Genomic DNA, 71,507 nt, shown 5'->3' with positions numbered 1-71,507 from the left:
TTTTTCAATCTCTCGTTCATTTAGTAAGTTCAAGGGCCAGTGGACGTTGCATAATCAAATAAAAAATACTAGCGTCTGTAATGAAACTTTTCGATTACAAGAACACATTTACTTATTTCTATAGAGCTACCAATTTTAATTGAGCAGTGGCGGCTTTGGTAGGCATGGCTTTTCATTTTCAGAGGGATTTTTCTTAGACACCCCATTTTGATTCAATTCACGAACAGACTCATATTCACTTACTTACTTATGGATCCTGTACACCTCCGGTGGTGCAAATGGCCGACTTGAAAGATCTCCATCCTGAGCGTTGTCCAACTACCGCTTTAACCTGTTGTCAGGTTAGATTTCGGTCGACTTCTTTTATTTCTTCATTGAGGCTCCGCCGCCATGAGCCTCTGGGTCTGCCTCTGCTGCGATGTTCCGCTGGTTTCCAGCCTAATGCTTGTTTACAGATTTCGTTTCGGCCCTACGTAGAGTGTGCTCACTCCCGATCCCGAATATCTGTTGCTATCGGCCTCTGGTGACAACGAACATGGAGCTCGTCTTTTGAGATCCAGTTGTGAGGCCACCAGGCCCGAATTATATACCGCAGGCACCGGTGAACACCGGCAGCCATTGATTGTTCTCCTCTGATACACACCATGTTTCGCTAGCGTATAACAATAACAGCACAGATTTCACGTTAGAGTTGAAAATTCATATTTTGGTGCGTTTACTTATCTGTCTGTTTTTCCAGATATTTCTTAAGCTCGCAAAGGTAGAACATCCTGAATATCCTGAATACTTTTTTTTATTTTGCAAAACTAATTCATTTGAATATTTAAGAAGCTTTCCCAAATCATGAAGAGTTTGCATTCAGTTCTGGGCACATTAGAGTGTTAAAGTAAACAGATTTTAGGTTTCTTTTTTAGACTATATTTGAACACTATCAATAATAGGAAAGAATCAGATCTAGCCATATCCAGAAATAATTATTCAGTACTTTTGATTAGTGTGGCTGAGCAATGTGGTTAGTCCAACAAAGGTTGTATGGCTACCATTCTTAAAGGCGCACTCTTGCCAGATTAAAAAATAATCAAATCCCATCCATACAGGTATAAATGTGGCAACCCTAATCAGGACACTGTAGATCTTACTCTTAAGTTAGGCCGGGTGCTAATACTTCGACAATCGATGCTTATGACATGGCGAACGTATTGCAGAAGGGGTTAAACACTTTTCGAACCTAACGGAAAATTTCATCAGAGTTTTAAACAACGCTTTGATCATATAAGGACAACGAGGTCGGGTAAATTGTTTCATTTCACAAACAGTTTTTAAATAATATTTTACGACAAAATATAAGTATCGATTTTTAATTCCGTATATTTTTTTTCATTGTCCGTTACCCCAGGAAATTAGTGTTCCATTTCCCGTTTCCCGGGCAGTTGATTCCCGGGAAAATCGGAAGCCGTAGTTGTAGCTTATAAAAGTAATGAGTGTAATTCTATCGGCTCAAGAGATGGGATGTTCAACGATGCACGAATACATCGTTCAAGGCTAATTTGATCAGGTACAGCGCAGGTTCTGAACTTAAGGACGTTTTAGAGTCCCTGAAGTAGTTAACGTTTATTCAAAACTCGATCAATTTATGTCTCATGATCGCATAGATAATTTTGGAAATATATCTCAGCTTAAGGCAATTTGTTTATAGACTTATTTCCTAATATTTGCATTTGAGGTTATATACTCCAGAACAGTTTGAACGGCCTAGGAAATCCGAAAAAAAAATTACAACGCTTTTTCAGTCAAATTTAAACTGGTTTTGGCCGGATGCAGTGAAAAACCCCAATTTTTAACGTTAAATCTCCGTAAAAAAGGCGCCCTGAAAGGGTTTAATGCCTTAGTTATTAAACTGAGGAGGCCCTTGGTGGAAGAAATGATTAAATGAAGTAATGTAAGTCCCTACCCTTGAGAAAAGACATGTGGGCTGTAATGCCCGGATCATCCACGAAGGCATCTTCAAAACACAATTCACAACGTGCATTCTTGCCTACTATGCAAGTGATTTTTTAAATAGGTTTTATTTTTAAAAAAAAGTTCATCACTATGCCTACTAAGCAGAACATTGTCTGCCAGGTTAGTTAGCAAATATGGATTTATCGGAATAGGCATCATTATTATTGTAATAGAAAATACAAATTAAACATCTTTGTTCTTCATATTATATTGCAGCGAAGTATTTAAGGCACTTAACAAGACTCGTGGACTATACCTTCGGTGGCGTGAGCTGAACGATGCCCTATCCGGTGGCACGACTGCGGAGGCTGATTGGACAACTACCGAATTGAAAAATTCCTTACGTAGCATCGAATGGGACCTAGAGGACCTCGAGGACACTATCAATATCCTTTTCAAAAATAGCTTCTACCCATTGTTTTCGAATAATGTGCATTTGCCAGTGCGTGCGAGTTATGTTTGTGTATGATGCCTGAAATTAATGAATTTTAGTTCTAAAACGTGACTCGTCTTAGTTTGATCAAAATAATTTTCCTTAGCCCGTTTTTTTACGTATTGTAGAGAAAAATCCTAGCAAGTTTAAGATCGACAACAAAGAGCTTTCCAGTCGACGAAACTTCATCGATACAACCCGCGATGAGGTCAAATCTATGAAAGATCGCATGAGCATTAACCGTAACCGGGATAGAGACATCACCGCAAGGCAACCCCTGCTGGACAGCTGTGACAACGGGTCGCCCCAAAATCAAGTGAGCAAGAATTTCATCAACAACAACTGTATTATCGGAAACGGCGTCAACGCGGGCGGCACACACCTGAACAACTTGAACAACAACAATCTTAACCTAGCGGGAACCGGAAAGAATCTGATCAGCTCAGCTGGGGCAGCAATGGCGGCATCACGACACAGTGGAGCCAAGTACTCCAAGCTGGAGAACAACCTGGACGACAGTCCGACGCACTACGCTCCATCGTCGTCGTCGGTGCTCGACAGTGGATCGAACCGGTTCATTGAAGATACGTTGACCACCCAGCAGCGGATAATGGCCTCCCAGGACGAACAGCTGGACGTGATTAGCGACTCGATTGGCACGCTCAAAACGGTTTCGCGCCAGATCGGCGTCGAGCTGGACGAACAGGCAGTGTGAGTAGACGAGCGGCTTCTGGCCTGGGTGGAGGTTTGGAAATTATGAATTCAAAATTTTCTCATTTTTCAGTATGTTGGACGAGTTTGGCAACGAACTAGAGCAAACCGAATCGAAACTGGACTCTACCATGAAGAAGGTGGCAAAAGTATTGCACATTACTAGTGGTAAGTTTAAATTAATGTATGCGTTTCAAAATAAAAGAAACAAATCAAAATCTGAATGGACCACGACGCTACATCACCCCTCCCCTTCCCTATAAAAACAACAGGTAATGTCGCAGTCCCAACAAGTCACAAATAAAACCAATCATTATGAACAACATGGAAGGAACAATCACAAGGAAAAAATAAAAATAAAACCTTTGGAAATTCAAGAGAATTTTCCTATGAAATTCAGGAGGCTTAGAGTTTTCTTGGAATAATTTGCTATGAAGATTCAAAACATTTTTGGAAATTTTGAATTAAAAGCATTTATTTTGAAAATTCAGAAGAACTTCTCTTAAGAATTCAGAAGAAAACTCTGGAAACTTAAATTGAAATAACATCCTTTAAAAATTCAGAAGAGCTTTGAGGAAATTCAAAGGAAAAATTACTCCACCAACGGTGTTGCGAAGCAAAACGCTTCAATCATGAATTTATAATTTATTGTAGTATTTTCAAAGAGCATGAGTCAAAAAATAATGTTTTTTTTTTGCTTGCAGAACGGCGACAATGGATGGCGATCGTGGTGCTATCGGTGATGCTGGTTGTTGTGATAATAATTTATATCATTCTCTAAGTTTAGAACCGTTTATTTAAATATTTTGTTTCGCGACAGGAGAAAACTCATTTTGAAGATTCCATTACGTAAATGCAAACTAACAGATCACATTTCATTTCACATTAGGTTTTTATTCTAATAAACTCGATCCGGGTAAATTCTCCCAAGCGAAAGTGGTCCGCCAGCGTACATAAATGTCTATGAAAGTTCCAAATTTCTGAGCTTTATCTTGTGCAAATGAACTATAATGAAATTCCACATTTAAGTCGACAGACTGGGAAAGAATCGAAAATTCGAATGGAAGATTAATCAAGTCTTCGGCAAATCAGAACGAAATATTCCCTTTTTATGAATTGTTTTACGTTCCATTTAGAGGCAGCAAGTAAGTTGTAAGAGAAATAGCAACGGTAGCAGTGATAGCAGTTACACGTAGACTAATTATAGTAAGTAAAGTGTTTAATTTATACGAGTGATAATGCGTGTACATATAGTGAATATGTGCGTTCTTTTGGCTCTGGTAGCATCACGACTTGAACCTTGAACAACCTTTCCTTTATTATTGATATATAATATACCAAATATATTTCTTCTTATGAATGGTAGGTATGATGCACGTACAAACACTTTTCGTTGTAATCCGTAGAAGCACTGCATACTTTTTCCCGATCTGACGATATATTTAACAAACAAATCTAGTCAAAAATGCTTTCATTAGCATGGAACTGACAAAGAGATTTAGAAATAAAAAGATTTATTTTTTGCCCTTTTATTCAACCTTTTCCAAATAAATTTTACAGTTCTCACGGTTTAGATCAAGAAAGTAGGGGAGCAAATAAACGTAGATCAAGATCAGAGACATAACAGGAGAATTATATGTATATGCGCGGAAGCCTATTCAAAGCCAAATTTAATCATATTTTCGAGTAAAAGGAAAATAACATTGATTCCAATATAATTAGCCATTATATTGATGGTGAGATAAATTTTAGGAGGGAAAAGATATCCAGAATAGCGATAGTAAACAGCAATAGGAATGGATTTTTAAATGTTTATTTTCTTTATTTTTATATTGTATCGAATAAAATAAACATTCAGAATTAACTCTTGACTTATTTTTTGCGATAGAGAAAACCCATTAATACATACCAACCAGAAAGTGCCATATGTATATATAAGAACGTGTAGGGGAAATGTGGGTAAGCCCGGCATGGTAGGTAAACCCCAGTTCCCTAGACTTTTACCAGAAATAACTTTTCAACTAACTTTATGACCTCATATAATGTTGGCTTTTATTAGTTTTACTCTTCTGAGGCTTTGGTTCGATTCGCGAATTTAAATTAAATTAAACTTAAAAATGACAGTTCAATTATTTTCAAATGATTTTTTGATAGATGTTTTGTTGTCTTGCTCTTGCATTCTTATGACCAAGGGATTTTATAATTTCCGAACTGCCACTTTTAAGTTTAATTTGATTTTACTTCGCGAATCGGACCGAAGCCTGAATCACATAAAACCTACGGTGAACTGTCAAATGTTAAGAAAATTAACATAACAAGTGCAAACACCGACGCCGCGTTACTGGATTTAATTCGGGACTTCGGGACTTAGTTCAGTTTAGTTTCGGGACTTATTAGTTTCAGGACCCCGTCGTACCTAAGCTTCCATAATACCGGGCCCAGTATTGAACCTTGCGGAACTCCTGCGATAATAGGAACGCTTCTCTGAACGGCATAGGTCTCGTATAATAGTACACGGTTCTGTAAATAGCTTCCAAAATCCGGTACAGGCTCACCGGCAGGCTAAGCCGGTGTAACGAGAACGCGATGTTATCCCAGCTTGCGCTGTTGAATGCGTTCTTCACATCAAGTGTCACGTCACTAACGCACAGTGTCGAATACCTCAGTCATTTGAGATGTTGTAAGATCTCCAAATTGTCCTGGATTTTGAGTAAAATGGTCTATCGAATCAACCAAGGCTTCCATGCTGTTTCCAGCAGCGGTATCAACCCAATGATGTTCTCCGAGTCTTTAAGTTCCACTTACGTCACAAATCCAGGCATATGAGATGTTCAAAGATATCCAAATTGTCCTGGAGTTTGAAACAAATGGCCTACCGAATCAACGAATGCTTCCATTATGTCCCCAGTCGCAGTTTCAACCCAATTATTTCCTCCGAGTATTTGTCTTTCACTTGCGTCACAAATCCAGACATTGTCAGTTGTTTAGCCTGCGGATGATCATTGATGTATTCCGGGAGTACAACTTGTAAACTTCTTGATGGTGTATCGGGTGACCACCTCCCTCCCCCTATTTTTTAGCGGTAATGGACATCAATTTGCTTGCTTATACGTTCCATTCTAGTGTCTTTTTCCGTTTACCTCGAGGACACCATTACTAGGAGCTGATTGTACCAATTTGATCAATGATGATCGGATTTAACCAGACGTGCCCGAAATTCGACTTCGACTGACAAAGTGATGTTCTTAAAATTGAGGTTTTTAGAGTAAAGTTTCATTAAGACAAACATACACTGTCGGATGATTATTATAATAATAATAAACAATAAACATCATAAATAAAGTACAACATGGGTTGGTAGCGCGGCTGGGGACATCATGAAAAGTTTGGTTTATTCGATAGACCGTTTGATTAAAACTCAAGGACAATTTGGAGATCTTACAACATCTCAATTGCCTGAAACTGCGACGTAAGTGAAAGACAAATATTCAGAGGACATAATTGAACTGATGCCGCTGCTGGGGACTTCATGGAAGCTTTGGTTGATTCGTTAGACCATTTGATTCAAACTTCAAGAAAATTTGGAGATTTTACAACATCTCATATGCCTGGATGTGAGATGAAAGTAAAAGACAAATACCCGGAGTACATAATTGGGGTGATACCGCGGCAGAAAACATCAGGGAAGCCTTGGTTAATTCGATAGACCATTTTACTCAAACTCCAGGACAATTTGGAGATCTTACAACAACTCAAGTGCCTGGTTTAAAACGCAAGTGAAGTGCAAATACTCGGAGGACATAATTGGGTTGATACCGCGGCTGGGGGCATCATGAAAGCCTTGGTAGATTCAATAGACCATTTTACTCATACTCCAGGACCATTTGGAGATCTTACAACATCGCCTATGCCTGGATTTGAGACGCAGGTGAAAGACAATTACTCGGAGGACATAATAGGGTTTATACTGCGACTGAGGACATCATGGAAGCCTTGGTTGATTCGATAGACCATTTTGCTCAAACTCCAGGGCAATTTGGAGATCTTACAACATCTCAAATGCCTGGATTTGAGATGCAAGTGAAAGACAAATACTCGGAGGACATAATAGGGTTTATACTACAGCAGAGGACATCATGGAAGTCTTGTTAGATTCAATAGACCATTTTACTCATACTTCAGGACAATTTAGAGATCTTACAACATCTCAAATGCCTGGATTTAAGACGCAAGTGGAAGATAAATACTCGGAGGACATAATTGGGTTGATACCGTGACTGGGGGCATCATGTAAGCCTTGGTAGATTCAATAGACCATTTTACTCATACTCCAGGACCATTTGAAGATCTTACAACATCTCAAATGCCTAGATTTGAGACGCAGGTGGAAGACAATTATTCGGAGGACATGATAGGGTTTATTCTGCGACTGAGGACATCATGGAAGCTTTAGTTGATTCGATAGACCATTTTACTCAAACTCCAAGTCAATTTGGAGATCTTACAACATTTCAATTACCTGGATTTGAGATGCAAGTGAAAGATAAATACTCGGAGGACATAATAGGGTTTATACTGTGACTGAGGACATCATGGAAGCCTTAGTTGATTCGATAGACCATTTTACTCAAACTCCAGGTCAATTTGGAGATCTTACAACATCTCAAATGCCTGGATTTGAGACGCAAGAGAAAGATAAATACTCGCAGGACATAATTGGGTTGATACCATGGCTGGGGGCATCATGGATGCCTTGGTTGATTCGATAGACCATTTTACTCAAACTTCAGGACAATTTGGAGATCTTACAACATCTCAAATGCCTGGATTTGAGACGCAAGTGAAAGATAAATACTCGGAGGACATATTCCATTTATACATAGGACATATGTAGTAAATGGGTTGATACCGCGGTATGCGACATCACGAAAGCCTTCGTTGATTCGGTAGACCATTTGATTCAAACTCCAGGACAATTTGGAGATCTTACAACATCTCATATGTTTGGATTTGAGACGCAAGGGAAAGACAAATACTCTTCTTATGTTCCAGGTGATGTCTTTTATGGGTTATTTTATGATTTCCATCATTACTATATGAATAGATATCATTTTTGGTAATGAAATATAAGTATATCTCCAAAATCGCATTTTTCTGAATCCGTTGCTTTACTCCCACAGCCACACCCCTAGATACAATATTTTGCAATGTCCAGAAACTAGAAGAGATGGCTAAGAGGTTGGTGAAAAAACTGAGAAAATCGGTTGAAAACCACTGAGATATAGCCATTTGAAAATTTAGTTACAACGATTTTCTGAACGAATGAATCCTAGTGTTAATCAGTTGTAAAAATTTATAATTGTAATAAAGTCAACAATAGGGGCCCTCCTCAGCCGTGCGGTAAGATGCGCGCCTACAAAGCAAGACCATGCTGAGGGTGGCTGGGTTCGATTCCCGGTGCCGGTATAGGCAGTTTTCGGTTTGGAAATTGTCTCGACTTCCCTGGACATAAAAATATCATCGTGTTAGCCTCATGATGTACGAATGCAGAAATGGTAACTTGGCTTATAAACCTCGCAGTTAATAACTGTAGAAGTGTTTAATGAACACTGTGGAAGTGCTGCCAGACGGCGATGCCCCAGTGGGGGATGTAATGCCAATGAAGAAAAAGAAAGGCAACAAATGCAAACTGGTTGAAAACAACTTGGACCACTTTTTGGATACCTTTGAAGGTATTTTGGGGATATTATTGAATTGAAATATAGATTTTTTTGAAATTTCTTAATTAAAAACTTCAAATTAAGATTTCTTGAGATTCCTCCTAGGGATTATTTTTTAAATTGGTCCAGAGGTGCAGAATTATCACAGGAATCGAGCCCTGTACATACTTGGTTTTGATGGACATTTTTATTTTATAATAACGGTCTACCGGCGCACCGTGAACACTGAATCAACAATTTGACGCCACAATACACGCTTCGAGGGCGCATCTCTCTATCCTCGAATACCCCCCACGCTCACCAAGTCGTTTTGCACCTGGTCTGCTCATCTCGCTAGCTACGCTCCACGCCGTCTCATACCTGCCGGATCGGAAGCGAACAGCTACCTACCTTAGCTATCTTCTGGATACTGGGTTCGCCGTAGAGCTGGGCGAGCTCGTGGTTCATTCTTCGCCGCCACACAACGGCTTCTTGCACACCGCCAAAGATGGTCCTAAGCACCCGTCTCTCGAATACTCCGAGTGCTTGCAAGTCCTCCTCGAGCATTGTCCATGTTTCATGTCCGTATAGGACAACCGGTCTTATGTACATGACACATTGGGTGCGGTGGCGAATCTTTTTTGACCGCAGTTTCTTTTGGAGCCCGTAGTAGGCCCGACTTCCACAGATGATGCCCCTTCGTATTTCACGACTAACATTGTTATCAGCCGTTAGCACGGATCCGAGGTAGACGAATTCCTCGACCACCTCAAAGGTATCCCCGTCTATCGTAACACTGCTTCCCAGGCGGGCCCTGTCGCGCTCGGTTCCGCCCGCAAGCATGTACTTTGTCTTTGACGCATTCACCACCAGTCCAACTTTTGTTGCTTCACGTTTCAAGCAGGTGTACAGATCTGCCACCTTTGCAAATGTTCGGCCGACAAATGTCCATGTCATCCGCGAAACAAATAAATTGACTGGATCTGTTGAAAATCGTACCCCGGCTGTTACACCCGGCTCTCCGCATGGCACCTTCTAGCGCAATGTTGAACAACAGGCACGAAAGTCCATCACCTTGTCTTAGTCCCCGGCGCGATTCGAACGAACTGGAGTGTTCGCCCGAAATCTTCACACAGTTTTGCACACCATCCACCGTTTCTTTGATCAGTCTGGTAAGCTTCCCAGGGAAGCTGTTCTCGTTCATAATTTTCCATAGCTCTACGCGGTCTACACTGTCGTATGCCGCCTTGAAATCAACGAACAGATGATGCGTTGGGACCTGGTATTCACGGCATTTTTGAAGGATTTGCCGTACAGTAAAGATCTGGTCCGTTGTCGAGCGGCCGTCAACAAATCCGGCTTGATAACTTCCCACGAACTCATTCACTAATGGTGACAGACGACGGAAGATGATCTGAGATATCACTTTGTAGGCGGCATTAAGGATGGTGATCGCTCGAAAGTTCTCACACTCCAGCTTGTCGCCTTTCTTGTAGATGGGGCATATAACCAAAGACTAATTAAGACGTTCAAAGTCCCATAGGGCACTGCACGGAAGAATCTCATTCTCTTTCGTTCTTCATGAAATTTGACGTTTGCTGGCCTTGTTTTTTTCTAATTTCTTTGCAGCGAAAAAGAGACAAAGCAGTCCGTGCAGTGCCCTATACAACTGCCCAGTTTTTTGCGCTCATGCAGTACTAGCATAGAAATTATCATACCCCCATCTGAAATCACTTTGCTATATAAAAAAACTAAGCAACTATTACTTCATCCTTGACTTCATCATAGGCGATTTGATAAATGTTTGGAAAGTCAAAACATAATGGACCGTAGAAAACAGGATTGGTTTTTGAAAAATGGCTTTCATGGTACCTAAAACCGGATAACTTATTTATTATTTTAGGGTAAAAAGAAGGAAACGAATAATTAATCATATAGGTAAATATTGTCGCGCTCTTCTTAAACGCTCAACTCTTCGCGGTGATAACGCGCAAGCAAAGATTGCGCAGCAGCGCGCCCATAAGCTTTTACACAGGGTGTGAGTCTGTGCTGTTTAATTTAATAAGCCGCCGAATAGGGTTGCCATAGTTGAATAGCCGCCGTGTGTAAAGTAAATGAGCGCGCTCCAGCGCAATTCAACGGAGGCATATTGAGATGATCACGATCTGAGTGTTTATCTTGGGATGCATAATAATATCAGACGATGGAAATACAAGCATTCTGGATTGAGTGCTCGCTGCAAGTTTATTCTATAAAGAGTATGTTCTGCTCGGTTGTTGACAAATCGACAATTTATCGTTCATAACTATTAGTGAAGATTTAGCGGGGTTATTCCAAGAAGAAAAGGACGATTCGATCCTATTCTTTATCTGTAACATATTTCAAAAATGTCTAGGTCGATCCACAGAAGGTTTATTTTATCACCTGATAAATATCGCTCATCCAAATTAGATCACCTGTGTGACTTGGGAAAGATTATGAAAGTCGTTGAAATCTGAATGTTCCATTTCCAGTTGTAATTAAATGTGTTGGGGAAACCTTTCAAATGTTTCCACATATTGTCGACATGTATATAGCCTCAGAAAGCTTTAACAACAATAGTTATATTGTAGATTGACTGACTTAGTCATTGGGTTGGTATAGCTTGAACATGAAAGACCGCTTTTTCTCTGTACAGATATCAGACTTTTCTAATCAATAGTATTTTTTTAAAGACTGAGTCTTGTAATTGGAGCTATTACTAAGACAAACTTTGCCTCTTTTATATATAATACGATAAGCGATTTTGTTTCAAAGTATTGTAATTATAATATATCATGCAAATATTTGATAAAAATCACAGATTAAGCATTATTTACCATGAGAAATAAACATTAAATCTTTCCTGTATAATAATTGTAATATTGTTCCGACGGAATTGTATAGTAAACTCATTTAATATTACAGAATATTTTACTAAGTTTTCTACAAGCAAAACAAACAAACTATTTTGATTCAAACAATTAGTCGTCGTTGCCATAGACTACCACTGATGCAAATTCATCGCAAGTTAGATCAAAAAATGGGGGAATCTCTGAAATATCAAACTTGAGTACCGAGGGACCAAATGCAGTACTAGAAGTGGTCCCTCGATAGAGTTCTACAGTGACGCCTTAATTAGTCTTTGATATAACCCCTTCCTTCCACTCCTCCGGTAGCTGCTCAGTTTCCCAGATTCTGATTATCAGTTTATGCAGGCAAGTGGCTAGCTTTTCCGGGCCCATTTCCTCCGATTCCATCCTTACCAGCTACTTTATTGGTCTTTAGCTGTTGGATGGCATCCTTAACTTCCCTTAAAGTGGAGGATGGTTGGCTTCCATCGTCCGTTATGGAACGTACACACGGTCAAGCCGTTTGACCAACATTGACTCCACCTCTCGTTTGTTCAAACATCCATAATGCAACGTACACACCAGTCAAGCAGTTTGACGAACATTGACTCCGCCCCCAAGAAAACGCTTCGGTTGCTGCTTTGTTTGTGTTTTATCTATGCAATTATAGGATCTTTCGTCGGAAAATAATAAGAACTACCGTTCAAGTTCATAGTCTAAAAGGAACTGTTTATTCAACCGTATATCACGAAAGCAGAGCCCTGCTTCAAGCTAAACTGTAACTCTTCTCTGAGCACCCAATCAGTGGGTTGCGTCGGTTTAACCGAACGCCTAGTTACTACAACTTCTCTTTCCTTGAGATTGTTCTTAAACATTTCGAACTTTCAATTAGAAATCTTATTCTGTCGACTATAAAATTATACTCAGAATCAAATTAGATATTTGCATTTAACAATCCACTCGATTTAGATTTCTTTTTATATACTATTTAAAATTCGAACGAACTTATGTTCTAAAATTATTCAATTCAATAATACATATAATCTTCTATTTTACGCTTCTTCGCGATTCTTTTACTTCGCCTATTTGCAGGTTTGCCTTCGGTACAGAGAATCTTTTCCGACTCACGAACTGCATTACGTGCGGGTGACACGGCATCATGCTTTGACCAAAAATCTCTCGCAGAGGTATTCTCCTCCCCGAATAAGAAGGAATCGGCCGCATAACCGTAAAAATCGGAGTCGGAATTCTCTGACTCATCGTCATCAGTTCTTTTGCGCTTGTTGCTGTTGGATTTGTTGCTTTTGCTGTTACAGGGCTGATCTGGTGTGCTGGGACTCTCTCCGGTGAAAACAAAACGCTTAGTCGGTTGTCGGCGAGAGTCCGTGGGGATCTTGAGCTGGCGCTTATGAGCCGATACGATACGACCACCCAAGGAAATCTGCAGTTACACTCTCTTCGAGCACACAGATGAAAAGCTCACTCCAAAACAGATACCAAAAAGCAGCTCAGGTAAACAAAAGCATGCACGGCGTCGAAATTCGATGCAAAATCCACAAGCACCTCCAATCACAACAACAGCAGCAAATAAAACCAACAACAACAGCAGAAACAGCAACAAGTTCTTCAGCTTCAAAAGTAACACTTATCCGCACTTATCCGCAGGTGAGATCGCAGGACAGCAACTATTATACACAGGTGCTCACGGTGATTGTCACCAATATAAACAAGGTCGATGAACTACGCGGGCCAAGGCATCAACAGCAGCAAAAATGCACTTTGGTCCACCTCAGGCTCAGACTAGACCACTAGACCAGTGACACAGAATGCACTTTTCTGTATCTTCCTCCGACGTTGTTCACTTCCTCTGTTTGGGCTACGGTCTGTCAAAGTGGTATTGGTCGTTGAACCGGTTTTACCGCCTCACTTATAATCACAGTATATACCGACAATGCTGATACCAACCTTTCTGTTGATAAAAAGAGAAATGATATCAGTTATGCAATTTAATGAAAGAATCAAAAATGGAGGATAACAAAAGTCTTTTATCTCAATTGTTCGAAGATTATAAAATGTACGCTTCTTTTCAACTAAAGGAAAATTGTTTTCACATTTCCTTTTTTTTAAGAACTAAAGCGTTACACTGAACCAAAGAAAAGGCCACTGAAAATCACTTAAAAGTACACTATGGTACATAAAGTGTGAAATGCACGCAATCCTTTTAAACAGTATTTTCACTTTCCGACAAAAATCAACTCACACCGTAGTCACTTTCACGCCAAAAGTACTTAAATATTACCGGTGGTCGTTAAAAAAAAGGAAACGGAGAAAAAGTTGAACAAAATTTATCCTCGTCGTCACTGTTTTATCTATGCAATTATAGGATCTTTCGTCGGAAAATAATAAGAACTACCGTTCAAGTTCATAGTCTAAAAGGAACTGTTTATTCAACCGTATATCACGAAAGCAGAGCCCTGCTTCAAGCTAAACTGTAACTCTTCTCTGAGCACCCAATCAGTGGGTTGCGTCGGTTTAACCGAACGCCTAGTTACTACAGTTTGAACGTGTGTGAAGTTGTTCGAACAACCATTTGACAGTTGGCGGCTCGGTTGGAAAAATTAAAACGGTTTGATTTCGGTTTGAGTTGGGTGGAGTCAAGGTTCGCCGAACATGTTTGAGCATTTGTAGTGAAGTTGCACAAACCCCATATATTTTTGATGGTTGGTGCTCAAGTTGGCGCTTCGGTCGTTCGTGTGTGATATTGTTGGTCGAATAAATTGATTGTTCGTGCCGCTGTTGGTAAAACTTGATGGATGTTTGAATAAACGAGAGGTGGAGTCAATGTTGGTCAAACTGCTTGACCGTGTGTACGTTCCATAAAGTTTTACCAACAGCGACACGAACAATCAATTTATTCGACCAACAATATCACACACGAACGACCGAAGCGCCAACTCGAGCACCAACCATCAAAAAATATATGGGGGTTTGTGCAACTTCACTACAAATGCTCAAACATGTTCGGCGAACCTTGACTCCACCCCCGACAACTCAAACCAAAATCAAACCGTTTTAATTTTTTCCAACCGAGCCGCCAACTGCCAAATGGTTGTTCGAACAGTTTCACACACGCTCAAACAAAGCAGCGACCGAAGCGTTTTCTTGGGGGCGGAGTCAATGTTCGTCAAACTGCTTGACTGGTGTGTACGTTGCATTAAACTGACGTAGTCATCTCCTCCGCTGCCTTGACTTTCACTGCCTGTACTCTCAGCGCCATTTAAATGTTCCTCGTAGTGCTGCTCCACACAGTCGTCCGTCAAGATGCTCCCATCCTTATCCCGGCACATTTCGGCTCGCGGCACGAAGCCTTTGCGGGATGCGTTGAGCTGCTTGTAGAACTTGCTAGTTTCTTGAGAACGGCACAGCTGTTCCATCTCCTCGCACTCCGCTTCTTCCAGGCGGCGTTTCTTCTCCTGAAAAAAGGCGGGTCTGCTGTCTCCGCTTCTGTCTATAATGTCCCACGTTCTGCCGTTCTGCGCTGCGTCCTTCTCCTCCAGAATCTGTCTGCACTCTTCGTCGAACCAATCGTTCCGTCGACTTCGTCCCATATACCCGACGTTGTTCTCCACTGCGTTGTTAATGGCTGCTTTGACTGTATTCCAGCAGTCCTCAAGAGGGGCCACATCGAGCTCACCCTCTTCCGGCAACGCTGCCTCGAGATACTGCGCGTATGCAGTGCCGACATCAGGTTGCTTCAGTCGCTCTATCTATCTAAAATCGGGCAAGATGAGCATCCCATTGAAAAAAAATGAATAATACACAAAATATTAAAACTCTTTTGCACAATCTACAATTATGATTTACTATGTGCTGAATTTGTTGAGTAACGTACATTATCAAATTTACTGAAATTTTAAACTGATTTTTGTTAGGGGGAAAGACGGCTTTGGCAGGTTTTGTTCTATTATTGGCAGGGTATTTTGTCGACCAAATTTTATGAAATTTGGCCACAATATTCTTTGATATGCAAAGAATGTTTAGGCCAAATTTGAGCCTAGTCAGTCATAAAAACCCCCCTGCCAATAATAGAACAAAACCTGCCAAAGCCGTCATTCCCCCTACTTAATGTGATTTTGATGGTATCAATAAAAAATAATATATTATTGATCGATCCCAAAAACAGTTTTATTGTTTTAATATTGCCAATGCGCATTAAAAGCTATTATTTTTTGTTTATATTGATGCTCTAATACAGTGGTCCCCAGCATGCTGACTATCAAGGGCCGTACAGCAATTCTGAAATGTGGAAGCGGGCCGCAGTACATTTGTAACATTTGTTTTTCATCCCATATTCAATTTAAATGTGTAGTAAAAAATGGTTTTTATATCTGTTTTGTATTTGACCAAAATAATTCATTTTTGTCAATCTTGTACAAATCACATTTGCATTTGTATTTCGAAAGACATTTTATGTTCTACAGATTTAATCGGGTTGCTGACTTTCACTCGATAATACTGTTTTTTCGGTGGCAGACTTAAGACAAGGAAATTCTTTTCGCAACAACAGCAACATCAGTTCAATTGGTAGAAACTATGCTAGGCTACTTTCTATAAGATCATATGTTGACCGATTTTAAGATGTTTACCGTATATTTTTGTTGACTATAACTTGTTTTGGCAAAAAATTAATACATGGTTCATACGTGTTTTTTGCCAGCAGTGTTGAATGGGAATCGTGTAAATCTGCTTTCAAAAAATATTTACCGTGTTTTCACGCTGTACGATCAATTGAATTTTACTGAAGCTTTTCCTTCATCAATTAATTCAATACCAAATTTTTAAAACGACTTATCTGCTTTTGTAAACAAAAAATCAATCTTCGATTTGATGAATCTGATAGCATTCCCACCAAACCAACACAATCAATACATAGGTGAAAACATATTTAACAAACCAACGCTTGAATCTTTGTTTACCGAAGCAGATAAGTCGTTTTGAAAATTTGGTATTGAATTAAAGCATGGAAAGTCTCGATTTACCTAAAAAAAAGTATAGCGTACGTTGATAGGATAGTAAACGTTTTTTCTGGAGTAAATAATTCAGCATTTTCCCCGTTGATTTCTTTTCCAATCCAAATTTAGTTTGAATATTGAGTGCATTCCTGTAACGGAGCAGTAAATGATAAAATTATTTTTATCTGAAGTTCACCGTTAGGTATGCTTGGATTTGCGAAAAAAAATTACATGTTGGCTTTTTTCATAACCCGGAGCAATAACCTCGTAGTGTGCTTGCTGTTGGCCTGCATCATAAATTTCATGATTCATGATAATAAAAGGATTCTTGCTTTATATATAGTGCTTCACATCAATAACGATTTGAACCTGACAAGTTCTCCGAGTACAAAAGATAGATTTTCTTATTTTTTAATGCCCATCAATGGGCAACATATAGTGTATTTTCTGGAATCCTTCGCGGGCCGCAGGAAAAGGCTTGGAGGGCCGCATGCGGCCCGCGGGCCGCACTTTGAGGATCACTGCTCTAATACATTTCATTTATAAAAATTGATTTTAGAAGGGTGCCTTTCTTGCCCCGTAGGGATGATCATCTTGCCCGTAGTAAATTTAAATCAATCAAAAACAGAGTTTTAGTTAAGTCACATTTATCGGGATTATGTACCGTTCTTTTTCAAATTCGTGTTCTAGTCTAGATGTTAGATAAGGTAACAAAAAAAGAACTGTTGTATTGAATTATAGTTAATTATGCTTGCTGAGAAGGTATTAAGTATAATTCTTAGGGTGCTCATCTTGCTCCGTCATACCCTGCTGAAGATAGGAAATCCTTTAGCGGATATGTTTTTCAATGAATTATTGGCAGTGGCTGATTTTCTACTCGCCGCCATCACATCCCGGCGCTATAGTATATGCGCAAAATAGCCAGCATGAGTTAACCGCCAGAAATTTGTATGGCGAAAGACATCTAACGCAGGTTTTCTCAAGATTAGGAACTTTTCATGAAAAACTATTTGGTACCGGTGATGAAGGATGGTGTCCGCTACTATGCCTACCAAATATTTTTTCGATTAAGGTGCTTAATTTTGAGTAATCGAACCGTAGATGCCTTTCGCCATACTGATTTCAGAAAGTTAACTCCTTCTGTGCCGCTGTAAGCACGCTCAAAGCAGGTGATTCATTGTTTGGGTGTACGGCAAACCACTGTCGCCACTTCGTCTAGCTAGGCGGAATACGTTGCACTCAGTACAGCAATTGCAGAATCCTTGTGGCCGCAAGAAATACTTGGAGATCTTCAAGAATCGTCTAGACCCATTACAATTTATGAAGATAATTGCATTTGTTTGGCGAAAAATCTGGAGACGAAGCGCACAAAGCACATAGACATTGAGCATCATATTGTGTGCGATCATGTGGCCCCAGAGATATTAAAGATTGAATCAATTAGGACTCAAGACCAAGTAGCAAATATTTTTACAAAGGCCCAGGAGTTCAACAGTTTCAAGACCCTGGGAGCGGAACTAGGATTATTCGATTGAGCGGGGTGTAATCAAGTTAACATTTGAACAGTCAAGATACCCTAGTTACGCCCTGTCCCTAGTTACTAGAACTTGTTATTTTTCACAAACAGTTGCTTCACAATACTAGATCAACATTTGAAAAGGGCGTAACAGCCAAAATTTATTCCTTCTGATTCTTCGTCTACATATGTAGCTATATATGTGGACAAAGAATTAGAAGGAATAAATTTTGGCCGTTACGCCCTTTTCAAATGTTGGTCTAGAATAAACCTCAGTTGAAGCTAGACGCATTTTCACTCTTCTATCAATTCGGTATTCCAAGAAAATCTTTCTTTTTTTGTATTTTTGCACCAGTTTTTCTAGAAGTCCTTTTTTGCCTTCCACAAGCACCGAAATCACTTTCACTCGCTTAGGCAAACAGTGAATATACATACAACAACAAACAACATACAACTCGTGCTGAAAACTGAAAAACTTGTTGCACAAACTACTATTGCTTTATACAGAAAAAGGCAAGTGCTGTTTCACTGCCACACACAAAACAATAGAGAAACCGTTCGGATTAGATCAAACACGATCGAAATTCATTGGACAATTTTATTTGTGCCCTTTTTAAACAGAAATTTCTTGTACTTAACCATTACTGTTGGCTGCTCCGATGGTCTTTTACATTTCAACCGTTCCAAAGTAGATTCATGAAGTGGTTGCATAAAGCGTAGTCTTACCTTTGATGTAGCTCCGAAGGTATCCTCTATAACACCGTTCTCTCCAGTGCTTAGTTTAACTTTCAGCCCAACAAACGCCGTTCGGTTGCTGCCCTCCTTCTTGAACAATCCCGCAGCTATTAGTTCCATATCGTTAACCACTCGTTGCACCGATCCGACTTTCTGCTTCTCTTTGTAGATTTGCAACTGAGGCAGGAATGTGGTGGAATACTCTTTGTCAACACAACTGTAGGCGAGGTGTCCATGGAAAGCTAATCGACATGAATTGGAATGAATGTCGATGTCTAGCCTTGAACCGATGACTAATGCATTTGGCACTGCTTGAATGGGTCGCTCAAATTCTAGTAAAGCAAATACTGGAACCATTTCATCTATTGAACTTTGATCCAGTTCTTCCAGAAACTCGTACTGCTCACAAACGGTGAAATCCGTGCCAGATCCTTTGAACAGGGTTATGGTTGCCATAACTGTCTCATATCCACAAGTAAGATGGAACTTGGCCTTATGTTTTAGTGGCCCTTTATAATACTTGATGATATTTAATCGTAGAACCGCTGCGTAGATATCCGAAATATATCCTGGTTTGCACAGCAGACCACGTTCCAGGGATTTGGGATCAAACTGCGTGATGCATATTCCTACACGATCTCCTTGCCTGGCCTCTTGTTGGCTTTGCTTGAACATTTGCATAGACTTTACCTTTCTGACTAGTTTCAACTTAGGAATTTCTACATCTTCGTTTAATTTGATACTTCCCTGCAAGACGGTTCCTGTACAAACCGTCCCTTGGCCTTTGATCGCAAAACAATGATCGACAGCAAACAAGAATGGCATTTTGTAATTTCTCAGCGGAACTATTGAATGCTGTATGAGGACTTCGACAAATTTTTCGAGATTAATTCCACCAGATGCCGATATTTCAACGATTGGTGAACCTACGAAAACTGTCTTGGCCAAAGCCGTCGCAAGACCTTTCTTCATTTTTTCGATCACCTTTACCCGTTTATCTACGTCCACCGAATCTATTTTATTCAGCGCCACGACCATCCGCTGGCAGGTTAATTCCCCAATCACAAGGCATTCGGCCGTTTGTGTTTGGATTCCTTTTCCAATGTCAACCACCAGGACCATCATGTCGACAATCTGTGCCCCACCAATTATCGTACGAATCAAACTGGCATGCCCTGGGCAATCAACAAATGTGTACTGGAGCAATCCATCGTTCGCGCCACCATCGTCAGCTGTTCTCAAATGATCCGGAAGCGGAACCTGGAGCGCACTGAAACCCAAATCCAAGGTGATGCCCCGTTGCTGGGATTGCGGGTTCTTGTCAAACGCAGCTGTGCTAGCGATTCCACTGAGTGCCTTGGCCAAAGTTGTTTTTCCCGAATCGACGTGGCCCAGAATGCCGACGTTCAAGTTGAGCATTATTTCTAGATCGGAAAATCTCAAACTATACTAAATTAGGGCATAGACAATTTGTAAAAAGTAAGCATTCAAACTACTGTTATCAATGTTTACATTTAAAATCCAATTGGATTCTGATATAAAATACTTTCACGGACAACGTGCAACGCCGCATATTTATACACCGTTCCACTGATCAACCGCAATTACACCGTCATTCATTCTGTTTCCTACACCCTTTTATGCTTCTTGACTGCGAGTAAAATTATGATGCCGTCTAGGGATCCTATAATGAGAGATATGCGAAAGCGGCCATTGTAAGCCAATCGAGCATTGAGAACTGTCAAAACGTGAGCCAAATGAACGTTGTTATTGTTGCAGATTGAGACGTGGTTGAAAGGTATTGAGATAAATTTGGAGAAAAGTTTCATCGAATAAACAATTTGTTTTACTTTTGCGAGTAGAAGTAATCTAGTTTATGTATCGTGTTTCGCCTATTTGTATTGCACTTTTATTTTAGTGATAATGCTTATTTAAACACTGTTAGTGGACAGACAAACATATTCCAAATTGTTTTCAAATGCAAAGTCATATACAAGCTTCAACATTTTGCGCTGCGGCAAGTGCTGGAAGCGTTTGTTAACAAAAGTAACAGCGTTGCTAAATCGTCTGGAAAAGTATTTGCATATCTCTCATTATAGGATCCCCAAGGAATGTAATTGTCGCTGAAAAATGCAAAAAACAAGCGACAAAAGAGAATAGCGATAACTCTTTGTCCCCATCTGCAGAGGATAAAGACATTGTTGCGTTCCATTTTATTTGCAACAAACATGGAGAGGTAATTGTTGTGAACTTTTCAAACTGCGATAACTTGTTTATTTCAGAAGTAAAACGCAAATCATGTCAACAGATGGTTAAGTTTATGTCTTATCTATGATAACTGATACTAATTTAACCAAAAACATCATCGGAAACCGACTACTTCTCAAAATGCGTGGCAGGCGATAATTGTCCTATTCTGTTGCAGTTTGGGACAAACGCTTATTGCGAGTTGAGTTTGTCCCAACATTTACAAGAGAGGATAATGTCGTTGTCATTGGCAATGTTGTTATTTTACATTCCTTGAGGATCCCTAATGCCGTCTGCTTTAGAGTACACTGAAAACCAAAACTACCCAAAAGTGGGTTGTTTGCACTCAAAATCGTGGTTTGGGCCAATAACCCAAATTTGAGTAAAATGACTTTTCTGGCATTAGGTAGTTTGCCTTTAATCCCATGTAAACAATTTACCCAAAGCTGAGTTTAATTTATCCAAAGCGGAACTTAATCAACCCAAAATAGAGAATATTGAATTTACTCAAATTTGGGTTATTGGGCTGAGCAACCTCGGTGAGGTGTTTGCACCTTGCTCTAGTTTTGATAGCAATCATGGGAAAGAAAGGGAAAACTACCCAAATTTGGGTAGTTTTTTTCTGCGATATTCTCATCAGTGCGTATATTGAACTCAAAGTTTGGGTTGATTTATCTGTCCGTGTATACTCTTTTTGTTAACCGTGCAAAAATTTACTGCGTCCTATCCCTTAGTTTACTTCCGCCCAAATGACATTTGTTCTGTCATTTGTTTTGCTTACTCTTTCCGGTTTCGTACTTGCGGTAGTGAAGTTCTGATTCTTCTGAAGTGAGTTAATTTGGGTTAAAAAATACTAGAATGCTTATTAAATTCTCAATAAAATGTTTTAAATTTACTGACTTTCCGATGCCGAACTTGAAAAATTATCGGAATAACAATTTCTAACGAACGTAAAAGTGGAATGTTTTCAGGTCGCTTCATCTAATCTGGGATTGTTTTCTTATTCCATTCCACAGGCAGTAAAGTTTCAATACAATGGCTAAGTCAAAGAATCATACCAATCACAATCAGAGTAAGTAATGAAAAAAAATCGTTATTATAAATAAAATAATGTTGAAATCTATTTGTTTTGATCCACAGACCAAAAGGCCCACAAAAATGGCATCACCAAGCCGAAACGCCAACGCAGCGAATCGACCCGCGGCGTAAGTATTTTGCATTATCAAATTATGGTTTGTAAACTAATCTTGAAAACAATGTTTTTAGATGTGCCAGAAGTTCCTGCATAATCTGAGATTCTCCAAGAAGGGTAACCTGTCAAGCGAGGAATCTCTGAAGCGCGCTGAGGAGCGGAAGGCAAAGTTTGCTGGACTCCCAGCACCGGTTCGGCTGTAAACTTCTTTCCACCGAGGTTTTTCAGAAGGGCGATGCTCATTCGTATTCGCGCAGATACTGTTCTATTAGGTACGGTTACGATTGATGCGTACAAGTGAGCGTATGTAACTTTAATATGGAATAAAATTTCAGTTGGATATTTAGCGCGAGTGTTGTGAAAATGGTGTATTGCGAAAGAAACTTAGAATTCAGATAGTCTGAAACTGATTTCTTCACATTGGTTGATTGAACGATATGATAGTACCTTTTTTAGTTTCTTTAGATAATAGTTTACGCTCAAATTACTATCCGATCCGGATCCGGATTTGTGAGTTGGGAATTCTCATTCGGCATCTCGAAACCACAGCATTTTCGTATGATAGCCTATCGTTATCACCTTCTTTATTGGCATTACATCTCCTACTGGGACATTGCCGCCTCGCAGCTTACATAAGGAATTCCGCAGTTATTAACTGCAAGGTTTCTAAGCCAAGTGACCATTTTTGCATTCGTACATATCATGAGCAGGGAATGTATACTCAACTCGCGTCAAGCGTTTGTCCCAAACTGCAACAGATTTAATAGGACAATGATCTCTTACCGCGTATTTATAGAAGCACATAAATACTTGCAATGATTAAGATGAAATGGTTTTTCGTACAATTTTGCATGATTTTTTTTCAAATTTTGATCATGTATATATGTAAAACAAAGTTGGCATTTGTACGACCGCGCATGACTCAAAAATAGTCAGCTCAATTTTTGCTAATTTATATCCTTTTCCTTCTTTTATTTACGATGAAGTTGAAAAAAAAAATTGAGAATCAAAATACAATCTCTCCGATGAAATGGTTTGTCGTGCATTTTGTATGATAATTTCAAATCATGTCATCTAAGTTGACATTATCATCAGATAACGGAAAGATCGATTTTTGTTCATTTTGGTTTGGCAACTAAATTAATTCGAAAAATGTCATGATAAAAAAATGTCAAAAAAGGAAAAATTATTTTGAAAAACCGGTTTGTTTTTAGATAAATTGTGTACGTGAAAAATATATCAGCAAATTGATCAGTTTTGGGCGGGTCAGCTATAGTATCATAATAGGGTGAAATGCCCAATAGTGGACCCCCTAGTCTCGGAATTTTGCTTTTCCTGGCATAAGGAGTAAACATTTTCAACATATTAAGTCTGCTTGATATCTAATAAGTTCTGCATCTCCTTTTCACGATACGTACATAAAACACTGAAATACACGACGTTATTCGTTGAAATTAACATTAACAAATTAACGTTATTCTGACTGAATTCGCCCTATGGTAGACCCTCTGGGGTCAATTATAATTAGGAAATTGCTTCCCTATATTCGACACTTCATTTGATTTTCATGTTCCATTTCGTGACGTTCTTCCCTATTATGGACCCGCCTAAATATTCCTATAATGAACACTTTCGTGTTTATTTTTGATAGAATTGTAAAAAATCATCTAATTTTACTTTCCATAGCATTTGCAATGCATGTAATCAAATCATAGGACTGTAAGCTAGGTTCTCCCGATGGAATTTCATGGCAAAATGTTCACATTGTGCTGTAATAATGCAAAAATGCCTGGAGGGTCCACTATTGGTTGGGGGTTCACTATTGGACACTTTACCCTAAATATCGTTAATATAATAGAGGTAATAAACTATCCAGCTTTTTATTATAGCTATGGATAAACTGTGGCAAACATTTTGACGTTTGCCTTGTACAGTTTTTATGGCGCAATCCTAGTTGCCTATGGGTTGCCTATAGGGTATATGCGAACAGTTTGCTTGTCATAAGTTTTCTCTTGATTTGTTTATATTGAGACTTCGATTTGTAACATTTGATTTGTAAATTTGAATATGTAGGATTTTATTTTTCTTTTTTCTAGAATCTAGATGGACCTATTTGAAATTCTCATGAACTAATCATGGATGAATATCGCCACTTTTGGCCAAACTCAAGGTGTTGGTGTTGATTGGACCTCTATAATGTACGGGAATAGCATGTGCTTTGTTTTCGACGCGTCGATGACTGACCCGTCGCTCGGACTTTCTTCAGTCAGCCTGATGTAGTCCTTTTCATAATTGTGTGCAGTTGTATCGATATCATCGGAGTGACCATGTGGCTGAGTGGAATCTCATGAGAATCGTATCAAACGCTGCTTTTTGTGTTACTCTTTCTAATGCAATGGACTGGGGATTTTACGGCTTTGTAGTCATTTTAGCAATCGCCGGTGCTAAATCCTAACAGTCGAGATTATAAAGTAAATAAATAAATGTAGTAAATAAAATGTTGGGTATGGCGTGAAGTCCATCATCTTTCCATGACTCTTTGTACGCCTCATGTACATCACGGCTCATCGTCGCCTGCGTAGCATTGCGACTTTGTTGTAAGAGGCTTTGAGACCGATGGATGGATGATGTGTAGGCTACAATTCTGCAGAATCTTGGTGTTCTCGCCTTCGCTGCAATAATGTTCGGATTCAAAGAATTTTGTTCTTAAAACTAAAATACTAGTTAATCGGCTATGCATTAATTATCAACTTACAATTTAAAGCAGCTTACTAACTACTATGGGCCACAAATAATCTGTTGGTTTTATATTTTTTTTATATTAAGCGACGTATAGATAAGAAGAAAATATTCAAATGATAATAATCTACAGCCCAAATACAGAGATTGCCTTCCGAGTGCTCAGCCCTGCAAACATAGGTATAAGATGTAAGAGATAGAGACTTGACACATGGTCTTGAAAATATTCCATTCGCCGGAATATGGGTATAGGCATACGGCATACAAAAACAAGGCACTATCGTCATGTACGTAAACATCAACTTTCATTGTAAACAATTGACGTCACTGCTATCGCTGCTAGGGACGAAGCAAGCCAACGCTCTACGATTGAGTTTGGCCTTCTTTTGCACTCATTCATACTGCGATAGCAATCACGTCACTTTTGAACTGTCATTTTGCTTACGAGCCTACCTTGATTCTGTATACCGTGGGTATAGGCTTATGGACTAACCTCTTTTTAAAAACAAGGATATAAACATTTATTAGTTACTGATCCCTAGCATCCGATCAGTATGCACTTCATTTTATTCAATACCAGAGTTAGAGTAACAATCACCCATGATGTGCGTAATGTTGTTGAATAAAATGTAGGCTAGCTTTTCATTTGATTCGTATATCCTTTGGCTGATTGCGACAAGGTGCGCTGTGCGGTTTAGCACAGAGGTCTGAGGCTAATAGTCCGGGGTATGGCACACATATTTCAATCTTTTTTATTATCTTCAACATGAAAAGTATCCACCAACATTTCCAAGAGAACAATTTTGACCTTTTCACCTGAAATTAACAAATAAGTAAATGCGTATCGTAGTATTAAAATTTAACTTGTAAGTGGAAATAAAACACTCGCGTGAAGGTCAAAGTCTAAACAAAGAATGAATATTTATTGATCTCGTTTAGATTACTGATTACTAAACAATGGTTACTAAGGGTGCTCCAGGTTACACTCTATGGTATACTAAATTGATGAACTACTTAGATCGCAGGTTATTCAGTATTCCAACACTCCTCCTTAACCTTCGATCCCACATAACTTTATAAACTGGTTGTGCTTCTGCTTCGCCAAAGCCTTTGTGAATCCATCAGCCGGATGTTCATTTGTTGAGATGTAATGGAGTTTGATGTTACCCTTCTCTACTACGTCCTTCACAAAGTGATAGCGAATGGATACGTGCTTTGTCCGGGGATTCGAACTGCCGTTGCGTGCCATACATATCGCGGATTGATTGTCACAAAATATTGGTAATGATTGCTTGTCGTTGATTTGCAGAAGCAGTTGCTGCCACCAGAGCGCCTCTTGTGTTGTCCGAGATAATGCAATGTACTCCGCTTCACAAGACGATAGAGCCACGCATGGTTGTCTCTTTACACTCCATGAAACTGCTCCTCCCATCTTCTTGAAAATATATCCAGTAGTTGATTTGCGTTTATCCGGATCTCCTCCCCAATCCGCATCTGTATAGCCGGTAAATTGAGAATTGCCATCTTTTCTGTATGTTAACTTCAAACCGGTCGTGCCACGTAGGTAGCGCATAATTCGTTTTACCGCCTCCCAGTGCTTCATTCCAGGATTTGTTGAAAATTGGCTTACCGAATTAACTGCAAATGCGATGTCCGGTCTTGTTGCTTGAGCTGCATACAATAATGAACCAATTGCTTCTTTGAAAGGGACATCCTTCATTTTTGCTGTTTCTTCGGGCGTCTTGGGGCACATTGATTTATCAAGCTTAATACTTGAATCCATAGGCGTTGCAACAGGTTTTGAATTCTCCATGTTGAATTTCCTCAAAACGTCTTTAATGTAAACTTGTTGGTCAAGACAAAGCTTCCCATTCACTCGGTCACGAGATATTCGTAGCCCTAAACAAAATTGTGCCTCTCCAAGATTCTTCATTTTGAATCTAGAACTTAGGTAGGATTTCAATTTTTCTTTGATTTCAGTATTGTTTGTGAAAAACAAGAAATCATCTACGTAGATCGTCACGAACACCATTGTCCCATCTTCTCTGACAATGAAATACAAGCATGGATCCAAATCGGACTGAACGAGCCCAAACTCCTTCAATGCTTCGTCCAGTTGTGTGTTCCATACCCTGCTTGATTGCTTCAGTCCATATAATGCTTTTCGTAGTTTGCAAACCTTCGTCGGATCAGTTACGTAGCCTTCAGGTTGTTCCATATAGATATCTTCTTCCTTGAGTTTTCCTTGTAGAAAAGCAGTCACTGCATCAAATTGTTCGATGTCAAGATCATGCTGAACTGCCAACGCCATTAGGAAACGAATAGTAGAATATCGTACCACTGGTGAATATACTTCATTGTAATCAATTCCAGCTCTCTGAGAACATCCTTTGATGACCAGCCGTGCTTTATATCGTTCTATTTCACCATCTGCTCCTCGTTTAGTTTTGAAGACCCATTTATTGCGGATCGCCTTCCTGCCTCGTGGTAAATTTGTTAAAATCCAGGTTTCATTTTCGTGTAACGCACACATTTCCTCTTGCATCGCCTCAGTCCAGTGATGATGATCTGCTCGCTCTAGTGCCTCAGCATAAGTCGTCGGATCATCAGCCCTGCCATCATAGTTATCATTGCCAATCTGTTCAGGGATATTATGCACAGAAGTTGAACTTAAGCAAACGAAATCGGAATACTTGCCAGGAAATAAGCGCTCCCGACCGCTGCGCCTCAACCCTTGTTGCTCATCAACTGGTCTTGTAAGTTGCGGTGGGAGCGCATGTTCAGGTGCGACACTGTTTGCAGAACATTCTCCACTTGGATCTCCAGAACCACTACCATGGATGGGCGAAGCTTCTTCAATTAGAACCACAGACGAAATTTCATTTTGGGTATTGTTTTCATCCGTTTCTATCCAGGTAAAGAGCTCCATAAACTCTACAGATTCTTGAGGTCCTATCTTCTCAAGTTTTGACGGTTGACCTTCATTTAGAATTGCTACATCTCTGCTGATTGTTACGTTGCCAGAATCAGGGTTATAAATACGAAATCCTTTTGAATTCTGTGCATAGCCGACAAAAATACCCTCGCAAGACTTAGCATCAAACTTCCTTCTTTTTTGCTTTGGTATGTGAAACATAGCACGAGATCCAAACACCTTCAAATGTTGTAGATCGGGTTTCCGTTTGGACCATGCTTCCTCGGGCGTAACCATATTAAGTGACCTTGACGGACTACGATTTACCAGGTATGCTGCTGTGGATATAGCTTCTGCCCAAAATTTCTTTGGTAATTGCGCATCTTGTAACATACACCTTGCCTTTTCAACTAGCGAGCGGTTCATCCGCTCAGCAACACCATTTTGCTCTGGGGTGTATGGACAACTCTTTTGATGTAGGACGCCATCACGCTGCATGCTCCTCCGCATTCTTGAATTGACATATTCTGTCCCATTATCAGTGCGAAGAACTTTCAGCTTTCTGTTCGTTTGTCTTTCTACTAGCGATTTGAACTGCTCATACACTTCGGCCACTTGATGCTTAGACTCCACACAGTACACAAATACTTTCCTGCTTGCATCGTCGATGAAGGTGACAAAGAATCGACTTTTTCCCAGTGATGGAACCTCAATAGGACCGCAAACATCCGAGTGCACCATGTCCAGTAAACCTTCCGCTCTTGTAGTGCTAGTATGGAAAGTGTCTCGAGTATGCTTGCCACGTAGACAAGTAGCGCAATCAGGAATAGCTTCCTTCTTCAAACTTATGCCCTCAGCCATTGATAACAGTTTCATCATGCTTTGCTGATTTAAATGTCCTAATCGCTTGTGCCAGATGTTTGAATCCACTGTCAGGAAAGAATGCTCGGCCTTCTTAAGGTTCAATCTATACAAACCGTCTTCCTCTGTTCCTGATGCAATGATACCATCTTCATTATCCACAACTTCGCATTTTGTTGCCGTGAAAACTACTTTCATCCCTTTCTTGCAAATTTTGCTAATTGATAATAAATTAGTTACCAAGTCAGGAACCAGTAACACGTCCTGAACTTCGATACTTCCTTCTTCGATATCCAGTTCGACGAGCCCTTTCGCGACTGATTTGATGGACTGGTTGTTTGCGGTGTCTATGGAGTTCACAATACGCTCTTGTTTCTTGAAACCTTCTTCACTTCTGGTCATGTGACTACTTGCAGCCGAGTCGAAGTACCATTCTTTTTCTTTTCCTCTGCCCACAGCCAACATTGCGCACAGAGCCTTCCCCTTGTGTTTCGTTTGCTGCTTTTGTGGACAGTTCACTGCGTAATGACCTGGTTTCTTACAGTTGAAGCAGTTTCCATTTTTCTTCTCACTCTTCAATTGTCTTTGTTTCTGCTTGGTATATAATGCTCCTTCCGTTCCACACTGTTTCAGTGGCCACTTTACGTCTTGAAGAACTTTCGCCTTGACAGTATCAGCAGTTAGTTCAATGCCCGAAGCTTGCAGACCCATAATCATCGGGTTATAATACTCCGGCAATCCTTTCAGTAACAGCGATGCCAACCACTGATCATTTACTTCAAATCCAATCTCACTCAAGTTTTGTGCCGTTGTAACTAATACATCTACGTATTCTTCGACGGAGCCATGTTCTTCTAATTTCACAGAGGTGAGCTTATCCAACAATCCACACCGGCGAATCAGCCCATTGTCCTGGAACGCCTTCTGAAGATTTTCCCATGCTTCCTTTGCGGTTTCTACATTCTTCACCAGGCTATAATTGTTCTTCTCCAAACTTAGGCAAATGGCTGCCAACGCTCGATCACTGATTTCCGGATCAACCTCTTGACCTATCGGTTTCACTGCTCGCCAGGAACCTTCTCGTATCAGCGTCATCTTCATTGCGAATGCCCACGATGCATAATTTTCACGTCCGCGCAGCTTCTCCATACTTGAGAGATTTACAGGGTTTCCTAAGGCACGAACAAAACCTCCTAACCGCAATCCATCACCACCAGCTGGTGATCCTGTGCCACTATTTGTCGTCCTTGTACTTCTGCCTGTACTGCTTCCAGCAACGCTGTCATTATCGACCGTATCCCTTGGGATCATGGCTTCGAATTCTACTTATCGTTGTTTTCAGGCTAAGGCCAACTCTGGGCCCATAACCACTTGTAAGTGGAAATAAAACACTTGCGTGTTGGTCAAAGTCTGAACAAAGAATGAAAATTTATTGATCTCGTTTGGATTACTAAACAATGGTTACTAAGGGTGCTCCAGGTTACACTCTATGGTATACTAAATTGATGAACTACTTAGATCGCAGGTTATTCAGTATTCCAACAATTTATTTATTCGAGTAGTTCCGCGTCCATGGATCTATGATTGATGAAATTGCAATTCAATCGTTACAACACGGATATTGAATCGTATATTCCTTGGCTGTGCTCTTTGCGGCATGAAAACATTTTGCTCACGTCCAGAAATCACTAGATTTTAGCTGGAGTAGAATAGGATAATATTATTGATATATGAAAACATATGGGACGGAAAACTTTTGACATTTGTAATGTTTGGTGCAGATCTCAAGGCTACTTAGATAGTACCATAAAATCTGTACACAGCATACGTCAAAAATTTATGATCACAGTTTATTTATGGCTAGCGTAAAAAGCTGGATAGAGGACGATTGTCGCTGCGGTTCCCTTTGTTATCGTCCCCAAACATGTTGGGTAAATATCTGTCAAAACGTAATGATTTTTCCTTCATTGACATGTAGTACCCTGAGACGAGACCTGCAAAGACGGCTTCTTTTTCCTTGTTTTGACACTTGTTCTTCTTTTCATCACAGTTGATCATCGATTCTCAACTGTTTCCTTGAGTGTTTCACCTAAATCCCGGGTAGAATCTTCTGAGCACAATAAAAGTGTTTGTGATTTACGGATTTGTAAACTCATTTTTATAAAGATTTTCCTATTGGAAATAAAAAACGTATTCATAACAGTTCAATATTAAGCTGTCCGGCTTTTCTAGAATACTTTTCAAAGTGAAAAAGTACTCGTAAAACAAAATCATTCGGAATACTTTTTGAGGGATACCAATACTTTTACACAAAAAGGTACTGGTTGCATCTGACAATTCGTGACAGCTTGCTGGTTGCAGATGAAGTTACATTTTTTCCTCTTTGCAAGTCCCGTCCCAGGTAGTACCCTATCAAAGATTAATTAGTCTTTGGCCCTATCCTCGCCAGCAAAAGTTGTTTCGCCAGTCAGTGACGAAAGCGACAATCTTCCTCTATACAGTATCCCCCCGCCTATCCGGACCTCGCTAATCCGACGACTCGGTAGTCCGGATCTCGCTAATTCAGAATTTTCCGGATTAAAAAGTATCAACACCAATTTAAACACATTATGCTGTCAGTTTTCAAATTGGTGCTGTGATTTTGTTTTGGTTTATTTGTATGGATTTGACAGTCGGATTTACGAGAGGAACCCCGATAGTCCAGCCATACATTTGTCGGATCAGCGGGGGTATACTGTAGTTCATGGTTTCCCAAACTGTGGGTCCCGACCCCCAGGGGGGTCGCGAGCGGATTGTTGGTGGGTCGCGTAGAACAAATCAAGACAAAATTTTCAAAACGACTTATCTGCTTTTGTAAACAAAGATTCAAACGACGTTTTGACGAATCTGATAGCTCTCCTACGCAAACCAACACCACCAATAGGTAGGTGAAGGTTTCCGCTTCCTGTTGATGGTGTTGGTTTGCGTGGGAGAGCTTTCAGATTCGTCAAATCGTCGTTTGAATCTTTGTTTACAAAAGCAGATAAGTCGTTTTGAAAATTTTGTCTTGAAATAATAATTGCAGCTCGGATGCCGAACCTTTTGATCATTTTTGTCAGGAACATAATTCCAAGTTCAAACCGCATTTTATTTTAAATATTCATCACCATGCTATCTTAGAAAACATTTATCCCCTTAATGAAGTAAAATAAAAACGCTAACATTTTGACAAACAATATCATGTTCGTCATTGTTTGCATTTGTACATGTAACATAAATATTTTTCATGTGGAAAAAACCGAAACAGATGACATGCTGTTTCAATAAATGCTAAATACTACTTGATAAAATGCATTTTTCATACACTAATAAAAATCCACACATTTTTATTGGCAAAAATCTAAAGAAATTAACAAATAAATGTTATGTGTGAGTTAATAATCACCTGCTATAGGGGAATCCACATAAAGGTTATAAGTTAATAACGGTTATGTGTGTTTCCACATACATGATATGCGAATTCACATAGCGATTATGTCTTCTTCTTCTTCTTCTTCTTATTGGCATTACATCCCCACACTGGGACAGAGCCGCCTCGCAGCTTAGTGTTCATTAAGCACTTCCACAGTTATTAACTGCGAGGTTTCTAAGCCAAGTTACCATTTTTGCATTCGTATATCATGAGGCTAACACGATGATACTTTTATGCCCAGGGAAGTCGAGACAATTTCCAATCCGAAAATTGCCTAGACCGGCACCGGGAATCGAACCCAGCCACCCTCAGCATGGTCTTGCTTTGTAGCCGCGCGTCTTACCGTGGGAAATGCTATAGTCAAAATTTATGTGTGCCACACATAATGGATATGATTGGATTTTTGTCAGTGTAGGTGGGTCGCGAGACATATAGAATTTTGCTAGGTGGGTCGCAAACCCAACAGTTTGGGAAGCTCTGCTGTAGTTTATTACCTCTATAAATATCAATCTTTTCTATTTTCTCGGGACTCCTATACCTGGGGACACAGATACTTTGATTCTGGCCTGCAATCCGAATTCTAGTACTTCAAAAAATTTGACAGCTCGTGCTGTCAAACTGTTATGGAAAACCTGGAAAACGAAGAAAAGCGCATGTTTACTTCTTTTCGGATCGGCTAATATTTCAGAAATTTCCACAATTTAGTGCTAAAGACAAACTTTATCATAAAACTGTACAACAATGTCATCAACAGAGCCCGCCATGGAAAAGATTGCACCCCTGCAGGAGACCGGCTCTACGGTAGCACCAAAGGTCAATCTTTCACCGGAGCAAAAGGAAATTTTCGATCGGATCTCCAAAACTGAAAACAGTGAACTCAAGCTCCGTTTGGCCCAGTTCAAGCAGACAGTGGATTTTGTGGATGACAATGGAATGACCCCACTGCAGCATGCCGCCTACAAGGGCAATAAAGAAGCGGTCCAGCTACTGCTGGACCAGGGCGCGGACGTCAATTCCGGTAAGCACGAGTACAATTACACAGCACTGCACTTCGGTGCCCTGTCTGGCAGTGTGGACGTTTGCATGAAGTTGCTTCTGGCTGGGGCAAAAGCCGATGCGGTCAATACGATCGGCAGGACGGCAGCACAGATGGCGGCATTCGTGGCCAATCATCAGGTCGTGGCAACGATTAACAATTTTGTACCGGTGAAAGATATCGAGTGCTACACAAAGGTTCAGGGATCGCAAACGGAACCGCTTCTACCAGTAGTTCTGCTGGAAGGATTCCACAAATTCATCATGCAGATAAACATTCATCCGGTGCGGATTGCTTTGAACTTACAAAAGTATGGTCTATTCATTGAGGACCTGAAACGGATTAGGAAGGTGCTGGATGAAATGATGGAACGCGAAATGAAACGCCGCAATGAAGTCAACGAAGTGATGGCATTTAAGTATCACTATCTGGGCTACATGGTAAACGAGGTTGCCAAATGTCGGGACTATTTCTTGGCCCGGAAAGATAAGACCGATGGAAAGGATCAAAAAAGTGACTTCGTTGAACTTTTTGCAAAACGCGTTCTTAAGCAAGGTAAGTTTATTAAACTTATTTTTTCCTTTATGCACGACTTCCTGTCGCATTTAATTTGATCATATTTTTTTGAAAACCACACAACACCTAAAGGTTCGTACACAAATTACGTAAGCATTTTTGACACCTCCCCGCCATGTAAGATCTTTTTCATACAAATGTTTTTTTATTTATATGGTGCGTAAGAAAATGACGGACCCCCCTCCCTCCATAAGTGCTTACGTAATATGTGTACGGCCCCTAAACGCTATTTCTTGTTAAGTACGGCTTGTTCAAGTATCCAAATTGGCTATTTTTGGTGGCCAGGTCAGTCTTTATTCAGATACCTAAATGTTCAGAAAAACACAAATGGGGTCTACGAATAACTTTGCCAACAAAGTTTGGCAAGCATAGCTAGGAAGATTTGATTTAAAAACATTGCTGAACTTTTAAAAAAGAAGAAAAATAATTTTTGAATCCACTTGTTAAAAAGATATTTTAGTTACTAGATAAAGATTGTCGCTTCGGTTCCCTTTGTTCTGCTGTCCGGAACATGTTGGGTACCAAGCTGTCAAATCGTATGGATTTTCCTTTGACATTTAGCTCCCCTATCCTCGCCAGCAAAAGATGTTCCGGACAGCGACGACAGCGACAATTTTTATCTGGTAACTAAAATATCTTTTACTTGTTAGTTTCCACATAAGCTGAAAAGCAGTAACTTGGAATGTACAAACATTGAAGAAGAATTTTCCATTAATTCCCAAACATGCTAACGAAGTTTCTTCCACTCTCAGGCAAAGATGGCTCTCTGGAGTACGTCGAGGCGACGATACGTGAATGCGTGCGCGAATTTCCGTTCCGGGAATGTACCGTCTTCCGGCAGGTGGTGACCCAACTTGCCAGTAAAGAAAACCCGGCTAGTGCGCTGGAAATCATCAAAGCGGCCATCAACGGGCAGCGTGGCTTTCAGGATACTATTTCGCTGTGCAGTTCATGTGGCGAGGAGAAGCCCGACAAAAAGTGTTCCAAGTGCAAGGAGGTGCAGTACTGTGACCGTGAGTGCCAACGATTGCACTGGTTTATGCACAAGAAAGTGTGTGCTCGACCTTCGTCTACTACGGCACAGGGTGGCCCAGCAGCTAAAGAGGCTAAGAAGGACATTGATTCGGCGGAAATAAGTGAGCAGTTGCAGAAATTGGTAGCAAGTTAAGTGGAAGGTTCAAAACAACCAACTAGAAATGTGCGATTTAGTCAGTGTGTCACAACAAGAGTGGAACCAATTTTTAATGAATGGATATGTTAGCGGAAAGTTTGATTTTTTGTAAACCTGAAATTGATTACCATAAGGAATATAATATGACGAAATCGCAACAACTTCTGTTGTGAAATATCTAGATAAAATTAATATACAGGAAAACCAATAACAATCCTAAACAACTCAGATTAATGTATGTGTCATTTGCTATCTCTTGGATGTCAATAAATCAGATCGAAAGCTATTTATATTGTGTTTTTTAATGGCTTATGATGCTTTTTATAGCTGCATTACCTACAATACACGGTTCGAGGCCGCATCTCTCCATCCTCGAATACGACCCATGGTCGCCAAATCGTTTTGCACCTGGTCTGCCCATCTTGCTCGCTGCGCTAAACGCCGTCTCGTACCTGCCGGATCGGAAGCGAACACCATCTTTGCAGGGTTGCTGTCCGGCATTCTTGCAACATGACCTGCCCATCGTACCCTTCCGCGTTTAGCAACCTTCTGGATACTGGGATCGCCGTAGAGTTGGGCGAGCTCGTGGTTCATTCTTCGCCGCCACACACCGTCTTCTTGCACACCGCCAAAGATGGTCCTAAGCACCCGTCTCTCGAATACTCCGAGTCCTTGCAAGTCCTCCTCGAGCATTGTCCATGTTTCATGTCCGTAGTGGACAACCGGTCTTATAAGCGTCTTGTACATGACACATTTGGTGCGGTGGTGAATCTTTTTTAACCGCAGTTTCTTCTGGAGCCCGTAGTAGGCCCGACTACCGAACAGATGATGCGCCTTCGTATTTCACGACTAACATTGTTATCAGCCGTTAGCAAGGATCCGAGGTAGACTAATTCCTCGACCACCTCGAAGGTATCCCCGTCTATCGTAACATTGCTTCCCAGGCGGCCCCTGTCGCGCTCGGTTTTGTAGGATACTAGAGGTTGAAAAGGAAGATATAACAAAGTAGTCCAAGGACTCCTGGAGTTAGTCAATGAGTGAGCTAGTTAGGATAGGTTGAGCTAACGGAGCATAATAAAATGTGAGTGAATGAAACTAATTCTTGGATTGTGTTGTACTTATTCGTCCCGCCAGAAGATTCCCACATCGCTACAGGTTCCGCCCACAAACATGTACTTTGTCTTTGACGCATTCACCACTAGTCCAACTTTTGTTGCTTCACGTTTCAGACGGGTGTACAGTTCGGCCACCTTTGCAAATATTCGGCCGATAATGTCCGTGCCATTTGCGAAACACATAAATTGACTGTATCTTTTGAAAATCGTACCCCGGCTGTTACACCCGGCTCTCCGTGTAGTGGCTTACCTTTATTACATTGGCCTTTTGTAAAAGTAAGGTTGGAGGGGTATTAAGTAAGAGGAGAAGAAGGAAGAAGTTTTGAAGAGACAGAAACATATTGTCACGAGCTGAGAACGCATTGCTGTGAATAAATGGAAGTGTGAAATAAGATCAACTAATAGTCCCTAAAATCTTTTGCTAAATTCTGTGTGCATCCGAAATTGTTACATCTGGCGACGAGGATGATGGAAAAAATGGTGAGTCGAAACTCTGCTCAAGTTTAAACATACAGAATATGTCACACTTTATGGATTGGACAGGGCGTAATCCGAAAAAAAATGATAAAATGAGGTTACGTTGCCAAAATAGGTGTCGAGTGGGTTCTCTAAAAGATAATACATAACCTAAAAAAAATGAAAAAGAGATGTCTATCATTGTGTATATGGGTCGAGTTTGAACCGATTATGCACACTTTATAACCTATTTTGGGCCTCCGAGGAGGACGGAAGCATATGCTGGAAGTGAATGGAAACTTTGGAGTGTGGAGTAAACTCTGAGGAGTTGTGGAGAACCTACAGTGTTTTGCGAAAGCTGTCAGGTTAAACTCTGAGGAGTGGCGTAAAATTCTGAGGAACGACAATGCCAGGGAAACGTAGAATTAAAACTTCACCTAATGTGAAATTGAGCAAACTCTGAGGAGTAATTTACGATGCATAGAGACCGTGAGAAGTCTGTGAAATTGATCTCCGAGGAGTCAATCTTTTGTGCTTGTGGCGGTGAAAAAAAAATGAGGGCATACTATATTATTTTGTAAAGAAATTTGTAGAGAGATTCTGTAGAATCTATGCTACCCTATCATGTAACCTACTACATGAAGTGCTAATGACTTATACCTTTCACAGATAGACGAAACTCGCCCGATTCCTCCTTTCCGATGCGAAGAGGTCAATAAAAACCAGCTTGCCAAAGAATGGAAGAGTTGGAAATCGGCCCTCGAAATATATTTCGAAGCCTACGACATCTCTGACCAAAAGAAAATGAGAGCCAAATTATTGCATTTTGGTGGCAAACAACTGCAGCGTGTGTACGAAAACTTGCCGGACATTGATAAGTTACCCTTAGTGTCCACAAAGTCGAACTGGTACGATGTCGCGGTCGCTAAACTGGACGACTACTTTGAGCCGGGGCGCCAGTATATTTTAGAGCGATGCCGCTTACGTAAAATTCGCCAAGAGAAAAACGAAAGGTTCGCTCATTTCGTTCTACGCATCAGGCAGCAGTTGGCCGATTGCGGTTTAGAAAAGTATTCCGCTGACGTTAGGGAAGTGCTATCTGAAATATACGTGATTGATGTTATTGTGGAAGGATGCGCTTCAGAAGAACTTCGTCGTCGAATCCTGCAGAAGGACATTACTCTGGCAGAAGTCGAAGGAATTGGCGCCATGATGGAAGGAGTAGAACAGCAGGTTAACGAGCTAACCTCTCTTTGCGACAAGGAACAAACGACACAGCAATTACCGGAGAAAGTATTCCGAATTCAAACCCGAGGACCGGTTCGAAGATCCCCAAAACAACAATCAGGTGAACACTACCGTAAGACACAACCGAACCGGGATATCGCTTGCTTCAGTTGTGGTGTAAAAGGTCACATTTCTTCATCGGCTGAATGCAAAGCTCGGAGTCAAACGTGTCGTCGATGCAAGAAGGTGGGACACTTTGAGGCAGTATGCCGGAAGCGATTTGCATCCACGGATGTGTCGTCACGTCAAAAACGGGTGCGTTTAATCGAGACAAGTGATCAGCAAGTAAACAACCATCCAGTTCCAGTTCTTGAAGCGGAGCATAAAACGAGTTCAACTGATAAACCATACTACTGTTTTCATTTTGGAAATGAAACAAACGTTCTTCAATGCATAATTGGTGGCGTTTCACTAGATGTTCTAGTGGATTCAGGATCTGATGTTAATTTGATTCATTCGACAGCGTGGGAGAATCTAAAACAGCAAAGAGTAATTGTCCATGAGATGCAGAAAGGAGGGAATGATGTCATCAAAGGTTACGGCAGTAGTAAACCGTTGAACATTTTGGGTTCATTTAGCGCTAAGGTCGAGATCGGAGAAAATGCTGCACGTGCGAAATTCTTCGTCGTGAAAGAAGGTGAGCGTTGTATCTTAGGCGATACAACTGCTAAAGCACTGGGTGTTCTTAAGATAGGAACCGAAGTCAACCAAGTGAAAAACGTTCCTTTCGGGAAAATAAAAGATGTGCAGGTACATATTCACATGGATCCGACGTTCAAGCCAGTGTTCCAACCTGTGCGACGAGTTCCGCTACCTTATGAGGCTGCTGTAAACACCAAATTGGACCAACTCTTGGCTCAAGATATTATCGAGGTGAAATGCACTTAATTTACTCAATACAATTGTTCTTTATTACTTTATTATGCAATTTGGTACAATAATTAGAAATAAATTGTTGTTGCCTTAAGCAAAATAACACTGAAAATATTTTCCATCGTTGTACATTGCACTAGTTGTTTAAACAAGCAAAATGCATTGCATTTGTTGATTATATTATTTTAGGTCAAAACTGGTCCGACTAGCTGGGTATCACCGCTAGTTGTGGTGGGTAAATCAGATGGTGAACTACGGGTATGTTTGGACCTCAGGCGTGTGAATGAAGCGGTTCTCAGAGAGCGACATCCCATGCCAGTTGTTGACGAATTATTGGCCCGCATAGGCAAAGGCGCTATACGAAGTCGGCTTGATATTCGGCATGCATTTCTACAAACGGAATTGGCTCCAGAGTCACGTGATGTGACGACATTTATTACTAGCCGAGGCTTGTTTCGATTTAAAAGACTTCCTTTTGGGTTAGTATCCGCTCCAGAAATTTTCCAGAAAGTAATGGAAGAAATTCTGGCTGGATGTGAGGGTAAGTCAAATGTTGATCTACTTTATGAGCTAATATACCCATTCTAATAACGATACCATTGGAAAATGATAGGAACGGTATGTTACTTAGATGACATATACGTTGAAGGTGAGAACTTGGAGCAGCACAATACTCGTTTAAAGGTAGTTTACGAACGACTCCAGAAGCGCGGATTGATTCTAAATCAAGAGAAGTGTGTAATAGGTGCTTCTGAAGTCCAATTTATTGGCCATATCATTTCTCCTAGCGGTATTCGTCCTTCACCGTCCAAGGTCGAGGCACTAAAATCTTTCCGGCGACCAGTTAACGCTACCGAGGTGAAAAGTTTCCTAGGGCTTGCCAATTACATGAATAAATTCATCAGTGATTTGTCAACCCTAGATGAACCATTGCGAAGACTAACGGAGCATTCAGTGAAATTTGAATGGACCAACGAACAACAATCATCTTTTGAGGCTATCAAAAATGCTCTGTCCGGTACAGCTTGTCTTGGATACTACAACGTTAATCATCCAACATCTGTTATAGTAGACGCAAGCCCCAATGCTCTAGGAGCTGTACTAGTGCAGACAAATGAGAGCGAAGAACATCGTGTTATATGCTACGCGTCGAAATCGCTAACAAGGACAGAAAAGCGATATTGCCAAACGGAGAAAGAAGCGTTGGCTGCCGTTTGGGGAGTGGAGAGATTTCAAATGTATCTCTTGGGAAAAAAGTTTTACTTGGTCACCGATTGTAAAGCCTTACAATATTTATTCATACCTCGTTCCAAACCTTGTGCCCGAATTGAAAGGTGGGTTTTGCGACTACAGGCCTTTGATTATTCGATCAAACATATTTCAGGCGAAAAGAACGTTGCTGATGTGCTTTCAAGATTATCGACTTTGGAACCCAAACCATTCGATTACTCCGAAGAGCTTTTCGTAAATGAAATTGCTAATGCCGCTGCAAGCAATGTCGCTATAAGATGGGAAGAGCTAGAACATGTTTGTAGTCAAAATGACGAAATACAGGATCTTCTTAAAAAAGTGGAGAATGGTCGGTTATTCGAGCTGCCAACAGAGTACCGAGTTATCGCACAGGAGCTTTGTCGAGTCGGTAATATTCTTATGCGTGGCGACAGGATAATTATTCCTAAATGTTTACGAGAGAAAGTTATGTCTCTAGCACATGATGGACATCCGGGAACTCGTATGATGAAATGTCACTTACGTGCCTCTGTTTGGTGGCCTAAAATTGACGTCGATGTTGACGCATTTGTCAAGAAATGCCGAGGGTGTATGTTGGTTTCTAATCCCGATCCTCCAGTACCGATGAGTCGCCGAGACTTACCATCTGGACCATGGCAGGACATTGCCATAGATTTCATGGGTCCATTACCTGAAGGTCAATTTTTGCTGGTAGTCGTAGACTACTACAGCAGATATTTCGAAGTATGTGAGATGACTAGTATCACGGCGGAGTGCACGATTTCGGAGCTCAGGACCATCTTCTGTCGGTTTGGTATTCCTGTCACAATTACTGCAGACAACGCTCCTCAGCTGAGTGAAGAATGTGAACTATTCTCTCAGTTCTGCCACAGCCATGGAATTAAACTAATTAACACCGTCCCATACTGGCCGCAAATGAATGGGGAGGTTGAGCGGCAAAATAGAACAATACTTAAACGACTGCAAATCTCTCAGGAATTAGGACAAGACTGGCGAATCGAACTTCAGAAATTTCTACTTGTTTACCGGGCATCAAATCACTCTACAACTGGGCGCTCGCCTGCTGAATTGATGTTTGGGCGAAAGATACGAACTAAACTGCCTCAACTCACGTATACTTGTGTCGATGATGATGACACTAGACACCGAGATGCGGTGCAGAAGGAAAAAGGTAAACAATACAGCGACAACAAACGACGTGCTAAGGTGGGAGACCTTGTTGTGGGCGATAAGGTCTTTTTAAAAAGAATGAAAAAAGAAAATAAACTTAGCACTGAATTTGTGAATGAAGAATTCGTGGTACTTAAAAAATGTGGTGGGGATGTAACCGTTAAATCGTTAGTCAGCGGGAAAGAGTACAGAAGAAATATTGCTCATATGAAGAGGATCGAAAATTGCGATACGGAAACATTGGAGGATGGATTTTTGGACGCAGAAACAGTTGCTTCTCCCAAATCTGATTTGGCGGATGAATCATCGGTCATGCTGGATAATTCCCATGCATCTGCAGCTCATGCGGCAAAGCGGAAACGCAAAGAACCGGCATGGTTTGCCAATTACATGCCGCATTTCATTAAGAAATCTTAGGGGGGATGTAGTGGCTTACCTTTATTACATTGGCCTTTTGTAAAAGTAAGGTTGGAGGGGTATTAAGTAAGAGGAGAAGAAGGAAGAAGTTTTGAAGAGACAGAAACATATTGTCACGAGCTGAGAACGCATTGCTGTGAATAAATGGAAGTGTGAAATAAGATCAACTAATAGTCCCTAAAATCTTTTGCTAAATTCTGTGTGCATCCGAAATTGTTACACTCCGTATGACACCTTCTAGCGCAATGTTGAACAACAGGCACGAAAGTCCATCACCTTGTCTTAGTCCCCGGCGCGATTCGAACGAACTGGAGTGTTCGCCCGAAATCTTCACACAGTTTTGCACACCATCCACCGTTGCTTTGATCAGTCTGGTAAGCTTCCCAGGGAAGCTGTTCTCGTCCATAATTTTCCATAGCTCTACGCAGTCTATACTGTCGTATGCCGCCTTGAAATCAACGAACAGATGGTGCGTTGGGACCTGGTATTCACGGCATTTTTGAAGGATTTGCCGTACAGTGAAGATCTGGTCCGTTGTCGAGCGGCAGTCAACTAAGCCGGCTTGATAACTTCCCACGAACTCATTCATTAATGGTGACAGACGACGAAAGATGATCTGGGATATCACTTTGTAGGCGGCATTAAGGATGGTGATCGCTCGAAAGTTCTCACACTCCAGCTTGTCGCCTTTCTTGTAGATTATATGCCCAACCCCTTCCTTCCACTCCTCCGGTAGCTGTTCAGTTTCCCAGATTATGACTATCAATTTGTGCAGGCAAGTGGCTAGCTTTTCCGGGCCCATATTGATGAGCTCAGCTCCGATACCATCCTTACCAGCTGCTTTATTGGTCTTTAGCTGTTGTTTGGCATCCTGAGCTTCCCTCAAGGTGGGGCTGGTTGGCTTCCATCGTCCGCTGAACTGACGTAGTCATCTCCTCCGTTGCCTTGACTTTCACTGCCTGTACTCTCAGCGCCATTCAAATGTTCCTCGTAGTGCTGCTTCCACCTTTCGATCACCACACGTTCGTCCGTCAAGATGCTCCCATCCTTATCCCGGCACATTTCGGCTCGCGGCACGAAGCCTTTGCGGGATGCGTTGAGCTTCTGGTAGAACTTGCGTGTTTCTTGAGAACGGCACAGCTGTTCCATCTCCTCGCACTCCGCTTTTTCCAGACGGCGTTTCTTCTCCTGAAAAGGCGAGTCTGCTGTCTCCGCTTCCGTCTATAACGTTCCACGTTCTGCCGGGTACCTTGCTGCAGCGCGACCGCCCGCGCTGCGTCCTTCTCCTCCAGAATCTGTCTGCACTCTTCGTCGAACCAATCGTTCCGTCGACTTCGTCCCACATACCCGACGTTATTCTCCGCTGCGTCGTTGATGGCTGCTTTAACTGTATTCCAGCAGTCCTCAAGAGGGGCCCCATCGAGCTCACCCTCTTCCGGTAACGCTGCCTCGAGATGCTGCGCGTATGCAGTGGCGACATCAGGTTGCTTCAGTCGCTCTAGGTCGTACCGCGGCGGTCGTCGGTACCGAACATTGTTGATGACGGATAGTTTTGGGCACAGTTTCACCATCACCAGATAGTGGTCAGAGTCGATGTTAGCGCCACGATATGTCCTGACGTCGATAATGTCGGAGAAGTGTCGTCCATCAATCAGAACGTGGTCGATTTGTGATTCTGTCTGCAGTGATGATCTCCAGGTGTACCGATACGGGAGACTGTGTTGGAAGTAGGTGCTGCGAATGGCCATGTTCTTGGAGGCGGCAAAATCAATTAGTCGTAGGCCGTTTCCGTTCGTCAGCCGGTGATCGCTGAACATCCCAATAGTCGGTCTGAGCTCCTCATCTTGGTCAACCTGAGCGTTCAAATCTCCTATGATGATTTTGACGTCGTGGCTTGGGCAGCTGTCGTACTCACGTTCCAGCTGCGCGTAGAATGCGTCCTTATCATCATCAGTGCTTCCGGAGTGTAGGCTATGGACGTTGATTATGCTGAAGTTGAAGAACCGGCCTTTGATCCTCAACCTCAACCTCAATCTGCACATTCTTTCATTGATCGGCCACCACCCGATCACGCGCCTTTGTATATCGCCCGTCACTATGAAAGCTGTTCCCAGCTCGTGTGTGTTGCCGCAGCTCTGGTAGATGGTATGATTACCTCTAAACGTTCGCACCATTTATCCCTTCCAACAAACCTCCTGCAGCGCTACGATGCCGAATCCACGGTCCTTGAGCACATCGGCGAGTATGCGTGTGCTCCCGATGAAGTTGAGAGATTTTCAGTTCCACGAACCTAGTTTCCAATCGCTAGTCCCTTTTTGTCGCGGTGGTCTTCGCCGATGGTTCCGGTCCGTACTCTCTTTTTGATTGTTCGTTGCTTACGTTTTTTTAAAGACTGGCTTGCAGGGCCTGACATCAAAACCCCCTAAATTTCCGGAGGACCAACCTGGAGAACAGACGCTGTTGTGAGCCCATCCTGACATGGAGAACAGACGCTCAGTAAGATTTGCACCTCCGGAGTGTTAAAAATACTGGCAACACGGACGTGAAGATATCATGACAATTCCAACATTCAATACACACGTTTTCAGTGAGCGAGCTTTTGCTATAAACGTTCGATTAAAAGCTCGCGCTGATGTAACGCACAGTCAGTGTGTAGACACACATATAGATATAGACACTAGAGATAATGTTATCAATCACTATTGGAATATGCACTTCTTACATGACTATGACAATGATGCCAATAAATATTTATCCTTTTAAAACCAAGAGATACTTGTGTTTTATTTTTGCGTGGTTATCGCTGATTATTCTAACAGGTTATGAGCCCAGTAGTCAACTGTGAAAGAAGAAATTCGAAACGGCAATTGTTGAAGAAATGTCAGTGGAAGCAGAAGCTGTCAATCAACAAGCTAGTGGTCATACTAGCAGATTCTCATCCGAACGCGGACCGAGTAGCAGTGCGGCAGTTATTCGAAGCGAGCGGTGCTTCGTGTTTGATGGCACGGAGGGTAATTTTCCCGCATGGAAGTGGAGAATAGAACACCGGCTGACAAAAATGAAATTGATTCATACTTTGTTGCGGACGCCGGATGAAGAGCAATGTGCAGTTCCGATCGCTGGGGAGACGGCAGAGGCAGCAGAAGCAAGAAAGGCAGAGTATCAACGTCGTGTGGATGAAGACATCGAAGCGGTGGATGAAATAGTGATGGCGGTTAATAATGACGTTCTAAATCGGATTCTTGGTCTCACGTACGCGAAAGAAGTTTTCTCCGTGCTCACGCAGACGTACCAGAAGGTAGGCACGGGTGCGCTGATCAATATGCGTCAGCGTTTGTTTTCGTTGAAAAACCGCAACTTTTCTTCGTTGAATAGCCTGTTCGACGAATTCGACATGATTATCAGGGAATTAGATCGCATGCAAGCAAACCTCACGGTTAGTGAGAAGATGCATGCGCTTTTAATTGCTATTCCTGATCGCTATAACCATGTTCGTGGAGCATTAACGGTCCTTTCAAATGAGGAATTATGCAACAAGCCGCTGGGTGAAATAAAGCGTATGTTTCTCGACGCGGAGTTTAATTTTGATTCCCCTAGATCATCTGGACAAAGTGTTGCGCTGTTCAACAAAAACAACAAGAAGGACTGTAGAGGATTAGCATAACAATAAAATAAAACGAAAATAACTGTACCTTGACTTACCGTTTGCTTATTTACGTACAGACCTATACAGACTAGATAGAAGTAATGAAAAAGAATCGAACGAACTAAAGACAAAACAAAGTAGGGTAAGACGGTATAATATGCCCCCCCTAAGGCAACTCCTTGATAACTTTTTACTTTTCAACGCAATTTTTGCAAACTTTGTGTTATTTGGTAGTCCAGGAAGTCGAAAATGCATTGCCCGTGAGTAGTCATATAGAAATATTTCAGTTAACACGTAATAAAGCTTTTTTGAAAAGTCGTGAAAAAATGAATTTTAAAAAGTGCCTGGGCAATACGCCCCACCTCAACCAAAGACGTTTAATTGCCCTTCATGAGTATTTTATCAATCCCATAATAAAAAGGCTACAAATCCTTATGCGCTTGACATTAAAAAACCAACATAGGTCCATTCAAGCAGATGTGAATTACATTTCAATATTTTCCATACAATTTGGAAGCAACTACTGCAGGCTCGCTGCGCTTGTGTCCAGTTGGTAAGGGCATATCGTCCTGCCTACACTGGGGCGTTTTGGCCAGTGAAACATGTTTTCGAAAATCGTTACATTTTTGAAGATGGAAGCAATTTTATATCATATTAACCACTGAGGAAAGTAATTTTGTTGCCCAACTGAGTGTTCCAGTGCAAGTTTTGCGGACAGTATGCCAGAGTCGCTCCACAATGTTGAGCAAACAAACATGAAAAGTTACATCAAAACTGTAAGTTTTTGTATTTTGCTATTATTTTCATTGTGTAATACAAAAATACTTCCACATTCACATAGTATGATGGGTTTACAAATACTTATAGGTACCAACTGTTTTTGACCCTTAATTAGGTATAGTTTTCTAGAAATCAAAGGGGGGCGTTTTGGCCAGGTGGGGCGCATTATACCGTCTTACCCTATGAAAAATTGACATTTTCTCCGATTGCTGTGATTCGGGTAAATATGGTTTTAGCATTGAGCGTCCTTGACTTTTGAATGGAACAGAATGGAAAAGAAATTATGTGTAGGGTTGATGTCCCAGATGAGCTTTTGACGTAAAAGGTAAAATAAATCACTAAGGAAAGGGACAATAGTGTGCGAAGTAATTCTATATACAGATACATTATTTTAATTGTATGTGTGTGCGCAGGATGAGTTTGAGCTGAAAATAAGTTGTGTTCTTCTACAAATTGATCTTGAAAATTAGACCAATACAAAGGTAAATCATCCGATCGGGATTAAAATATGAAAGAGTGAGTGAGAAAGGAGGTAGAGAGAGTTGATGAATTGAGTACGTGAGCACATCATCGTCATTCAGAAATCTAGTTTTGGAGCGTACAGTCGATTTCTCCTAATCTTCGGAATTTGAAAAATGGACGGTGAAAATTTGGATATTTACCACAAGGACGTAAACAAATGTTTCGGGTGTGGTGAAACCGGTCACTATAAATCGAAATGTCCAAAATTGAAGAAGCAGGGGAAGAAACGTTTTCAAGCGCATGCGATGCTGGTTGGACGTTGCATGAAGAAGTCCGTTCGTTTTGTTGTGGATTCTGGAGCAACCCAACATATGGTGCGCGACGAAAAGCTGCTGGAGGATGCTAAAGTTTTAGTGGATCCGGTCTACATCTCGACTGCCAAGAAAGGTGAAGAGCTTCGGGGTACGAAGAAAGGAAAATTACTTTAAAGTCAGCAGTGGGAATGAATAAAATTCAAAAAATTACACTGTATAACGTGCTTTTTATTCCGGGTTTGGAAACAAATCTTCTTTCAGAAAGAAAGATAAGAAAGATAAATGAATCGGGGAAAAGAGTTACTTTTCAAGAGAATCGTATTAGTATTAAAGCCTTTGGCGAAGTTATCGCAGAAGGGGATGTATGCGATGGTCTCTATTGTTTGGATTTTATTTTGGAAACAAATGACGATTCGTTGGCACTGATTAGCAAAGAAGTAAGTATAGACAATCTGCATAGAAGATTGGGGCATCTGAGCTTTTCAGGAATAGAGAAACTATTGAAAAATCAGATGGTTGAAGGAATTGAATGTTCGCTAGCAACCGAAATGAGAAATGTGAAAGTTGCATAGCGGGGAAACAAAGCAGAAATAAATTTATTAGTATGGAACTACCAAGATCAAGCAGGCCGCTTCATATAGTACATTCTAAAACGTTCGGAATTCAGATGCACTTTACGGTACCGTACACGCCTCAGCAAAATGGTGTGAGTGAACGTGTTAACAGAACGTTGATGGAAAAAGTAAGGGCAATGCTGTTTGACAGTGGTTTGCATAAAGAAATGTGGGGTGAAGCGTTGTATTGTGCAACTTATCTTACAAATCGTTCTCCCACAACGGCAATAACAGAAAATAAAACTCCTTATGAGAAATGGTTCGGTAAACGGCCAAATCTTAGTAATTTGAGGATTTTTGGTTGTGTGGCTTATGCACAGATACCAGGTAATAAACGACAAAAGCTTGACGTGAAATCGAAAAGTTTATATTTGTGGGTTACGCAAATAACGGTTTTCGGCTTTGGGACAACCATGCAAGGTTATTGCAGATCGAAAGGAATGTAATTTTCGATGAAGAATCACTATACAAACAAAGTATCATTGAGGAAAATAATGCTCATGGGTCACAGCCGAGTACTGAAAAATTTCACAAAACGTTTGTTTGGAAAAATATGCAAGCAGAAGGAACTCTGAATGATACAAACATTAACTTGAGCATGATCTCAGAAGAAGATGGAGATACCATTTTAGGAGATCCGTTAGAGTACGCGGAAGAAAGTGAATATGAATCTACAATTGAAGAGCAGGATGAAGGCAGTGACGGAGGCACAGAGGTGCCATAGCAGATACGACGCAGTACAAGGAATATAAAGCTTCCAGAACGATTTGGGGGTTACCAAATGGCAAAAATTGCTTCATCAGTAGGAGATGTGCCTCAACATATAGAAAAATTGAAGCTTCGAAATGATTGGGAGCAATGGAAAGTTGCTATTAACGATGAGCTAAAATCTCTTGAATGTAATCAAACCTGGAAGTCAGTTGAAGGTACTATAACTCAAAAACCCATAAAGTCAATGTGGGTGTTCAACATAAAGGATGATGGGCGATACAAAGCCAGATTGGTAGCAAAAGGTTGCTCACAGCGACCAGGGTTTGACTATCAAGATACATTTGCACCTGTATCAAAATAGAAAGTATTAGAACAATTCTTTCCATAGCCAATGAGAAGAATTTACTGATACATCAAGTGGATATTTCAACTGCTTTTCTAAACAGTCGTTTGGACGAAGTCTTATATATGCAACTTCCCAACGATGACGTAGGTCAAAGTCGAACTGTTCTTCTACAGAAAAGCTTGTATGGGCTAAAACAAGCTAGTAGAAGTTGGAACAGAGAATTAGATAAAGCGTTACAGCACTTGAAGTTTACACAGTTACAAAGTGATAATTGCGTATATAGGAATCATGACAGAAAACTAATTTTAGTTGTATATGTAGACGACATATTAGTTATTGGTTCTCATATTAAGAACATATGCTGGTTTAAATCGGAGCTTGGAAAGTTATTCCAATTAAAGGATTTAAATGAAGTAAAGCAGTTCCTAGGTATGGATATTGAAAGAGATTTCGAGAAACAGACTTTAAAAATCTGCCAGTCTGGCTACACTGAACGGATTTTGAATCGCTTTGGTATGAGTGAATGTAAACCCGTAGGAACCTGGGAGGGAGAAACAGATTCAAAAAATGTGTGTGTCAAGCCGCGCCGAAATCTAGCTGTCATGACATGTCAGTGCGAGCCGAGAACAAAACTCTCGACAAGAAAATTTTCTAAGGCAATATAACAACAATAACACACAAAACAAAATTTGGTCTTTTTAGGTGGCGCCTACGTTGATTGTTTATTCTTGTAGAAAATTTGCTTGTTGCCTGACGACAGTATTTGTTTATTTGATGTGTAGTATCGAGAGCTCCCTCCCAGGTAGGAACACCATTAGAACCGAATATGAAATGGATAAAAACAAACGAAGGTGTATCGGATGAGGGTAACCATCCATACAAAGAGCTATTAGGATGCCTACAATATTTAGCTTTGACTTCGCGACCTGATATCAGTGCTGCGGTAAACACACTGAGTAAGTTTCAAAGCTGTGCTACAAATGAACACTGGGGAGGTCTAAAGCGTATTTTACGTTATCTCCGAGGCACAACAGAAACATTTATAATGTTTCAAAGAAATGAAAAAGCTTTAACTCTCCAGGGGTTTGCAGATGCAAACTTTGCTAATGATGAGACTGATAGGAAATCTGTCTCTGGGTATGTTTTCCAAGTCTATGGAAATTTAGTTTCGTGGTCAACGAAACGACAACAAACAGTAAGTTTGTCTACTACCGAAGCAGAATTAGTTTCGTTGTGTTCGGCCGCTAAAGAGGGTTTGTGGTTAACAAAATTCCTTGAAGAACTCGATATTGACAGGAGCCGTATACTTATCATGGAGGATAATTTACCCTGCATCAAATTCTCAGAAGAACCACGAATTCACCAGCGGATGAAGCATTTGGATATTAAATACATGTTCATCAGAGAATTGATCAAGAATGGAAAACTACAATTGAAATTCGTTCCGTCATCAGAACAGCCAGCCGATGCTTTTACGAAAGGATTACCCAAATCTCAACATCGAAAGCTATTTAATATTTTGAATGTAAGAATTGAGGGGAAGTGTTAAAAATACTGGCAACACGGACGTGAAGATATCATGACAATTCCAACATTCAATACACACGTTTTCAGTGAGCGAGCTTTTGCTATAAACGTTCGATTAAAAGCTCGCGCTGATGTAACGCACAGTCAGTGTGTAGACAAACATATAGATATAGACACTAGAGATAATGTTATCAATCACTATTGGAATATGCACTTCTTACATGACTATGACAATGATGCCAATAAATTTTAAAACCAAGAGATACTTGTGTTTTATTTTTGCGTGGTTAACGCTGAATAATACCTGATTATTCTAACACGGAGAGAGCAAACCCCCTCCCTTCCCTGTCAGCATACTACCATAGTTCCCACCGGGGTAGGCTACCCGATCTTCCCCAAGGTTGCTTGTATCCCGGCCAGCAGCACGGGGAGGTAGGGATTGGAGTAGCTGGGTAAGAGGCTAAGGACCGCGAGTTGGGGTCTATTTTATTCCTTCAGGTACGCGAAGTACCAATGGTACGCGTTACCCAGCATTTGCCGTGCCCCAGCATTTGCCGACATCAGCTCATTTCCGGCGAATTCCGGTTGCGAATTTTGATGCGTTTGCTCCGAATTCATCGGACCAAAATTAAAGAACGATAGGACATGTGTTGAATAGGACTTCTGTTTCTCTGTGGCTCCACAATATGAAGGAGGAAGAGCTTATCACCGAGCTAGAAAACAGTGGACTCAAGCCTATCACTGTGCACCCGAAATTGCCACATGGCCGCGCGCTGCTACAAGTGTGGTGAACTGCACCCGACGGATGAGTGCGCCAACTGTGGCGAAAAACATTCGGCCACTATGAAAGGCTGTCCGAAACGCGCGGATTTCCTGGAAATCCGAAGGAAAGCATCAACCAAGGCCCATCCGAAAAGGAACCGTGTTCCAGTGATCGACAAGGCGAACCTTCCTGCCATCCCGGCTATCCGAAGAGCGGTACCAGTACTTCCACCGTTGCAACCGCATAAGTGACTGTCCGCAGCAGCTGCATTCGTGCTCCAGTACCACCAGCTCCATCCTTCAGCGAATGGCCTCGGCTTCCTCCTCCTGGATTCCATCGGCAGCCGGTGAATCAAACTGTCCCGTCGGAAGAATCTGCTCCGCTCTACACCCCGGAGCAGCTGATGCCAATCTTCTCCCAGCTCGTCACTCGGCTGCGTGGTTGCAAAACCCGATTCGACCAGGTCTTCACTCTTGGCATGTTCATCATTGAAAATGGCTGCTAGGGTGGGCCTGGTCAACTGGAACGCTTGCTCGCTAAAGAGCAAAACAATTGAGCTGAAGGATTGCTACCGTTTGTAACAGTAAGTCTGTGAGATTAATAGAATTTGATTATCCTTTTTTAAAAATTTAATGTTTATTGTTAATATTAATTCAAACATTTAAATAATGCAAATGCCAATACATTACACCCCTAGGTTAAAATCATAACACTGTCACAGTATACTACAAGAAAACTGAAAATGGAATTATAGAACAGTTAGAGTTTAGTGGATCACATAAGAGGAAGCGAAAAAGAATCGGAGCTAGTGAGAAGAATGGATTAATGAGGGACAAGGTAGTGCGTAGGTGAGAAATCGGGTTACTTTCCTTTAGAGCTTCAGCCAGACCAGACGTGAGAAATATTAAAAGGTTTTTATTAACAAGTTCGTTAGATACGAAATTACGAATCAGGTATGTGACTCGATTATGAGTTGGTGCAAAGTGCAATCGAAATCGTGGTCAGGTTTTGAAAGAAAGTTCTCTTATGTGATTAGGACCCGTGCAGTTTTGGACGAAAGTCCTCACCGGAACAAACGCCAGACACCTAGGTACCCTATCTACAGGTGACCGTTTTGAGGTTACGACCCCAGGCGGCGTCGACTCAGAGTCCCAGGACCCAGAATCCCGATTCCTCTGTGTGTGTCCAATCTAACTCCCACTGTCTGGCAGTGATGTTATGGAAGAAAGCTGTCTGTTTTACAATTTTACAGTCAGATTTAATCCGGGAGTTAGAAAGTGTTAGCTCTATTGCAGCTCCAGTGACCCGTTTCAGACTGCCTGGTATTTCATGACCAGTCCGAAGTCACTTTTGCTTACAATAAGCCCTGCCTGTTTATGCTACCATTATCAAATAGATAATGAACCCATAAACAAACTTTCGGATTCTTCAATCCAGCGCGTAGGATTTAGTTTTAATTGCAATCGTATCAATACACCTTAAAATTCATGGAAAGTAGTAAATCCATATCGGAACAATCTCACCAATTTTATCCACGGTGAACTGGAGATAATCTGGTTGGGAGGAGCTCTGGATCTGTACACTATAAAAAAAATACACAAGAGTACCGTGTGTTCTACACATACATTTGCGCAAATTGTCAAAACAAATCAATGTCATGTGTAAAACTTACGACTTCGCTCAATCAAAACTCATCATCCGTTCATGAACCATCCACACGGTATTAACGTGTAAAACAAATCGATTTGGATTGAATGGCTTGACATGTTCGCTTGTTTTCTAAATTAATTTGATGTATAATCGTGTTGAATTTTATTTGTTAATGAATGTATTTCGTGTTTTCTTTCATATGTTTACAATGATACAGGAATGCAATTTCCGCCCGGAGTCCGATTTTCGTCATCGGATCGAAACCCAATTCAAAAAGCATTGTTTTGCGATAACTTCCAACGAATCAACGGTGGAGGTATATAAAAAACAATCTTTCATTGGTTTTCAATTCTCTAACGTAAATCGAATTCCGGACGGATGAAATGAAATAAAAACAAATTTTGTACAAATGTATAAAATGTCTTCGCCATCGCTAAATAAAGTTACTAATTAATGAAGTTGAATCGTTGGCATATTTACACACGACACTCGAACAGATCCTTGCCGTCTCCATCTCCAGTGGACCAAAAAGCTCCATTACTGTCCTACGACCGATTCCATTGTCATCCACAATGTCAAGAATATGTAGTATGTGCTGGCCATGATATGTTGATTCCAGCTTGCCGGTATGCATGTCTCTTCGAAGGAATTAAACGTTCTGATGAGGCATTCTGTTACACGAATGTTAAGGGAAGAAAAATATTTGTTATTGATTTTATTATTATTATTATTATTATAATTAAAATAGAAGTATGGTATTTTCTAAAGTCGTGTTTCATTAATAACTTACCTGGTAATAAGATGGTGGTTATTGTATCGGTGAGCTTCTGACCATTGAATTTTTTGATGTTCCGAGATCTCGAGTCCTCTGATAAAAATTGTTGGATTGCTGCGATATTGGTGTTTTCTCCTTGCAGAACTCGGGCTGTTTATACGGAAAGGAGAATATTTTTCATAAGCACGGTTTTAAAAATATTTTTCATGGGGAAAGTAGAATCAGCTTACCTCTGTCAATAGGAACACATTTTCTAATCCGATGCTTCTCCCTATGGGCTACCAGATAGACATATGCTAAATATAAAGATTTTTTCATAAAGAATCAAGTACCTCGATTATTCTTTATAAGAATGTAATTTGGATCTTTTTAGTTAAATGGCTTTACTTATTGTCATAACATAATTTAGTACTAATCCATCAAATTCAACCACCGCAACCAATATGTATTTCGTTGTCTACAGTGTCTCGACTTAATTCAAATATTTTTCTTGTTTTTAACCAGAATTTTAGCAAAACATTAAATTACTTTAAAATACCAGCTGAAAAAGTTAGTTTATACACACTTACCTCATTTCACCGTATTCGGTAAATTTTACCGAAATCTCAACAGCAGAACTGTTCGGTAATTTATTTTACATATTTTTGTATTTTTTCCATTGCTCAACTGTCAAAATCACCGAAAATCAGTTAAATTATTTACCGAACAGTTCTGCTGTTGAGATTTCGGTAAAATTTTACCGAATTCGGTGATTTATTTTAAGTGTGTACGAAACATGTGCTTTCTCTTCGAAAGAGTGACACAATTAGATGGTTCGAATGGCTACTCAAGTTTGTTTGAATCAATTAATAACATTTGTTAGATAAATATATGAGATCGCGGTGTATCAAGTATGGAATTGGCTATAAGCATTGTCATTTGAACTGAGTTTGTGAAGAACATCTCAGTGATATGAAATGCATTAGATTTCATGGTGTAAGTGGAATTGAAATTCATACATTTTGAAACACATGGGTCATAGTTGTATTTGTTTTGAGTATCCATTGGTATGCACATCAATTCGTGGTGTAACAAGTATGGAATACGACATAAACATTGGCATTTGAACTGCGTGTGTGAAGAACATCTCAGCGATGTGAAATCCACTAGAGTTGATGGTGTAAGCCGATTGAAATCATCCATATTCCGAAACACATGAATCGAACGTGTATATTTTTATCAGTGTACTTCACACTCGATCCGTGTTGCACCCGCGGCCTGCGGCGACTTCATAACAGGAATCATCACTCACAAATTTCCACCAAAGCCACTATCCTTGCCACAATCACTAACGCACACCTTCAAATCTATATTTTATGAACTAACTTAAAATATCACGCGTATACCAAATGGCGTTTATTAGAGTCTAATAGCCAAAATAGAAAGAAAAATCAAGCAATGAAAAATTTTGACATCCGTCGCGCGGCACACTACGATTCTTTCCGGACCCAGAATCCCGATTCCTCTGTGGCCAAACCAGTCTTGCTGGCCCGAGGGCCGCTATATCGTCGTTTCGAGTTCAGAGTGACCTAACCTACAACTATAACGAAAAGGCCGTATCGTCGTTGGCCGGTGTCAAGCGAACCCGAGCTCTTACCCTCCTCCTCGTCGCTGACCTCGAATGCGATCCAGTCTTGTCACAGTTACAGTAGTTGCCGGCCGGTCAGGTAGATTATTTATAAGACACATTACACCTAACACACACCCATACAGTTTTGTATGGAATAGGGCAATATACCGAAAAAAGGGTAATCCATTAGTATTTTTCTTAAACTCCCACATATCCGAGGTCTGATTTGCCTGGTAAATTGCACACCAGCCGATCTTGAGACCAAAGAGGTTCTCCAGGCCAAGCTATTCAAGAAAAGAGGTCGTTGTGAAACCCAGCCTCACACGGCAGGCCGTTGCTTAGCCAAGCTTGCCGAGGCCTTTGTTCTGGCAGTACTCGTGCTGCCCAATTACAGGATTTCCTTGAGGAGAAGGAAATAGACGTGATGGCGTTTATCACCGAAACACACCTAAAATCGGAAGTGCACGTCTACATCTCGGTCTTTCGCATTGTGCGACTCGACCGGCCGACCAGGGAAGGTGGTGTGGCGGTTGCTCTTCGCAACACCAACTGTCGTCTGCTTCCAAGCATCCAGCTCAGTGTTATCGAGGCCATCGGTGTTGAAATCACCACTTCAGTCGGCACAATCACGCTCACCGCGGTGTACTACCCAGCCCAAGCCAAAGTCGGCGATTGCTAATCGGCCGCCTTTCGGAGGGACATCGTCAATCTAACGCGGAGATAAGGTCAGTATATCATTGCCAGAGACCTATATGCCGAGCCTAGGACAACAGTCGCGTCAATCGAAACGGCACCGTATGGAGCGGCGACATGGAGGAAGGCCACTTCTTCTTCTTCTTCTTCTTCTTATTGGCATTGCATCCCCACACTGGGACAGAGCCGCCTCGCAGCTTAGTGTTCATTAAGCACTTCCACAGTTATTAACTGCGAAGTTTCTTAGCCAGGTTACCATTTTTGCATTCGTATATCATGAGGCTAGCACGATGATACTTTTATGCCCAGGGAAGTCGAGACAATTTTCAATCCGAAAATTGCCTAAACCGACACCGAGAATCGAACCCAGCCACCCGCAGCATGGTCTTGCTTTCTAGCCACGCGTCTTACCGCACGGCTAAGGAGGGCCGTGCGGAGGGAGGAAGGCCACTACTCGATCCTGAGCCTGGATTCCCCCACTCGACTGAGTCGGTCCGGAGTCTTTAAAACACGTTGCAATCGTTTGACAGAAATCATCCAGGCCAGAATGGTGGACCTCAGAAATAGGGATTTCTCCAATAAGATCCGCACTGTCCCAGACTGTGCTGAGCCTTTCTGGAAATTGACCAAAATTCTAAAATCCAAGCCTCGGCCCATTCCACCTTTGATCCAATTAGACAACAATAGCTCTAAGGATCGCTTGCAGAGAAGGTCGCCGAAACAGGTCATCACTTTGTCAGCCCACACAATCTTCGACAGAACATCGTCAGTCCACATCAAGCAACAGTTGACGAGCATGCTAACAACATCCATCTTATTCCCAATGACTTCAAGCAGGAGTTGGAGATCACAGCTGGCAAAATGACGGCCTATATCAAATCATCGGAAAACATGGAGGCCCCAGGCTTCGACAGTATCCTGAATCTCGAACTCAAACATATAAGTGCTCTGTTCTTCGAGCACCTTTCGCTGATTTTAAATCAGTGTCTCTGGCTCAGCTACTTTCCATCGTCCTGGAAGTCAGCGAGAGTCATCCGTATCCGTAAGCCTGGAAAGGATCCATCCTTCCCCAAAAGTTATCGTCCCATCAGCCCATCATATCTCCCATCATATTCTCTCAGAGTTATCCAAGCTATTCGAAAAAGCTATTCATCACCGGTTACTTGAGTCTGCCGTAAATTTAAACATCTTGCTCGAGGAACAGTTTGGTTCCCGATGCGGTCGATCAACCGTTCACCAACTGACCCGAGTTACCAACGTCGTTTTGGCCATGGCCTTACTCGATGTCGAGAAGGCGTTTGACAACGTATGGCATGATGACCTGGTGTACAAACTACAACGCTACAATCTTCCCAGCTACCTATTGAGAATCAGGGTTTGGTGTCAGGCCCTGTAAGCCAGCATTTAAAAAACATACGCAACGAATAATCAACAAGAGAGTACGGATCGGAACCATCGGCGAAGACTTGTGTTGAACTTAATTTTAAAATTAAAAAAACACTTTAATAAAGATTTAAAAAAAAAAAAAAAATCGGCGAAGACCACTGCGACGAAAAGGAACTAGCGATTGGAAACTGGATTCGTGCACACGCATACTCGCCGATGTGCTCAAGGAACGTGAAATCGGCATCGTAGCGCTGCAGGAGGTTTGTTGGAAGGGATCAATGGTGCGAACGTTTAGAGGTAATCATACCATCTAATAAAGCAACGACAACACACGAGCTGGGATCAGCTTTCATAGTGATGGGCGATATGCAAAGGCGCGTGATCGGGTGGTGGCCGATCAATGAAAGAATGTGCAGGTTGAGAATCAAAGGCCGGTTCTTCAACTTTAGCATAATCAACGTCCATAGCCCACACTCCGGAAGGACTGATGATGATAAGGACGTATTCTACCCGAAGCTGGAACGTGAGTACGACAGCTGCCCACGACGTCAAAATCATCATAGGAGATTTGAACGCCCATGTTGACCAAGAGGAGGAGTTTAGACCGACTATTGGAAAATTTAGCGCTCACCGGCTGACGAACGAAAACGGCCTACGACTAATTGATTTCGCGCCTCCAATAATATAGCCATTCACAGCACCAACTTCAAACACAGCCTCCCGTATCGGTACACCTGGAGATCCATTAGCAGCCATTAACGACGCAGCGGAGAACAACGAACGACGAAGTCAACGGAACGATTGGTTCGACGAAGAGTGCAGACAGATTCTGGAGAAGAAGGACGCATCGCGGGCGGTCGCGCTGCAGCAAGGTACCCGGCAGAACGTGGAACTTTATAGACGGAAGCGGAGACAGCAGACCCGCCTTTTTCAGGAGAAGAAACGCCGCTGGGACGAAGTGGAGTGCGAGGAGATGGAACAGCTGTGCCGTTCTCAAGAAACATGCAAGTTCTATCAGAAGCTCAACGCATCCCGCAAAAGTTTCGTGCCGCGAGCTGAAATGTGCAGAGATACGGATGGGGGCATCTTGACGGACGAACGTGTGGTGATCGAAAGGTGGAAGCAGCACTACGAGGAACATTTGAATGGCGCTGAGAGTACAGGCAGTGAAAGTCAAGGCAACGGAGGAGATGACTACGTCAGTTCAGCGGATGATGGAAGCCAACCAGCCCCCACCTTGAAGAAAGTTAAGGATGCCATCCAACAGCTTAAGACCAATAAAGCAGCTGGTAAGGATGGTATCGAAACTGAGCTGATCAAGAAGGGCCCGGAAAAGCTAGCCACTTGCCCAGGCATGGAAAAAATCAAATTTTCAAATAATCGAGGATGAGCAACACTCTCATGCGATCACAAATCTAAATTATCAATTGATAAAAACTCGCTAGCGAGTGAGAATCGTTCAACAATTGTATCTCGATTTAAGCACTTACCGTTACTTTTTGAACTTATTTCTCTACATAACAATAAAACACAATGCAAAGCATCAGAATGACCTTCCTTGTTGACATTAAATTTGTATTGGAAAGGTTTAAATTTAATTGATGATTTTGTGTTTATTATCAATTGATTCCAAAATTTGAAAAGTTATCGCCAAGGAAAACTCGCCTACTTTTCACACCTGAAATGTTATCAAATGATAACTCCAATCATTATCGCGTGAGAATGATTCAACACAACCCTGCACTTGCCTGCACAAACTGATAGTCAGAATCTGGGAAACTGAACAGCTACCGGAGGAGTGGAAGGAAGGGGTTATATACTCCACTTACAAGAAAGACGACAAGCTGGAGTGTGAGAACTGTCGAGCGATCACCATCCGTAATGCCACCTACAAAGTGATATCCCAGATCATCTTCCGTCGTCTGTCACCATTACTGAATGAGTTCGTGGGAAGTTATCAAGCCGGCTTCGTTGACGGCCGCTCGACAACGGACCAAATCTTTACTGTACGGTAAATCCTTAAAAAATGCCATGAATACCAGGTCCCAACGCACCATCTGTTCGTTGATTTCAAGGCGGCATGCGACAGTATAGACCGCGTAGATCTATGAAAAATTATGGACGAGAACAGCTTTCCTGGGAAGCTTACTAGACTGATCAAAGTAACGGTGGATGATGTGCAAAACTGTGTGAAGATTTCAAGCGAACACTCCAGTTCGTTCGAATCATGCCGGGGACTAAGACAAGGTGATGGACTGTTGTTCAACATCGCGCTAGATGGTGTCATCATCTGTGGAAGTCGGGCCTACTACGGGCTTCAGAGCAAACTGCGGTCAAAAAAGATTCGCCACCGCACCAAATGTGTCATGTACAAGACGCTAATAAGACCGGTTGACCTCTACAGACATGAAACATGGACTATGGTCAAGGAGGACTTGCAAGCACTCGGAGTATTCGAGAGACGGGTGCTTAGGACCATCTTTGGCAGTGTGCAAGAAGACGGTGTGTGGCGGCGAAGAATGAACCACGAGCTCGCCTAGCTCTACAGCGAACCATGTATCCAGAAGGTAGCTAAAGCCGGAAGGGTACGATGGGCAGGGCATATTTCAAGAATGCCGGACAGCAGCCCTGCAAAGACGATGTTCGCTTCTGATCCGGCAGGCACGAGACGGCGTGGAGCGCAGCGAGCGAGATGGGCAGACCAGGTGCAAAACGACTTGGCGAGCGTGGGGCGCATTCGAGGATGGAGAGATGCGACCTCGAACCGTGTATTGTGGCGTCAAATTGTTGATTCAGTGTGATCTATTTAGATGTACACTTAATAAATGAATGAATGTTCCGGTCAAGGACTGTAAAATCATCCTCAATGGCACGACTACCTTGGCTTGACTCTCGACAGCAAGCTTATTTTCCGGCACACGTTGACAAGACGGTGACGAAGTGTAACGTTTTGTTGAAACTACTGTACCCTTTGATCAACCGCCGGTCGTCATTATCCCTGAAGAATAAACTTGCTGTCTACAAGCAAATCATATTCCCTATGATCGAATCATGCCGGTCTGTTAGAGTTGCGCCAAAATCCACCATCTCAAACTGCAACGGGTACAAAACAAATTCCTGCGGATGATCATGAACACCCCACCCAGGACAAGAATATCTGAGGTCCATCGTCTGGATGAAAACAGGAAATGATTAGGGCGCTATATAGCTCTTTTTTAGGTTATCAAATTGTTTTTGTATATATTTGTGTAAATAGTTGTTAGGTTATAAAAATTTTCAAAATTAACTAATGCCTGCAAAAGGCTCTCATGTCATATTAGAACATTTTAAAATTACTTCCTATTTCAAAATTAATTTTAAAATAAGTTTAAAAAATAAAGATGAAGGGCCCGGTGGCCAAACACTTGCCATGTATATTAGATGTCAAATCAAATAAAAAAAAAATACATACACTCATTGAAAAAACGAGCAATAGGTAATGTTTTCAACATAACCGCGAGTAGACGTAGGACTTGTATAAACGTAACGTATTTACATTAACTTCTAACTTTTGGATCTATGGAGTTTGATTAAAGGTATTGATATTGGAAACGACAACTTCCATGCTGTGTAGAATTATTAGCAATTTGTTTATTCAAAACTTCTGAAAATAAAACTAATAATTAAATACATAATTAGCAGGGTTTACTCTCAATAGATAACGAACAACGATAAAAGAGAGGCAAAAACTGTTCCGAATCATAACAAGCCATGATAACAAATTTATCAAACTTGTATACAAGTGCGAAAAAACAGAATCGAATAGGCAGCCCTCAAATAAAAATGGTGATTCTCGCTTTGTTTTCGCTCCTTTCGTGTTGGTTACTGCACAGCTGTGAAGAACAAGTTGAAATGCATCATCAGATCCAGTGCTCCCCGCATTTGGAGCTTTCTAAAAGAAATTTATCATGGGGTATAACATCCCGAATCAGTTCTCTATCATGACAGCATGCGAAAAAAGTTTGTCGCGGTATGCTGCATATCGTATATGTATACAGAGATGATACGTGAGAGACTTGCTCTCTCTCTTTATGATTCAACCCCTGATAATTAGAATTGCTTTGTTCCTAACTATTAAGCCCTTATTTACTCAAGCTAATTTAGGACATTAATAGATTTCTTATTGATGGAGCAGTAACCCTACTAAAATAGAGGAGGTACTGCTATTACGTCACGAAAAATTATTTAATATTTTGATTCCAAACTTCGAGTCTACGTCAAGTTTAATAATATAATTTCTCAGAAAATGAAAAACAAAGAATAAGATAAAGTTTATTTAAATATTCTTCTGGAAATTATTTTTTTGCTGACTTTTTTTAAAACATTTACATGTATACAGTGAAATTTTCTAATCTAAAATGGATATTAACACTATTGCTGATTGTGTATCTTTAATTGCTAATGCCTTCTGCAAATAAATGAAAGTATTATTCTATTCAAATTTTTATTTTCATCAGTGTAGTTGATTTTTTTGCTGGGGAATCAGAGCTGTTACAGTATAACCGTTTTAATGTACGTGTCGTTTAGTACCAACCACAACTTAACATATGGTCAGTCATATACCATGACTCGTACCCATCCCGGTATCATGTGGATTATGAAACCCATCACTTTCCGTGGATGAGCAATCCAAATCTCTCTATTTTTCTTCATCTACCACCGCTGCCATCGCTGCCTCAGCCATCATCGGCCTCTAGCCGTGTACTCCGAGCGATGCGATGGGCGATCGCATCCATCGCAATCGATTCCACTGCATCCGACCATCATCAAGTAAGAATGACAAAAAGAACGCCCTCTTCTTTCATGCATACTCGCAGACCCACCGGCAGTTCTACCGCTGGTGACTGCATGCTGTAATGACTCACACACGGCAGGCACTGCTTCTTTTATACTCAAAGATAATCTTCCGGTAGACCCTAAGGCCCGTGACATACCGCATTATGATGTCCGTGTTAGGAATGCATATGAAATTTCTACTGGCTTTGACAAGAATTGAAATTTTCAATAGCTTATCGTTAATAATCTAAAGTTTCAATGAAATAGGCAAAATGGTGGAGAGTGTCAGAGTCGATTGATATATAAATCTTAAAAAACCATCGAAAGATAAAGGCGCTAGTAACGTTCAAAATCTTCCCTTCCAGCGTAACGCTCTCGATTTCCAACAATCTAAATGACCCCAGTCTAGTAAAGAAAGACGTAAGTCCTACATCAAAAGATTGGGTCAACTAGTCAGTGATAAAAATCATCAAACGAAAATAATTATGCTCTTATACTCTTTATAGTTTTTTTTGTAAAAAATCACGTTGATATCATATTGTTTGGTTTGTATATAACGGACTTACAAACTGTTGTACTTTTTACAATATGCGTAGGCTGACCAGATCCTTTCGGTGAAAAAACGGGACAAATGCACTTGCAAAACGGGACATGTCAAAAAACCTTGTGGGAAAATTCAAGAGCTGTGGAAATTTCAAAATGTGTGGGCTTAATTTTCATTTTCCATGTAAAAAGTTAGAGAAAATTTTTAGAGTAAATCATTCACCACTATAACCTTCTCTTGTATTAAGTTGGTTGTGGAAAAATATAACAAATAATTCACTCTTCAAAATAACGCGGAAAAACACGAAGGAGTTATCTAAATTATTAACGCATTCTTCATTTTTTTAATTGTGGAATTTTGAAATTTTTAATCTACTCTTAAACATGGATTTTATCACTGATCAAAAACTTTTCCAATTGTGAACAATTGAAAATAACAAAAAATAGTCAAAGTACCCTGTCAAAAGGCATATGCGAAAAGAGCAATAGGGTAGGATTATAGATTTTTAGTCCTAAAACCCTTTTTCATGAATATGAGTGAGGGAAAATCTACGGACAAGAATAACAAGAAACGAACATTAATTAAATATAATTTTAATTATTTCCATGAATATGGTTGGCGCCAGACCTGTGCGCCGAAGTATTTGTGAACGGCGGCGGCGTAAGGCCATTTTTACACCGGCGGCGGCGGCGTCACGCCGTAAGCAATGTTCGGCGGCGGCGGCGTGAATCGGCGTGAAGAATTTTGAGTTGAGAAAAAAAGTTTCACGCAGCAAGCCAGATGATGCTTTTTATTATTATTTTTTGTACAATTACTAGCTACAGTCAGACTGATGGGGTGAACATCCTAATCGGTATAGCTTGTATGTCCAGAGCAAAAGTTTACATCACATCCTCCACTAGGACATTGTCGCATCACAGCACATAAGTTCATTGGAAAGCAATTTGGATACAAATCCATAAATTCGTTCGGAAATTTCTCAATATATTCCTCAGAAAATTCGAAAAAGGAATTTTAAGCATTAATTAAGATGTTCCCTAATGAATTCCTTCAGAACTTCTTCTAAGAATTCCCTTGAAAATTTATTTGGGTATTTCTTCGTAAATTCGTTCCTAAATTTCTTCAAAGGTTCCTTCAGAAATTTCCTTAGAAATTACTTTAGGGATTGCTTCGGAAATTCCTTTACGGAGTCTTTTGGGAATTTCTTTAGAAATTCATTGGAAAACTTTTTTAGGAGTTCCTTTGAAAATTCCTTTAAGAATTTCTTAGGAAATTCCAATGGAAAATCTTTCAAGAACTATAGAATACCTAGGGACACTGATTTAGGAATACAATCGGAAATCCCTTTTGAAAAAAACCTTTGGAATTAGATTTTTTTCCTAGAAATTCCTTTCAGGAATTTGTTTTGGAATTTCTAAAATAAAATTTCTAAATCCTCCAGTAATTCCTCAACAATTTTTTTTGAAACTCTAGGAAGATATTTTTGGTATTCTCTCGAAATTTCTCTCTGGAATTTATTTAGAACTTTCTCCAGGATTTTTTTTCCAAATTTTCTTTAGGAATGCCTTCGAACATTCCTCCCTGAAATTCCTTTAGCAACTTTTCCAGAAATTCCTATAGATCTCCGCAAATTTCTTTTAAAATTCCTCTAAGAACTCTTTCGGGAATCTCTTCTGAAATTCTTTTGGAAAATCTTCGGAAATTTTGTTTGTAAATTCATTCATTTTTTTAAATATTTGTTTACGTGTTATTTTTTTAAATTGACAATAAGTTTAACACTCAAATTCCCTCAGGAGTTTCTTCGAAAATTCCTTTAAAAGTTCCTCCTTATGATTCGTTCCGGAGATATTCCTGCAGGAATTTTCTAAGGACTTCCTGGAGGAAGTTTCAAATGAGTTTCTGAAAAATAAATAAAAGGCCTTTCAGAAGGTTTTCTGTCGGAATCCCTGCATGAATATAAATCCATAAATCCTGAATCCATATAAGTTCCTGTGGCTTTTCTAAAGAGATTTTCGAAGAAATTCCTGGAGGAAATTCCGACTCTATTCTTGAAGGAATAACCAAAAGAGAACCTGAAGAGGTTTTCGAACAGAATTTTAAATGAAGGATTTTTAGTGGATGTTTCAAGCAAATAGCTATTGAAATTTAAATATTTTCTATAAGAATTTCTTCGAAAATCTGGACAGTAGTGAAACAAACTCAGTTTTGACTCTAGAATTAAGACTACATGCCAAGAAAAACTACCAAAATATCGAGATGGCGGATATTCGGATATTCTCAAGAATTTCTTGGGAATTTACTGCAGGAGTTCCATCGAAAATTTCTACAGATTTTCTCGAAAACACCTTAAATAATTCCCTAGAAATAAATTCAGGAATTATTTCGGAAAGACATCAAAAACTCATTCTAATATACCTTCAAAAATTCTGTCAGAAATTCCTTCAAAAAACGTCCACAAATGAAACCAGCTTTTTCTTTGAAATTTCCCTTAGGAATTGCTTCTGAACTTCTTAGGACCTTAGGAAATATCTTAAGAAATTCTTCTGGATGTTCTTATAAAAATTCTTCTAAAGCCTGTCCACGTTAAATCTCGTACACCCATCTTCCAATGCGATTTCTTAAAATTTTCACAAACCTCAGAGAAGATCAATTTTTGCATAGCTGAATCTATCCGCTTTATGTGATACATTTAGCACGTTTTCATCTTCGTTCAAATTGATAAAATGGCTGAAAAACATTTGGATCTTATCTGAATGTCCGAAATTTAACGTGGACAGGCTTTAAGATTGATCTTGACAATTCCATCAAGAATCGCTTCAAAAAATCTGTTTGGAATTGGAAATAAACATTTCTACCCATGTAGATGGGTACACTCCCCACAGTTGTGAAGGATTTGACGCGCCATTCCTCAAAGAAGTTACCCCTCGAAAAGCTCAAAAAGGATTGCGAATCTATTTAATAATCTGTTGGATTACACTGTTGAAAAGAGATCCCGCGGACTTCGCGTAAGAATCTCTGCTTACGGGTCTGCCACCTCCGTTTTTTGCCCTTCATACAGCAGTGCATTGAAAGCAGAATGGTCTTTAAATTCGACTGTAATATTGGGTGGAGCCGTACGCAGAGCAAGACTCAAGCCAGAATGATGGATAACTGTACATACACTGTACCTTCGGAAATTATTTTAACAATTCCTCTGAAACTTTTCTAGGTATTCCATAATGCATTCCATTCCCTCGGAAATTTATCTAGTAATTCTTTTGGAATTTCCTCCGCCATTTCCTTCCAAAATTCTAGGACGAATTTTCAGATATCAGATATAATTTCCAAATGAATTACCGACATTCTTAGATTCCTTCAAGATTTTTTTTGGACATTCCTCCAAGAATTCCTTCTAAATTTTCTCCAGGGATTCCTTCAGAAAACCCTCCAAAAATTACTACGAAGATGGATTCAGTAATTCCTCAAGACTCTAAGCAATTTCTTCAGGTTCATTCCTTCAGAACTTTTTCCAGGACTTCCTTCGGAAAATATTTCAAGAAATCCCAGAAATTTATATGGGTATTGTTTATCAAAATAAAGTATTGCGTATTTATTTATTAGTCTGTTGGATTACACTGTTGAAAGGAGATTCTCTCTATCTTCGCGTAAGTGTCTCTACTCTGCCTCGGATATTCGTCTAGTATTTCCTTCGGAATTTTCTCCGCCATTTGCTTCCAAAATTCTAGGACGAAATTTCGGATATCTCCGTACGAATTTCAAGAGAACTCCTAAAGAAATTGCCGACATTCTTAAATTTCTTTAAAAATTTTGTTGGACATTCCTCCAAGAATTCCTTCAGAATTTTCTCCAGGCAATCATCCACGAGGATAAATCCAAAAATTCCTCAAAACTCTAAGAACTTTCTTCAATTATTTCTTCAGAACTTCCTCCAGGATATCCTTTAGGCATTATTTCAGGAAAACCAAGAAATGTCTTTGGGATTTTTTTATAAAAAATAAATTAAACCCGTTTTTTAGAACAATTCTGGCAATTGAAGTACAAGGAGGAGTGAAGGAAATGTTCAATTTGATGGGTCACGTGTCCCATCGTGCTCCAGCTCCAGAAACCAAATTACCATTTTTGAATTCGCATATCACGAAGCTATCACAATGATACTCCATGCTCAGGGAAGTTTAAAAAAATCCTACCAGACTGGGAATCCAAATTCAACTTTCATAATGTTGACTTGTAGCCGCAAATATAAGCACTAGACCAATTAAGATATGTAACATTCAAATCTTTAAAAAAGATGATAAACCACCCAATGCGACCAGAATGAGGTTATTCCACATGAAGTTACATATGAGATTAGAAGTTCATCGCTACGCTCGTAGATTTGGAGGTCTGTTGCCAAGAAGTTCTTGGATGACCTAGCATTTAACACGCCAATGCCGGTAAAAGTGCCAGAGATAAAAATAAATCTGCTAAAGGTATAACAGCTATTTAATCAATGCCTGATAGGTTGCCTTGGTCCGGTAGACGCAAACGCACTACATACTGTGATTTTTGTGTTGGCCAATCATCGGCGTGAAATACGAAATTCGGCGGCGTGGAGCATTGGCGGCGTATGGCGCGCCGCCGACACCTTGACCGGCGTCGGCGTACGTCAATAAGTGTCGGCGGCGGCGGCGTGGCGCGGCGGCGCACAGGTCTAGTTGGCGCATGTGCTTAAATGTAAAAACTAATCAACTCACAATACTTTTTGATCGAAATTGATTTAAATGACGCTAAAAGTAGCCTCACACATCGGGAATCTTGTCCATTGTTTTTGTTCCATATGCTTCTAAAAGAGTGGGGCTCATGCAATTTCGTCACCAAAAGTAATACAAATCCCGGCTTATTTGTAGGCTGATTTTCAGCTCGGACTCTCGGAAATTTCCACCGAATTGTATTTTGAATCGGGCCGAAATTCTAACTTATCCCATAAATCTTGCCCACACATATGAAAGCGAAACTTGCTGACAAGCTCCTGATCTGTAAACTAGAAGAGAACCGAAATCCGAACAAACTTTCCGTCGGTTTGAAAATGCCTCAAACTCGATTTGTTCAACTGATTTATAATTTTTTTATTGTCGTCGATTTTTTACAGTAGATATATGATTTCGAAATAAGAACTAAAGACTGAATGTTTCGAAAAGAATCAATCGAAAAAAAAAACAGAATAACCTTCGCAAGAAAAGAAAATCGTAAATTAAATTTAATTTGGAAATTAGAATGTCTATCCCTGAGCTTTATTTTCTTGACGTTGAGGCCTGGCCTGATTTTCAGGATGTACTTGCCTACCAAGTTACCGGTTCCGTTTAATTCATTGATGAAATTGACCAAATTTGTAATGGCTTCGAAATAAACAGAAAAAGTCATTGAAATGAAACTGTATGAAGAAATTTCCCGTTGTCACAAGTTGTCATCAACTGTGAAAAACCTTTAGAAAGTCAACCCATGCGAAATGCATAAAGGCATAAAAAGCTTCCTTTGGAAATCAACACAATCTCACACTTTTTTAATTGGTTTCGTCCACTTTCTTTGTATTTAGTTTGAGATTCCTGCCTAAATTATTGATTTTTTTTCTTATGGAAGAATCAATGAAAAAACGGGACAATTTGAGGATTTTTTAGATTACGACGGGACAGCACAATAAGGTCTAAATAACGGGACTGTCCCGTTAAATACGGTACGTATGGTCAGCCTAAATATGCGAGTTCTCGTGTAATGAAAGTTAGAGCGAGTCGCAGAAGGTGAGAAAGTACGAAATAATGAGTAATTTTTTTTTGTGCATACACGCATGCACACGCACATACAGACATCACTTCAATTCGTAGAACTGCGTCGAATGGTATATAACACTAAGGGTCTTTGGGTCTCCTACATCCGGCTAGATAATATCTGACTGTATTATGGTACGATATCTAGCCCTTTCGCAATTCCCGAACAATTTGAGCTAGAAAGGTAAGAAGCACATCACGCCCGATACCCCACAATGCCAACGGCTATCGAAACAGGCGAAACAGAAAACGCAAGTCATAATCAAAATGTGATAATTACTCCCCATTGACGTGATCGGGACGTTTGAGTGTTTTTCAGCTGATGTTTTACACAAATGCACGCGTGATGATCGTCGGCGGGAGGCTCGCGCCCATTCATAGAACGCAGACCGCACAGTCGAGGAAATGATAATTGAAAATTGCCGGAGAAAATGGAATGGAGAGCATTAGTGCGCGCTCGTTCATCGTCGCTAATCGGGAAAAAAGGCTGGTTGGAAGAAACATCTAATCTACAAATACACCCGGGGATTGGCTTTTCAGCCTCATGAATGGAGAAATGCGGTTGGGATGGATCAGCCGCGGAACCCGGTAGAGTGGAGATGACTCGACGATGCGAACTGCCTTTGACAGCGATTGTTTGCCGCCACGATTGCGTTTCCATGATTGCCTGCTAGTGCCTTGGTCTTGGATGATGCGGTCCATCTCTAGGGGTGGTTAATCGACCGCTAGAATCATCACTGAGCCTCACCACAAATGGTTATAGTTTTGGCAGGTAATGTGTGTGTTTTTAGGCAACAATCATCTCACTTCCTGAAACGCCCCGCAGAAATATTTTTGTTATTGGTTTTTTGGGGGAGATCCAGCGATCTACAGCAGAGATGTTGCTAAGTGGTTTGCCGATTATGTTTGATGGAATTTCAAAATTGGTTGCCTGATGGATCCGTTATGTTATCCAAAGTTGTTTAGTTACAACATACGAACGTTTTGTAGATCAGGCAGATTTCAGCTGCATAATTTGATCGAGAAAAACAATTCTTTCATTTAGAATTTGTATACCTAAATGGTTTAGGGTAACGTGAGACCGCAACGATAGGCTCAATGGAAACAATCTTTTAATTTTTTGCTGAGATGAAGTAAAGCAGACTTTTCATCGCTCAAATGCGAACTGCATTTGAATCATTTGTTTGAAAAACTGCATATGTCCATTTTACACAAATTCGGGAAAACAACAAAAACTGTTTTCGAACAAATTGGCACCGAACCTTTCGATTTCTTCGATACAGATCAATAGTTTTTGGCAAAAATTCAAAAAAAAAATTCATACATTCCTGAACAAAAATTTATTTTTCGTATTTTTTGCCAGAATACGTATTTTTGGAAGAGGATTCAGAATATATAAAAATCTCATTTTGGCCAAAAATGTTACATATGCAGTTTCTCAAACAAACGGTTCATTTGTTTCCTAGCTCTTTTAAAAATTTATTCCTTTGACTATTGATCATGTGCGTATTTATGGCTCCAATCATTCTCTAAGCAGCTGGCCTCAGCTTGGAGTTCCCCAATGAAATTATTTCAAAATAACTGTACCAGATTGTCCAGCTCAGCAAGGATAATTATCCTTTCCGCATCCTGGAACCATTAATTTCGAGTGTCTCGACCCACTCAGACCAAGCCTTTAATTACCCGAAATAAAACAAATAATCTCGGGTCGACAACAGAACTAGAGGAACAAAAAAAAACTTCCTGGCTGGCAAATTGAAGAGTCGTTCGCTATCCAATATGTCAAAAATTCCTGATCTCACGCTGCGCCACACCCCATGCCTGACGATACTTTGCTTACGCACCCTCAAGAAATGCCTTTCTTCCACTTCCTGATTTTTTTCGTCTTCCTACGGCACAACTGACTTTATCATCGGAAAGACAAATAAACACCGATGCCCGAAACTGATGGAATGAATAATGCGTAGGAAGTGTCTATTTTGCTTCATTATTGGTTTTGCTAAAAATCACCCCGACGGACGTAGCCCGAGAATGTTAAGTGGGCGAAGATGACGAAGGTTGTTTCCGTCTTCCTCTGGGGGTCCGACCGGGGCTCTAATAAGGCAACGGAAAATGCTAGTTCTGGCGCTGCCGATGACAGCTTAGGAAATGCCTACCCTCTAATTTGCTCCGGAGTGACTTCGTGGGTTCCTCTTTGTGCACTGCTACTATCAGCTAGCTGCTAATGCACTTCTGCGCCTTGCACCTTGTTCTATGGCTTGACCCGCTCTGGCGAGGAACGAAGGATACGAAATTCGTTGCGTGCCAAAGTCAGCGCAGAAATATGTGAACAGGGCCACTTGAGAGGTATTAGTTTTCTCAAATTCGAAAATTGCAGCCCTTGGCGCCATCCTTCCACACCCGGTCGGGACAAGTGCGGGGAATTTGGAAGAGGCGGGATTCCCCCTTATTGATGGACGACGGTGTTGTCTTTTTGGATTTGCGTTCGTGTTATCTTTCTTCTAATACTGGTTTCGCCACTTTAGGTATGGTGCCTAAAGTTCATAAAACGGTCAGGAAGTACGGCGGGCAGGGTGTTGATAAAGATGTCAAGGTAAGTAGTCCGGAAGTCGTTCATATCATTGCAAGGGAGGCAAGGGAGGACTCAGAGACCCATCTATTTTGAATAGTTTTGGCATTGCTTTAAAAAAGATTTTTTCTCCTTGGTGAGTATTTTAAACACTGCGACCACGTGTTGAATCTATTGTGATATTTATATTTAGATAGGTACATTATTTTTGTTTTGAACCTATAGAATAATATGAATATTACCAAAATTATTATAAGGGGTTATAAAGTTTGAGATGTTTTCATTGCTCTCTATGTCGTTATATTGTACCTAAAGTGATTTTTTTAGTTTTATTGTTATTCAACCTACTACTTCAAAATTAGTCTTATTAAAGAAACAATAGTTTCTTTTGTTTTTTTATCGAGGCTATTCAACTTGAAGATGCTTTTCTCGTGAATGATTGATAGAGGCCATAAGACATAATCACTATTATGGGTGTAATTTTCCATTGATCTAATTATTCTGCATTCCTATCTTTCATTCAAATTTACAATCGTTTTTGTCTTCCTCGAATACTGAATATACCTAAAGGCTATAGGATAACTCCAAAACCGAACTTTTGATAGAAGGCTCGGAGACCCATGGTGTTATATACCAATCAACTCAGCTCGACGAATTGAGGTGATGTCTGTTTGTGTGTATGTTCGTATGTATGTGTACAAAAAATGTTAGAAACACTTAGCCTTATCCGATTTACTTGCAACAGGTTGCATTCGAAGAGGAATTCTGC

The 71,507-nt window shown here is 40.7% G+C and overlaps 6 protein-coding genes and 2 long non-coding RNA genes across 9 annotated transcripts in view; 5 read left to right on the top strand and 3 right to left on the bottom strand.

Moving 5' to 3' along the window:
* The window catches only part of LOC134210943 (syntaxin-10), a 12,753-nt gene extending 7,744 nt beyond the window's left edge, over positions 1–5,009 (top strand). For both annotated transcript variants that reach the window (XM_062687392.1, XM_062687391.1), the window contains exons 2-5: positions 2,218–2,387; positions 2,554–3,145; positions 3,219–3,313; positions 3,850–5,009. In XM_062687392.1, the coding sequence (XP_062543376.1) occupies positions 2,652–3,145; positions 3,219–3,313; positions 3,850–3,926 (666 nt within the window). In that variant the 5' untranslated portion in view covers positions 2,218–2,387; positions 2,554–2,651 and the 3' untranslated portion in view covers positions 3,927–5,009. The remainder of the gene's footprint in view (positions 1–2,217; positions 2,388–2,553; positions 3,146–3,218; positions 3,314–3,849) is intronic.
* Positions 5,010–12,416: 7,407 nt separating this feature from the next.
* On the bottom strand, positions 12,417–14,245 carry LOC134215227 (uncharacterized). Its single transcript, XR_009980080.1, has 2 exons — positions 13,977–14,245; positions 12,417–13,683 (listed from the first exon to the last, which is right to left on the bottom strand). It is a non-coding gene; the product is annotated as an uncharacterized LOC134215227 (long non-coding RNA).
* A 4,581-nt stretch (positions 14,246–18,826) lies between these two features.
* On the bottom strand, positions 18,827–20,586 carry LOC134215226 (selenocysteine-specific elongation factor). The gene has a single exon (XM_062694450.1). It carries the CDS (start codon positions 20,394–20,396, stop codon positions 18,828–18,830), a length of 1,569 nt encoding a protein of 522 aa, XP_062550434.1. The 5' UTR covers positions 20,397–20,586; the 3' UTR covers position 18,827.
* A 1,366-nt stretch (positions 20,587–21,952) lies between these two features.
* On the top strand, positions 21,953–22,762 carry LOC134215225 (large ribosomal subunit protein eL29). The gene is made up of 4 exons (XM_062694449.1): positions 21,953–22,052; positions 22,241–22,296; positions 22,365–22,429; positions 22,491–22,762. The coding sequence occupies exons 2-4, from the start codon at positions 22,260–22,262 to the stop codon at positions 22,617–22,619; spliced, it is 231 nt and encodes a 76-aa protein (XP_062550433.1). The 5' UTR covers positions 21,953–22,052; positions 22,241–22,259; the 3' UTR covers positions 22,620–22,762.
* Positions 22,763–32,993: 10,231 nt separating this feature from the next.
* Positions 32,994–35,450, top strand: LOC134210942 (ankyrin repeat and MYND domain-containing protein 2). The gene is made up of 2 exons (XM_062687390.1): positions 32,994–33,972; positions 34,746–35,450. The coding sequence occupies exons 1-2, from the start codon at positions 33,123–33,125 to the stop codon at positions 35,159–35,161; spliced, it is 1,266 nt and encodes a 421-aa protein (XP_062543374.1). The 5' UTR covers positions 32,994–33,122; the 3' UTR covers positions 35,162–35,450.
* A 1,070-nt stretch (positions 35,451–36,520) lies between these two features.
* Positions 36,521–39,514, top strand: LOC134215224 (uncharacterized). Its single transcript, XM_062694448.1, has 2 exons — positions 36,521–36,759; positions 37,405–39,514. The coding sequence occupies exons 1-2, from the start codon at positions 36,745–36,747 to the stop codon at positions 38,908–38,910; spliced, it is 1,521 nt and encodes a 506-aa protein (XP_062550432.1). The 5' UTR covers positions 36,521–36,744; the 3' UTR covers positions 38,911–39,514.
* Positions 39,409–41,733, top strand: LOC134209290 (uncharacterized). The gene is made up of 4 exons (XM_062685285.1): positions 39,409–39,436; positions 39,509–40,171; positions 40,280–40,534; positions 40,745–41,733. Exons 1-4 carry the CDS (start codon positions 39,409–39,411, stop codon positions 41,731–41,733), a joined length of 1,935 nt encoding a protein of 644 aa, XP_062541269.1.
* An 11,421-nt stretch (positions 41,734–53,154) lies between these two features.
* LOC134215222 (uncharacterized) lies at positions 53,155–53,844 on the bottom strand. The gene is made up of 3 exons (XR_009980078.1): positions 53,552–53,844; positions 53,337–53,471; positions 53,155–53,217 (listed from the first exon to the last, which is right to left on the bottom strand). It is a non-coding gene; the product is annotated as an uncharacterized LOC134215222 (long non-coding RNA).
* Between the last annotated feature and the right edge of the window lie 17,663 nt (positions 53,845–71,507).

Source organism: Armigeres subalbatus, chromosome 2 (assembly GCF_024139115.2).
Source record: "Armigeres subalbatus isolate Guangzhou_Male chromosome 2, GZ_Asu_2, whole genome shotgun sequence".
NCBI lineage: Eukaryota > Metazoa > Arthropoda > Insecta > Diptera > Culicidae > Armigeres > Armigeres subalbatus.
The sequence above is the reverse complement of the archived record's forward strand: the minus strand, read 5'-3'. Positions and strand labels throughout refer to the sequence as shown.

Excerpts from the sequence above, each read along its gene's own strand:
- LOC134215226 (XM_062694450.1), bottom strand. The coding sequence starts at position 20,396 with ATGCTCAACTTGAACGTCGGCATTCTGGGCCACGTCGATTCGGGAAAA.
- LOC134215225 (XM_062694449.1), top strand. The coding sequence starts at position 22,260 with ATGGCTAAGTCAAAGAATCATACCAATCACAATCAGA. Across the intron at positions 22,297-22,364 it reads TCATACCAATCACAATCAGA|ACCAAAAGGCCCACAAAAAT; the intron begins GTAAGTAATGAA and ends TTTGATCCACAG. Across the intron at positions 22,430-22,490 it reads GCAGCGAATCGACCCGCGGC|ATGTGCCAGAAGTTCCTGCA; the intron begins GTAAGTATTTTG and ends CAATGTTTTTAG.
- LOC134210942 (XM_062687390.1), top strand. The coding sequence starts at position 33,123 with ATGTCATCAACAGAGCCCGCCATGGAAAAGATTGCACCCCTGCAGGAG. Across the intron at positions 33,973-34,745 it reads AAAACGCGTTCTTAAGCAAG|GCAAAGATGGCTCTCTGGAG; the intron begins GTAAGTTTATTA and ends TTCCACTCTCAG.
- LOC134209290 (XM_062685285.1), top strand. The coding sequence starts at position 39,409 with ATGGAAGAAATTCTGGCTGGATGTGAGG. Across the intron at positions 40,172-40,279 it reads GTTTTACTTGGTCACCGATT|GCGAAAAGAACGTTGCTGAT; the intron begins GTAAAGCCTTAC and ends AACATATTTCAG. Across the intron at positions 40,535-40,744 it reads ACAGGAGCTTTGTCGAGTCG|TACCGATGAGTCGCCGAGAC; the intron begins GTAATATTCTTA and ends CCGATCCTCCAG.